Genomic DNA, 72,089 nt, shown 5'->3' with positions numbered 1-72,089 from the left:
TGATGCGTTCACCTTCCGTTAGTGCAAGTCCTCATTCAAAATTTTTCACTCCTTCATGCACATAGACAACTGATGGCTATTGTACTGCACACAGGAAAATGGACGTAGCTTAAGTCCAAGGTGGAAACTACACTGTATATACAATGGGAACAGAAGTGTCCCATCCCAAAAGGTTGTTATGAATATTGAATGGTGACCTTGAAGTATGTGTTCTCACTTCTTCACTCTCCCAAAGTGAAACAATCTAAGACACAGGGTGGTAAACAATACACAGTTATAGATGTTTTCAGCACATACTCTGCAGTGTATGTAGAGTATTTAGCATAGAGTAGGAATTTTATAAATCTGAATTTTCTCTCTGGAGAGGTTCTTAATGTCATCACTCACCTCTACTCCAGAGGAACTTCAACAACGAAGGGCTATTAATTGAGTCCCTGGTTTGTGTCAAACATCAAAAACAAATTTATTTTTAGACTCCCCCCAAATCATGTCACATGCTGAAACACAAAGGATGGCAATTTCTGTATTTCCCCTGCCCTGGGAGAAGACTGAAAGGAAGAGCACCCTTTCATTGTCATTCAGGGGAAAGAATTCCCATTGAGATTGCAAATGTGCATAGCTGTATGTGGTGTGCACGGAGCATTAGCAACCTGGAAATCAAGGAGCTCTGGGTAAATTGACTTGACACTTGCAGTAGTTGTTGAATGAAACATTATTTTAATGAAGAAGGAAGCAATTGTTAGCAAATGTGGCTTAACTATAATGAGGTTGTAAAAGCTCGCATATTACTATTGATCTTACAAGGACCGTAAGTATGAAAAGAAATGGTGACAATTATAGGTCATTTTCCTCTTATTAGACATTTAATTATAGTCTTTTCAGACAAATCATGGATATTTCCTGGGTTGTTTAAATTTCATCTAATCATATTATAAAATTACCTTAGAGCATTTTCAGGATTTTTTTTTTCCTATTTTGAGTGGTAGTTATCTTATTGGTACTTAATATACTGACTTTAAAGTATATTCTAAAGGCTAAAGGCTCTCTGGTACAAGTTTATGTTTGTTCACATGGGGTGTTGATGTGTATGAAATCTAATTGTGTTAAATAACCCACCAGGAGCAGTGTGAAAGGGCTGCTTCATCTGCCAGAATTGGATTTTCTTTCTTTGGAAAGAAAGACCATGGGTCAGTTTCATACATAAGGCGAGATCGATACCTCTGGGGGCTGGTTGGAAGATAGACTTCTCTCTTTCCTTCATACTCATTCAGTGAGGCTCCTCACCAAGCTCAGTCTCCAGGCTCAGTCCTTGAAGACAATATCCTCTTGAGACATAATGTTCACAGAATAGAATGTTCCTATTGAGAAAACTGTTAGTGTTTTTCCAAGTAATTTTACACACAGAAGCACTGTCTCACTCCCGCCTTCTTTGAGCTTTACTTTTGAACCTCTTGTCTGTTCATCCACAGATATTTACGAAGCATTGTTTTACCATGATGAATAGGACAGAGCAAGCCTCTGTTTTCATGGTGCTCTCATGATGAAGGAAGAAACTGACTAAAATCTGGTAAATAAAAAGTAATAGCCATGGTAATGCAGATAATGAGAGTGCTGTAAGAAGCTAAAACTAGGTGCAGGGGAGAAGAGCAAACGAGGGCCACAATAAGTGGAGAGTGCTCGGGAGGGCCTCTCGGAGGAGTTGCTCTGGGACCTGGTTGAAGTTGTTTCCATCTTGAATTATAGTTATTGATATTCATCTAAATCCTAAGCTTCTTCAGGGCGTTATCTTTCTCTAACTCATCTTTGTATCCTGCAGAGCTTATGGCCTCGTGCCTTCTACTTGGAAAGTGTTCAATCAACAGTTATTAAACGAGTGATGATTGTTTCATACAGACCTACAAAGTTTTCAGAGCTCAGAATTTTCAACCACGTTATACAGGGAGGCCAAGTCCCTTGACTAAGGTAGTAAGTGGGGTGTGTGTGTACTCGGTCATGTCCGACTCTTTTTCGACCCCACGGACTGTAGCCCACCAGGCTTCTCTGTCCATGGGATTTCCCAGGCAAGAATACTCTAGTGGGTTGCCATTTCCTCCTCCAGGGGAGCTTCCCCACCCAGGAATTGAACCCATCTTCGACATCTCTTGCATTGCAGGTGGATTCTTTATCATTGAGCTACCCTAGCAAGTGGGGTATTGAGATTCAAATCTCTGTATAATGCTGATCTTTCGGGAAGCCAGTAGGTATTTTTTGTTTGTTTGTTTGCTTGTTTTAGAATGGAAATGCAATTTTCGGTAGGGGACTTCAAACTTCTGAAATCATGGAAATACCAGTTTAAAACGCCAGTTTTTTAAAAAAATGAAACACCAGAGTCAAGAGGTTAACAATTCTGCAGTATGTTGAGAAATGATGGTTCAGGTGGGGTACAGAGCAATAGAATTTTATCTGTTGCCGTTATTAATTTTTAGCATCTCTGAGTAGAGAGCTGCTTTAGATCACAGATAAAAAATGTTTAGCAGTTAACAATTTAATTCCAATTATTTAGAATCTAGAAAACCCAACATTTTCAGTGAAGTAGGTGAGTGATATAGTGGGAATTCAGGACATAAATGAAAAAAATTCTCTGGCTATCGTCTAGTTTAACCTGAAATTACTTCATGGCTCTTTTATGACTTTAAATGGACTTTGTGATATTTACTTTTTAACCTAAGTTGCAAATTTATGTTTCTATAAGGTGCCCATTCCAGGGAAGATAACAACAGGAAGAGTTTGGGAAACTATTCCTCAGAAGAGAAATGTTTTATTACAGAAGGAAAGTGCATAAAGTTTAGATTACAGATGCAGACTGTGTTAGGTTCATGAATTCATAAGAACTTGCCCCAAACAGCAAGACATTGTGGGAGAACAGACAAGAGGAGGAGGCGGCTGTGGAATGTTTACATTCTTATTTGTCCAAGAGGGTGATGAGCCAAGAACACAGTTGGAGTTCGGTTAGATGGAGCATTCCTGGTACTGCCTCCTCATGGGATTAATTTTGTCATGAGAAAAGTCACATGCAAATAAAAGGGACTGTAATTAGGGGTGGGCAAGTAATGCCATTTTGGGAAAAGTTTGCTGAGGAATTTAGGAAGATTTGTGCCCTGAACAAAGGGTGAGATTATAAAGATCTTATTGTGCAATTAATTGTACTTGAGATGGTGAGCTTGGAAACTTCTTGAGTAATGAAGACGTGATGCATTTGTTGTTGATGTGGTCACAGGCAGTATAAATTTGACAAATGTGGATTAATTCCTGCTGCCTCACTTTTTCCAGCGGTGGTCTTCCTATACGGAAGACTGTAAGAACTCTTCTCCTTGGGACTTTATTAAGTTGTGCAGCGTTTGCGATGACTTGCTGCTTGTTGTTTTCCTGCTTCTCTTTGCTGCCAAGAGGAGGACAGTCTACGTTCTCCACGTAGAAAGTATCAATAATAAGCGCTCCACAAACTTTGAATGAATCAAAGAATAATGATTACTTGAATGAAGGAATAATGAGTGGCTATACATGAAAATATGATAAGCAAAATGTGTGCACGTAAATTCATGTTAAGAGGGAGATCCAAAATAATGATAATAACAATAATAATAACCATTATGAAAATATCAGATGCGACGGGTCCTTTGGAGCAGTCCTTGTTCTCATCATACTTCTGGAAAAGAGGAATTAGCTGTCTGTCACATCCTCCCAAAACCAAAACAAAGTTTCCGAAAGTTCTAGCCTGGTATGTGCCAGGCCAGTTACAAGCCCCTTTGCATGTATTAATATATTTAATTCTCACAAAAACTTTATGAGGTAGGTCATCTTATTATCATTGTTTTACAAATTAAGGAAATCAAAACTTGAAGTGCTGAGTGCTACGTCGTTTCAGTCATGTTCGACCCTTTGAGACCCTATGGAGGGTAGTCCACCGGGCTCCTCTGTCCTTGGGTTTCTCCAGGCAAGAATACTGGAGTGGGCTGCCGCGCCCTCCTCCAGGGGATCTTCCCGACCCAGGGATCGAACCTGTGTCTCTTACATCTGCAGTATTGGTAGGCAGGTTCTTCACCATTAGCACCACCCGGGAAGTCCACGAAGCTTGAAGGTGTCACATTAAATCACCCAAAGTCACACAGTCAGGTTTGTGTGTGGGCCCAAGAGTTGAAATGCAGTGTCTGGCTTCAGGGTCTGTGTTCTTAACCACCACACCAAGAGAAAAGCTGCTGAAGGCACTGGAGAGAAATAGACGGTGAAGAATGTTATATCACACAGCATAAGATGCACATAAAATTCCCACTTAAGCATCTCAGTTCTTCTTGCAATATTTCTTTTTAGCCAATAGCTGCTCTGTGGTTCTCCCTTCTCCCTCAAACAGACCCTGCAGCTTTATGGATTGTTCTCTCTGGAATTCTCTTTCTCTCCTTCCTTCTTCCTTTGTATTTTTCCTTCTTCCTCTTCCTTAAACAAAGCAAGCTAGCCCTCGAAAGCCTTCTCCCAACTTGCACACTCACACTCACCATCCCCCTTAGCATGGATGTTCGGAGGGTCTTCCTTGTTAGAATCCAATGGAAAACAAGAATTACCTTTCTTATCACACATATAGTTTTCTTCCTGTCACACTAATAACATTGATATTAAAGTATTAGGATTTCAGGTGGCAGTTGTGAGAGATGTAAAAAGATTTCGCTTTCTAGTTATTTTCTTCTTCTACAGGAAGAAAGCATGGTTGCTGTTGTTACTTAATTGCTTAAGTCGTGTCCAACTTTTGCAACCCCGTGGACTATAGTCTGCCAGGCTCCTCTGTCCATGGGATTTCCCAGGCAAGAATACTGGAGCGGGTTGCTATTTCCTCCTCCAGGAGATCTTCCTGAACCAGGGATTGAACTTGTGTCCCCTGCATTGGCAGGAGGGTTCTTTACCACTGAGCCATCAGGGAAGCCCCAAGAAAACATGGTGTGTGCACACGTGCTAAGTTGCTTCAGTCATGTCCAACTCTTTGCAACCTTTGGATGTGTAGCCCGCCAGGCTCCTCTGTCCACGAGATTCTCCAGGCAAGAATACTGAAGTGGGTTGCCATGCCCTTCTCAAGAAAGCATAGTGATATCAATTAAATACATTTCCTGACTATACAAAAACTGCACACCCTCTGGCCTCTTTTTTTTTTTTTAAGAAAATTGAAATAGATTTACATATAACTTGTAAATTTAAGGTGTCAACATGTTAATTTGATACATTTATATATTGTAATATGATTGCCATAATGGCTATTACATAATATTACATAATATTTAACTGCATCTGGCTATATATTTAACTGCATCTGGAAAAAAAGGCACCCCATAAAGTACAGATTCAAAATAGGAAAGAAAGAAGCTGAATGCAGAAATAATATACCCCAGTGGACAGTAACTGTGAAAAAAGATGCTTGAGTGTGCTGATCCTCAGGAGAGAGGGATGTTGAAGGGTTAGCATGTGTCCGTCATCTCTGCATCACCTTGAGTGACAGAGTTCTGTTTCGGCAGCCCTTGTAAACTGAGGAGTGCCTACCCTTTCAGGAAGTCAGCTGTATGTGGTAACTTACTGCCGCCCCTCCCTTTTTGCTTGGTTTACCCCTGGGCATGGCTATTAACCTCTCAGCCCTCGGGGCGATCACGGCCTCGCTGCTCTGGATGGCTGGCTTTGGGGCACTCAGGAGGAATCAAACCCTTTATTGAGGCCCTTATATCCAAACTTCAACTCATAGGATATGGGCTAGAAATGAGAGTATTGTATGCATGGAGCTACAATATTGGCTAAGTTGGATGATTTAACCCATGTAAGCTTGCTGGATTTCCAGGAAATGACAAGAACAAGCATAAAATATGTGATTGTTCAGCATAAAATCATTTCTATAGAATATTAACACTGGAGGGTTCTTCAAGGTCCTCTAGTCTAATTCACTTGTTGAATGCAGGAGGACCTGAAGTCTGGGGGGCTGACTTTATGCACCAATCTAGTGCAGACTGTCAGAACTCCCCACACTGAGCTCCTCACACCACATGATGCTGCCGTTGTTAAAGCTTGCTTCAGCCCAGCTCTCAAACAGAACCATGGGGCAAATATAATAGCTCGAGCTGCACGTCAGTCTGAAGATGGCCATTTGCAAAAAGCCCAGGCAACCTAGAGCTAGGTTGGAAAGCATAAATGTGTTAAGAAAACTCTTCTCCTGACCTTATGACCCCATTTGCCAAATGCCCTGTTACTCTTACTTCCTTTCCAGACACTTGGTTACAAGAGATATTTGTACCTGTTGTTTGCTTTCATTTTTACTGCCTATGACAACGTAAAGTTTCCTAGCTAGGAATCTCTTTAAGTCCCTCTCATTCAGCTTCTGTTTCCACCACTTTGCTGAAGCTGCTTTGACAAAGGTCACTAATGACTTCACATCACCAAAGCTGGTGGCAGATTTCCGCATCTTTTCTTGCTAAAACTCTCTGTGACATTGGCCTTCTCCTACGTCTTGAAGTTCTGCCCTGTTTCCCGTGATGTCACTTCTTCTTTCTCTCCTCCAATCTCTTTGAACATTTCCTCTTAGTCTCCTGTTGGGGCCACCTAAACTTCTTGTTCTCCCCTGAGTTGTTCTTGTTTTATTATTGCACACGCTGTCTTGGGGATAGTTCCTCCAGTCTCAATGTCTTCATCTTTATCTGTTTTGGTTACATGTTGCCACAACTAACTACCTGAAACTTGGTGGTTTGAAACAACAACAGATTATTATTTCCATGATTCTATGGGTTACTTAAGTGATTGCTCTGCTTTTGTAGTATCGGCTAGGGTGGTGAGGGGGCCAGTGGTCTTCAAATGGCTTCACTCACATAGCTGAGAGCGGGTGTTGACCACTAACAAGGGCTGACCGCTGAGGGTCTTCTGTAGAGTCTCTGCCTTGTGGATGTTGAGCTTCCTCGCAGATAGTGGCTGTGTTTCAAAAGGAAGAAGCTGGAAGCTGTCAGCTCTCTTCAAACTGAGGTTCTAGAGCCCCAGATGTCTCTTCTGCAGCATCGTTTTTTGTCAACGGCAGCCACAGACCAGCCCAGGGGAAATAACCCCCACCTCTTAATGGGAGAAAATGACGGATATTATCTCACTGGCCAGACTCTACTCAGGCTTCCCTGGACTCTTTTTTGACTAGATCTGACTTGTGGACTTCTACATACATTGTTTGTTTTGTTGTGGCTGTTTAGTCACTAAGCTGTGTCTTTTGCAAGTCCGTGGACTGTAGCCCACCAGATTCCTCTGTTCACGGGATTGTCCAGACAGTAGTAGTGGAGTGCGTGGCCTTTTCCTCCTCGACATGGTCCAAATTTATAAATAATCTTGCTAGGTTGGTTTAGCCAGGATTCTCCATCCTCTGTATCCAATCACCTTCAATGTCTAATCGGGTTTCTCACCTTCCACTGTCGCCAGCTGGTGTCTGGTCATCCCGGCTATCTTCAGCAAGAATCCTGCCAGGTCACTCTAGCTGGAATCCTCTCTTACTCCTGATGTTTCCTTTTTATAATTTTCTATCCACCAACCCCCACCCTGCTCCTTGGCTATGAATTCCCCTTTGCCCATGCCATATTCAAAATTAAGCTTAATTCTATACTGAGGCCCCTTACCCCCTAAAGCAGTAGTCCTGAACAAAATGTTCTCACTGCACTAACTACTGCCCCATTTTGTCTTTTCTTTGACAAGTGCCATATACATTCAAGGGGGAAAGGGGTTGATGATGGACTTATTTAGAGATTATTTACCACGGTTAACTCTCTGGCCACAACAGTTAACAATACTCCTGTGTGTAAAATACACTCACCTCTTCTTCAAAATTCTCATCTTATTATGGCATTTGTTGAAAGTCAAGGATATCATGTGGTCTACTTCCTGAATCTTGCTTTTCAGCTATGGTTTCTTGGGTGTGGAGGTTTATGAGACATAAAAGCAAGCCATCTTTCCAGCTAACACACAACTATGAAAAAGAAACAGAATAGAGCAGTAAATGTTCCCACTCAAAAAAAAGGGGAGAAAACAGAAGGCACCTAGTCATCCCTATCCTTAGTAACTCTGAAATCCAACAAGACACATGTAGACATTTTCGCTGACTCCAGGGGGAGAGGATATTCCCTGATTAAGAGTTCATTTCTCCCCTTTGTGAGTAGTTTTTCCAAGGCTCTTGGTTCCTCCCTCTGAAATCTTAGCTTCATCTTCAGAATTACCTGCATTTCCTACAAGAATACCCTGTGCTTACTTCTAGGTATCTTTCTGTTCTAGTCATGGGAAGTTTAGGGTCTGGGAACCTCCTTTCATTTTCCACTATCTGTCTCTTGATATATATTCTCTATCTGTTATCTAAACTTTGCACATTTCCCTTCTCCAAAGAAACATTTTTCCTGATTAATACCTCCCTGCTTGTTGAGTTTAAGCTAATAAAAATCCTTTTTTAAAAGCTGTGGGCTCCCTGTGTATCAAATTATAAATTTGTGTCAAGGACAAAAACAATATCCACACTTTCTTTGAGATAGAACCCTCAAAGTTAGTGTGCTGTGTGGCAAAACCTTTAAGGTTCTCAGATGTTGTATTGTCTGACTGAGAGGCTCTAGGAAGCTCCCCATTAGGAAGTCCATTTATCTAGTTGAGACCTTTATGAGGCATAACTGTAAATCTTTTTGACGTGTCAACAAAGGGTCCTATAGTAATACCCTTGATTTGATCTGTGCTGTGCTGAGTCGCTCAGTTGAGTCTGACACTTTGCTACTCCATGGAGTGTAGCCCACCAGACTCCTCTGTCCATGGGGATTCTCCAGGTGAGAATATTGGAGTGGGTTGCTGTGCCCTCCTGCGGGGGATCTTCCCTCTCTGAGGATAGAACCCAGGTCTCCTGCATTGCAGGCAGGTTCTTTACCATCTGAACCACCAGGGAAGCCCAAGAATACGAGAATGGGTGCCTATCCCTTCTCCAGTGGATCTCCCTGACCCAGGAATTGAACTGGGGTCTCCTGCATTGCAGGCAAAATCTCTACCAGCTGAACTACCAGGGAAGCCTGATCTGATCTGTACCTAGAGGCTATATTTTATAGAAGCCACTGGATTTGATTTTTCCCTTGTGGCCATTTCTTAATTTGAGAATCTCTTGTTTCCAGAGAAACTACAAATATGAGATCATTTTTAAATTTCCCATCAAGTAGAGCTTGCATTGGATATACTGTCTCTGTATTCTGCTTGAAAACTGGATAGTTCCTTCTTAGGTTCATCTTGCCTTTATCATTGGCAGGAGAAATAAGTACCACTCTACCTGGAAACCTTCTTAGCAAGATCCATGCATTTATTAGGTACTCTTTCTATTTTTCATGTTACAGTAGGCTGCATTGCACTAATTAAGCTACCAATCTATAACTTATGTCCATTATTGTCAAATCTTTTCTAGATATTTCCTCATTTCCCTTTTAGCCTCTGCTGCTGCTGCTGCTGCTAAGTCGCTTCAGTCATGTCCAACTCTGTGCAACCCCATAGACGGCAGCCCACCAGGCTCCGCCGTCCCTGGGATTCTCCAGGCAAGAACACTGGAGTGGGTTGCCATTTCCTTCTCCAATGCATGAAAGTGAAAAGTGAAAGTGAAGTCGCTTGGTCATGTCTGACTCTTTGTGACCCCATGGACTGCAGCCTACCAGGCTCCTCCGTCCATAAGATTTTCCAGGCAAGAGTACTGGATTTGGGTGCCATCGCCTTCTCCGTTTTAGCCTCTATGTCTTTTCATTTTACAAATCTAGATGAGATTCAAGGTGAGGGAAAACAAATTTGTCCTGTGGGTGACAGGGGACATAGAGGAAGAGAAGAAATTGATGTGATCATCTTTGGACTTAGCTGTCACAGCCTCTAGTCAAATAAGTGCTAAATTTCTATTTCTAATTAAGCACTTATTTCCAGTTTCTATCATCAGTCCCTTGGCTTCAGACCCATCTAATTTCTGTTGGATGTTTCCATGTGTACGTCAAATCCATATGTTTTAAACTAAAGTCATCACCTTCTTTCTAGATGTATTTCTCATTTTATTCTCTATATTTCAGTAAATGACAGCCATCCAGGCCAGAAACCAAAACTTATCCTGGTTCTTCTAATTCTGTTACCACTCCAGCTCCCCATGCACACATAACTGACTGACCTTAATCCTTACCTCTTTTTCAAATATGCTCTCCCCTTCTCCATTTCTAATATTCCAGTGCAGGTCTTTATCAGGCAAAACCTCTTGCCTGACTCATTTCACTATCTTCCTACATGATCTTCACGTTATCATTTTAACTTCTGTGGTAAAAATCAAAGCATGGTTTGGGGACAATTTAGCCACTTGATGAAATAAGTGAGAGAAGAGAAGGAAGAGGAAAAAAGGAATTAAGGCAGGAAGAAAAAGAAATAAAAGCAGCAATAAAAGAAACCTAGTCATGTGAATGGATAAGAAAGCTGTGGTACATATACATGATGGAATATTACTCAGCCATTAAAAAGAATGTATTTGAACCAGTTCTAATGAGGTAGATGAAACTGGAGCCTATTATACAGAGTGAAGTAAGTCAGAAAGAAAAACACCAATATAGTATACTAACGCATGTATATGGAATTTAGAAAGATGGTAACGATGACCCTATACGTGAGACAGCAAAAGAGACACAGATGTAAAGAACAGTCTTTTGGATTTTGTGGGAGAAGGTGAGGGTGGGATGATTTGAGAGGGTAGCATTGAAATGTGTATGTTATCATATGTGAAGTAGATCGCCGGTCCAGATTCGATGCATGCATAGACAGGGTGCTCAGGGCTGGTGCACTGGGATGACCCTGGGGATGGGATGGGGAGGGAGGTGGGAGGGGGGTCTGGATGGGGAACACATGTGTGCCCATGGCTGATTCATGTTGATGTTTGGCAAAAGTCACTACAATATTAAAATAAATAAACTAATTTAATAAAAAAATTTGTTTAATTAAAAAAAGAAACCTAGTCACATATCTATTAAAACTTAAGTTGATGATGTTATGGTATAATTTGTGGAAGGAAAAAAACTGAAAATACTATGTCTGAACTAATACTCTGACTTTAGTAAAAAGACAATTGTAACATCAAGACAAACCTTGGGTCCACTTTCCAACCAGTTTCTGACATAAGGCCTCCCTATAAACAATAGAAAAGGCAGATAAACTTACATCCTCCCAAAGTTAAAAAAAAAAAAAAAAACTTCAACAGTATTGCTAAAGTGGTCTTACTAATATTATAATACTACAAACCCGTAGAGTTTACAAACCTGTACTTAACTGTCCTCTACCCCAGTGGCCACCAAAGTCCTTAAACTGACTCACAAAGCCATGTTTGCCTGGACCCTCGTGTGTTCTTCATTCAACAGATGTATGACATGGTAGGTTTCTATCTCTGTCTCTTCTCTCTCTGCTCTGCATGCTTTATGCCATCCCTACTGCCAAACTGCTACTGCTCACTTTTAATTCCTGTTGTCTTGGTTGGTTTCCCTCAGCTTCTTCACCTACTTAACTTTTTCCTATCCACTCCTTAAGATTCTGGTTAGAAGCCACCTCCTCCAGGCAGTCCTTGACCCCGGAACTGGACGAAGGGCTTCCCAAACACCCTGCACGTATCTATGATCTTCTGTGTAAACAATATTGATATTATCTGTTTGTGAGTCCATCTCCCTGTAACCTTGAGAAAAAATAATTTGCGTCTTAAGAGACTATAACACAGTGATTTAAAGCCTAAACTCTGAAGGCTTATTGTCTAAGTTAACATCCCAGCTCCACCCTTGACTACCTGGATAATTCTGGGGAGGCATTTAGGCTTTTGCTCCTTTAATTCTGCATCCTGAATGTGGCGATGGTACAAGCAGGTATAAACGCTACAGGTTTGTTATGAAGGTTAAGTGAGTTAATAGATATTAACATGAACTATTCTTATTGTTTTTATGATTGTGAGTCATCTATTAATAGTATAGCATCTAATGCTTAGTAAATATTTGTTGATATAAATTCCTTGTTCTTTTTTTTTACTTCGTGTCACAACCTTCCATTCTTCTACCAATTTCCACAATTCTCTAAGCCACAGCTTGTCTTCAACCTCTGAAAAGTGGGATTTCCCCTCTGCACTCTGTTTGACCTGGGGCCGGTCAAAGACCCATGGATACACTTCTATTTGCTGGATCAGTGCTGGTGAACGTTTCCTTGGCTGATTACAGTGGTTCTTTCCTAACTCCAGCCAAATAGAGGCAATATCTGTCTGTGGTCACTTCTTATTCTGCCCACATCTTGAGCAAAACAGATGAGGGAATTCTTCACATACCCAGAGAAGTCCCAGAAGTAAATAGTCAAATCTGAATGCCTAATTGCCAACCATGATTCAAGGAAAATGTAGCTATGAGAAAGCATGTGAGTCCTTTGTCATAAAAACAGCTCTCTGACTGAGGAAGGGAGTGTCCCCTAAGAGCCAGAACCAGCCAAGAATCAGAAATAATGAGCTTGTTTCTTAGCTATCCCTCTGGTTTCCTGTATAGAAATAAAATGAGGTTACTCGCGTTCGCACCTTAATCCCCCTTAACATAGCTGCTCCGGGTGTCAGCGTACAATTTCCAACAGCCTTTTTCTGAATTCTCCTCCTCTTCCTTCCTCGTCTTCTCCTTCTTTAATTCCTTGCATTTCCCTGGAGTTTCCTGCACTGGCAGCCTTGGCTTCCATTCCAGACTGGAAGGATTACATGATCCCCTTGATACAAAGGGTTACAAGATTCCTTTCCTGCTTCTCTCCAGTGATAGGGAGGAAAAAGCTCTGCCTTGGTCTTTCATCCTAAATTCCTCCTTACTCTCTATGTGCTTGAGGTACTGATGTGCTGTAGCCTTAGACTTGGCTGGTGTCCGAGAATCTCCGTATAATATCTTGTGTAGGATTCCAAATAGAAGTGAAGTGAAGTGAAGTTGCTCAGTCGTGTCCGACTCTTTGCCATCCCCTGGACTGTAGTCTACCAGGCTTAAATAGAAAAGACCTCCTATTTTCTTGGAGTTCCTGCTGTGAGTATGGCATCTAAAAGCCTGGTTTTACTCTGAAAAATGTCCGCCACTCCTTTCTTGGCACTTTAGAAAACATGTCTGCTTATACAATGACAACAAAATGATTTGGTTATGCAGGGGTGGGAGGGAAAACCGACAAAAGCATCCCCAAACAGCAACAACCCATGTCAAACCGGAAGCAAATGCAAACAGGAGCATCCCTTCTCCTTATTATATAGAAGGAGTGAGATTCAGCAAGGAGCAGCCCAGGATTACTTTAATTCAGCACTTCTCAGTGAGGGTATTGCAAGAAGTTGAGCTACCTGGGTCCCTGCCTTCTAAGGGCCACTAGTGCCCTCTTCTCTTTCTCTCCCTTTTCCAGATACTGAGAGAGCCCAGTTTCTGGGCCCAAACTTCCAAATATCATCCTCCATTCCAGGAACAGTACCACAGTCCCCCCAAACACTTGGCCAATGTTTTGCACTAAAGAATGCAAGCAAGCAAAAACTTTATATTCAGTTCCCATATACTTTAAAACTTTTTCACCATGTTTTTACACATTCATAGTAAGACACTAATTTATGGTAAGGCATTTATGGTAGACACCAATTCTACTGGGCATTGGCTTGCAGAGATCACCCTGCCAGAGCATTACTTCCCCTGCGCTTGGTTGGGTAACCTATCCCAGTCCAATCCAAACTTGACTGATCAGCTACTCTCCTCCCAGAACTGACCACTCAGAACTTGAAGCTGTCCATGAATGACAGCTCCTCCTGCTGAGGACGCTGAATTATCACAGTCCATGCCTTTCCCAAAGTCTTTGACTCCTCATTTCATTGAGTTAATAATCTCTTCAACATCACCCCCATGCAATGATCCTTTTTCTTATACTAATCACAACTGGCTCTTGCTAGCAGCCAAAAATTCTCGGTTAATTCATCGCTTTGATCCCCATTATCCCTACCACCACTTTGCTCTTGTGGTCAAGTGGTAGTTGATGAGGAAACCACCAGTGGGATGAGACATTCCCAAGTGAGATGACCAAGCAATGACCTCTCCGTCAGTAGCATTCATGGCTGCCTTGCTTAGCAGGGATGAGAGCAGCCAGATCATGGTCCTTCTTCATCTCTGGAAAAGTCCACCCTGACTGTGAGCCAGAAAAAAAAAAAAAAAGCCTATGCTCATAAATTGGCAAAATACACCTCTTGCTACAAGGGACAAGATTGATTCTCGGGATGGGGCGGGGGGCAGCCTTTTGGATAACTTCCCCTAAAGCTCTCTGCATCTCTTTGTCTCTCTGTCATCTTTACAGCCTACACCAACATTGTCCAGGCCTCAAAGATACGCTGATGAGCTGGTTCTTTTTTAGTTCATTAGCTCTTCTGCTGTATTAGTAGATTATCAAAAGCAGTTTCAGTATGTCATAAAATCTGTTTGGTATTAACTTGATACATGATGCGTTTTCTCCATCCAGCTAAATAGTTTCCTTCAAATCTGGACCAGATGAGCATCCTGGGACTTGCATGAGCTCATATGTGTGTCTGCGTGGAATGTAGCCCTGGGTCCCCTTGGACGTGTGCAGCATGTTTTTGGCCCAAATGGAAACATCCTTAGGCACTGATGCCTCAATTAGGGGAAAGATAAAGACACAGGATCAGATACGGCATCTGTAAAATGTTAATATCCTGGGTGATGCACCCTAGTCAAGTTTATTTTTCAGTTTTGTTTGATGGCTAGTTTAGGCAAAATCGTGACGTGCGTGAAATTGCCGTTGTTTAGCTCCCTTTGGGGATAGCCTCTCAACCCTGCCCCTGCTGGCTGTGCCTTGTTGCTGCCTTAAGCTCACCCCAGCCCCGCGGAGCACTCCTGCTCCTCCATGCTGTGCATCTCTTTGGAGCACCTGTTATGTTCTGGGTGTAGGGGAAGGGGAAGAATATGAGCAACTTCACTTGCAAGGTATAGAGGAAGGCACAGAAATGGGAACAGATGCTTGTCCTACTGCAGGATAAACGTGTGATCAGGTGCTGCTGGAGCAGGTGAAGGCTCCAGGCTGCTCTGAGGGAGGGCCTGCCTGGAGAAAGCACAGAACACCCAGGAGTTAGGGCTGCTGCTGGCCCCGCAGGCACCTTTGGGTGAATAAGAGAAAGGCACTCCTTCTGACAAGAGGCCTCTCTTGCTGGGCACACAGTTGCGCAGGCCAAGTGTGTGCATTTAGTCCCCACTCAGGCTCTCACCTAGGTACCCTAGTGACATCAGCAAACTGCACAGTCCCCAGAAGCCCCCGAGGGGACCCTGTGTGTTTCAGTTTCCTAAGGGCTGCTGTAATAAATGATCACAAACCAGCTGGCTCAAAAGTAGAAATTTATTCTCTCTCAGTTCCGCAGGCCAGATGTCCAAAATCAAGGTGTCGGCAGGCCTCACTCCCTCTGGAGGCCCTAGGAGAATCTTTGCCAGGCTCTTCCAGCTCCTGGTGGCTCCACACGATCCTTGGCTGTGGCTGCATCATTCCAGTCTCTGCCTCTGTCTTCCAATGGCCTTATGCTCCGTGTCTCTGTGTCAAATCTTCCTCTGCCTTTCTCTTCTAAGGACACCCATCATCGAATTCAGGACCACTCTGTGGATGGTGACTGCATGAAATTAAGAGACTCTGGCTCCTTGAAAGAAAAGCTATGACAAACCTAGACAGCATATTAACAAGCAGAGACATCACTTGCCGACAAATGTCCATCTAGTCAAAGCCATGGTTTTCCCAGTGGTCATGTATGGATGTGAGAGTTGGACCAGAAAGAAGGCTGAGCGCTGAGGAATTGATGCTTTTGAGCTATGATGCTGGAGAAGACTCTTGAGAGTCCCTTGGACAGCAAGGAGGTAAAACCAGTTGATCTTAAAAGAAATCAACCCTGAATATGCATTGGAAGGACTGATGCTGAAGCTGAAGCTCCAATACTTTGGCCACCTGATGCAAAGCGCTGACTCATTGGAAAAGACCCTGATGCTGGGAAAGACTGAAGTCAGGAGGAGAAGGGGGTGACAGAGGATGAGATGATTGGATGGCATCACTGACTTCAATGGTTATGAGTTTGACCAAACTCCAGGAGATGGTGAAGGACAGGGAGGTCTGGCCATTCATGGGGTCACAACGAGTCGGACATGACTGAGCAACTGAACAATAACAACAAGGTAATACAGGATGATGCTATCTTGAGATCCTAAGGTTAATTATAGCTGCAAAGACTTTATTTCCCAATAAGCTCACATTCTTAGGGCCTAGAAGTTAGGACATGAACTTATCTTTCTAAGATTCACTATTCAACTCACTTCACCATGTGAAGAAGGGAAGGAATGAGTTTTCAGACAGTAGGAGCAGAGTCTGTAAGGCAAGGAGGTGTTGGGGGGCATGCTGGGTTCTGAGAATGGCCGGGATGACAGGGTGGGGGTTGCTGAGAGCAGAGGCCAGTCACAGAGGGCTTGTGTGCCATCAGCAGCCCTGGACTGTGCCCTGGTGGCAATGAGCAGGCTTCACATGGATTTCATTTTACCTGAGAAAGATCACTTGGGCTGAAGGTTAGGGAAGAGATTGCAGGAGGGCAGGATGGGCGGTAAAGAATTTCCTCTCAGAGGGTGTTACTCCTGTTTCGGTGAGCTGTTCAGTGGCCTGATTCAGAGAAGAGAAAGTGATCTGGTGATGCTGAGGAGAGGGGATGCAATACAAGGATTCGTGACTAATGTGAGCTTAGTGGGGAGGGAGTGAAGAATCTGGACATTCCTGAGATTTCTGTCAATATCTAGCCCCAGCACGGCACTACCCTCTCTTCCACTTTCGCATGGCTCCAGACCTGTTAGCAGGGCTCCATGTACACAGCCATTTGCACTTTAGAACTTGAACACGTGTTTTTAAGAAACTGACCTTTGAAGCAAAAGACCATACTGCTGTACTGGGTTGAATAGTAGCCTCCTAATTTATGTCTGAATGTTGAGGTTTAAGCCAACTTTTTCACTCTCCACTTTCACTTTCATCAAGAGGCTTTTTAGTTCCTCTTCACTTTCTGCCATAAGGGTGGTGTCATCTTCATATCTGAGGTTATTGATATTTCTCCCGGCAATCTTGATTCCAGCTTGTGCTTCTTCCAGCCCAGCGTTTCTCATGATGTACTCTGTATAGAAGTTAAATAAGCAGGGTGACAATATACAGCCTTGACATACTGCTTTTCCTATTTGGAACCAGTCTGTTGTTCCATGTCCAGTTCTAACTGTTGCTTCCTGACATGCATATAGGTTTCTCAAGAGGCAGATCAGGTGGTCTGGTATTCCCATCTCTCTCAGAATTTTCCACAGTTTATTGTGATCCACAGAGTCAAAGGCTTTGGTGTAGTCAATAAAGCAGAAATAGATGTTTTTCTGGAACTCACTTGCTTTTTCAATGATCCAGCGGATGTTGGCAATTTGATCTCTGGTTCCTCTGCCTTTTCTAAAACCAGCTTGAACATCTGGAATATCACGGTTCACGTATTGCTAAAGCCTGGCTTGGAGAATTTTGAGCATTACTTTCCTAGTGTGTGAGATGAGTGCAATTGTGCAGTAGCCTGAGCATTCTTTGGCATTGCCTTTCTTTGAGATTGGAATGAAAACTAACATTTTCCAGTCCTGTGGCCACTACTGAGTTTTCCAAATTTGCTGGCATATTGAGTGCAGCACTTTCTCAGCATCATCTTTCAGGATTTGAAATAGTTCAACTGGAAAACCATCACCTCCACTAGCTTTGTTTGTAGTGATGCTTTCTAAGGCCCACTTGACTTCACTTTCCAAGATGTCTGGCTCTAGATTAGTGATCACATCATCATGATTATCTGGGTCGTGAAGATCTTTTTTGGACAGTTCTTTTGTGTATTCTTGCCACCTCTTCTTAATATCTCCTACTTTTGTTAGGTCCATACCATTTCTGTCCTTTATCGAGCCCATCTTTGCATGAAATGTTCCCTTGGTATTTCCAATTTTCTTGAAGAGATCTCTAGTCTTTCCCATTCTGTTCTTTTCCTCTATTTCTTTGCATTGATCGCTGAAGAAGGCTTTCTTATCTCTTCTTGCTCTTCTTTGGAACTCTGTATTCAGATGCTTATATCTTTCCTTTTCTCCTTTGTTTTTTGCCTTTTTTTTTCCACAGCTATTTGTAAGGCTTCCCCAGACAGCCATTTTGCTTCTTTGCATTTCTTTTCCATGGGGATGGTCTTGATCCCTGTCTCCTGTACAATGTCACAAACCTCATTCCATAGTTCATCAGGCACTCTATCTAGCAGATCTAGGCCCTTAAATCAACTTCTCACTCCACTGTATAATCATAAGGGATTTGATTTAGGTCATACCTGAATGGTCTAGTGGTTTTCCCTACTTTCTTCAATTTAAGTCTGAATTTGGCAATAAGGAGTTCATGATCTGAGCCACAGTCAGCTCCTGGTCTTGTTTTTGTTGACTGTATAGAGCTTCTCCATCTTTGGCTGCAAAGAACATAATCAATCTGATTTCGGTGTTGACCATCTGGTGATGTCCATGTGTAGAGTCTTCTCTTGTGTTGTTGGAAGAGGGTGTTTGCTATGACCAGTGCATTTTCTTGGCAAAACTCTATTAGTCTTTGCCCTGCTTCATTCCATATTCCAAGGCCAGATTTGCCTGTTACTCCAGGTGTTTCTTGACTTCCTACTTTTGCATTCCAGTCCCCTATAATGAAAAGGACATCGTTTTGGGGTGTTAGTTCTAAAAGGTCTTGGAGGTCTTCATAGAACTGTTCAACTTCAGCTTCTTCAGTGTTACTGGTTGGGGCATAGACTTGGATTACTGTGATATTGAATTGTTAGCCTTGGAAATGAACAGAGATCATTCTGTTGTTTTTGAGATTGTATCCAAGTACTTGAAATAGATGGGGAAACAGTGGAAACAATGTCAGAGTTTATTTTCTGGGCTCCAAAATCACTGCAGACGGTAACTACAGCCATGAAATTAAAAGATGCTTACCCCTTGGAAGAAAAATTATGAACAACCTAGATAGCATATTCAAAAGCAGAGACATTACTTTGCCAACAAAGGTCCATCTAGTCAAGGCTGTGGTTTTTCCAGTGGTCAGGTATGGATGTGAGAGTTGGACTGTGAAGAAAGCTGAGCGCCCAGGAATTGATGCTTTTGAATTGTGGTGTTCGAGAAGACTCTTGAGAGTCCCTTGGACTGCAAGGAGATCCAACCAGTCCATTGTGAAGGAGATCAGCCCTGGGATTTCTTTGGAAGGAATGATGCTAAAGCTGAAACTCCAGTACTTTGGCCACCTCATGCGAAGAGTTGACTCACTGGAAAAGACTCTGATGCTGGGAGGGATTGGGGGCAGGAGGAGAAAGGGACGACAGAGGATGGGATGGCTGGATGGCATCACTGACTCGATGGACGTGAGTCTGAGTGAACTCCGGGAGGTGGTGATGGACAGGGAGGCCTGGCGTGCTGCGATTCATGGGGTCGCAAGGAGTCAGACACGACTGAGTGGCTGAAATGAACTGAACTGAACTGAATTTATGTCTAGGGCTTCCCTGGTGTCTCAGTGGTAAACAATCCGCCTGCCAATGCAGAAGACACAGGTTTGCTCCCTGAATCAGGAAGATCCCCTGGAGGAGGGCATGGCAACCCACTCCAGTACTCTTGCCTGGAGAATCCCATGGACAGAGGAGCCTGGCAGGCTATAGTCCACGGGGTTGCAAAGAGTTGGACATGACTTAGTGACTAAACGACAGCGACAATTTGTGTCTGCTCAGAACTATCGTATGTGACTTTATTTGGGGTAAAGTCACAGGGTAGGGCATGCTGGATTAGCGTGGGCCCTAATCCCATGTCTGGTGTGTGTCTAAGTAGAGGAACACTCAGCACAGTTACACTCAGCAAGAAGCCATGTGATGACAGAGGCAGAGACTGGAGTGATGACTCTAGAAGCCACAGAAGGCCGAGAACTGCTGCCAGCCAACAGAGGCTGGGGAAGGCAGGGTTCTCCCCTGGGGCCTTCGGAGGGTATGGAGTCCTGCTGACACCCCCCTGAACTGTGAGAGAATGAATTTTGCTGTCTGAAGCGACCCAGTTTGTGGCGGTTTGTTATGGGAGCCCTAGGAAACTAATCCACCTGAGACGGTGGGATTTCCAGACACTGTGGGCAGTCATGAGGAAAGATGTTTCTGTGAGCTTGATGTGATGCAGAGGAAGGCGCATGGACCTTGGCATCAGGACGTAACCATGCCTGTCACTGTGCCGTGAGTATCAGAGAGACTTTCATCTCACAGGAATCTTACGAGGATTAGATGAAACAGTGAGTGTAAATGTCTATTGAAACACTGTTTAGGATGGTCAAAAAATGGGCCGGGTAGTGGTGGTGGTGAGAAACAATAAATTGTGGCTGTGATTTGTGGATATTGTGTACTATAAATTGGAATTAAAGGAGGCTGTGTGTATGTGTGTGTGTGCATGTGTGTTTATGTGCACAGATACTGACACACTCCTTATAAGGTACCATCTATGATGTAATCTGGAGAAGACAATGGCACCCCACTCCAGCACTCTTGCCTGGAAAATCCCAGGGACGGGGGACCCTGGTGGGCTGCAGTCCATGGGGTTGCTAAGAGTTGAACACAACTGAGCGACTTCACTTTCACTTTTCACTTTCCTGCACTGGAAAAGGAAATGGCAACTCACTCCAGTGTTCTTGCCTCGAGAATCCCAGGGACGGGGAAGCCTGGTGGGCTGCCGTCTATGGGGTCGCACAGAGTCGGACACGACTGAAGCGACTTAGCAGCAGCAGCAGCATGATGTCGTCAGAAGAAAAGTAGCTGAGCATAATCTACCTCCCATTAGAAAAATTAACATATCTATGCTTGTGTGTGTACGTATGTTTCTGTGAGCATAGAGAGATACACAGTCAACCAATGAAAATTGTTCCCCCAAGGAGTGATAATGATCAACTTTTAAAGGAAGAACATCCATGGTGGGGTGTGTATACCACTCCCCCACCCCACCCCTGCCACACACAAACGCACTCAAAGCTAGTTTTGTTCATTATCTTTGTTATCCTATTGCTTTTCCATGCCACTTTTCTTCCCGGTCTACAGTCCTACATCTTGACAGTTAAAGGTAACAGCTTCTTTTGTTTAAATGAAGCCTTAAAAAAAATTCCTTCCATTCAGAGCTTAAGCTCATTGTTGTTCTTTTTCTCCCCTCTCAGGAGCTCCCTCCCGGAGTGATCTCCAGGTGGAATGGGATGGGAGGTGATCTTTCCGGGTCCCATCCCATCCCATCCCTGGGCATCTGGCGCAAGTGCCTGTTGGCGTATAGCTCAATCATCTCGTTTCTTGATTTGTGGGCTCCTCCTGCAATAGTTAGACACGGCTTACAGATTAAGCCACCACCACCATCTGCAGAAGTCCATGGACCTCTGTGTTCACTCATTATTAAGATTCCTGCACTCAGAGACCTCCTGGTCCCAGTGTCTCCAGGCATCTTCTGGTCTATCTGTACGTCCACGTCCCCTCCGTGAAGCTGCACAGAAACTCCGGTGCACCAAGCCATGGGAACTGGATACCCGCTCCATCTGTGCGTGTCTTCACTTCTGTCAGCCCCCTTTCAACCACCTGTGGGTGACACCTTTCTCATGGGCACCACAATAAACACAGGGCTCCTTCGAGGGATTTCCAGCCGTCTTGAGCTGCACCCTGAGGGGTGAGCAGCAGGCCCCTTGCACTTGGAGTTCCCGGTTGCTCTGGGTTTTATGACTCCTCTCACTTCCTCTCCACCTAGGTTTCTACCTTAAGTTGGGGGATCCAGACAGTGCCCCCAGTCTGTCCTCTGGTCTTTTTCCTCCTCTTGTCCCTTCTTACCTCTCCCGGGATTTGGAAGGACTCTCTCTCTTCCCTTTCTGCCCTTCTGTCCTACTTTGATCCCTTACCCCTTTATCCTTCCATAACCTCTTCTGGAAAAACCCAAACAAACTTTTCTGCCAACCCAATATTTGCCCTCCTTTTCCTGAGGCAAAAATTGAGAAAGGGCTGTAGGAAGAGAAAGGAGACCATTGAAAGTTGAAAACACATTGGCAAGGTTTTCCTAAACGTTATCCCTTCCTTATACCCACCTCTGAATTCTTTCATTAATAATTTTAGTGGATTGAGGACTTCCTAGGTGGCTCAGTGGTAAAGAATCCTGTCACTGAAGCAGGCATGGATTCAATCCCTGGTCTGGGAGGATCCCACACGCCACGGAGCAGCTAAGTTCATGGGGCACCAATACTGAGTCTGCTCTATAGCCCAGGAGCCACAATTACTGAGCCCGTGTTCAGCGGCACTGCCTGAGCACCCTAGAGACACTGCTCTGCAGTAAGAGAAACCACCACAGTGAGAAGCCCATGCACCACAAATAGAGAGTAGCCACCTGCTCGCTGCAACTAGAGGAAAGCCTGGACAGCAACAAAGACCCAGCATAGCCAGCAAATAAGTGAAATTATGAAAAAAAGAGGGAGGGATATATAAGAATAAATACATAATGTTAGTGAATTGAATGGTGGTCCCTGGGAAAGATATGTCTGTATCTTAATCCCTTTGAATGTGCCTTTGAATGTGACCTTGTTTGGGAAAGGTTAAATGTAGTTGTAACTTAGTAAAAGATGTCAAAATGTGATCATCCTGGGTTGTCTGCTAAGTCGCTTCAGTCGTGTCCGACTCTGCACTACCCCAGAGACGGCAGCCCACCAGGCTCCCCCGTCCCTGGGATCCTCCAGGCAAGCACACTGGAGGGGGTTGCCATTTCCTTCTCCAATGCATGAAAGTGAAAAGTGAAAGTGAAGTCGCTCAGTCATGCCCGACTCTTAGTGACCCCGTGGACTGCAGCCAGGTGGGCTCTAAACCCAGTGACAAATGTCCCCATACGAGACACACAGAGAGAGAAGAGCAGAAGGCCATGTGAAGATGGAGCCAATGACTTGATGATGCAGTTACAAGCTAAGGGACATGAGGAATTTCCTTGGAGCCACCAGGAGCTGGAAGAGGTAAGGAAGAATTCTCCCCTAGAATCTCCAGAGGGACCACAACCCTACTGATACCCTGATTTTGACAGTCTGACCTCCAGAACAGTGAGGGAATAATATTCTGCTGTTCTAAGCCACCCAGTGTGGAATAATTTGTAAGGCAACTCTAGGAAACTAATACAGATGGATAATGAGCATGAAATACTTTTGACATTAATATAATAACAAGAAAGCAAAGCACGGCGCCTGTAGAGGACTTGGTGTGTGGGAACTCTATTCTAGTAACTATTTTTGTTTTAATGGGAGCCGACAGCCTTTTCCTGTGCCTCTGGGGACCAAGCTGTCTTGACCTTCTTAGCAAGTTTGAAAATCCCTTCACCTGTTCTCTTTGCTAATATAGCTATTCTTTCTGTCACGCCTGTGAACACCCGGGACACTGACAGAGTTCAGAATCGCTGTCTCTAGATACTGATCGTGCAATAAAAATGGCAAGCTGATTAGTCAGCTGGGGAGGAGAAGCCTTTTTCCCCATTATAAGCATGATCTAATGCTGTAATCACCTAGTCTGCAGCCAGCAGCCAAGTGCTTGTGGTCAGGCCGAGGCCCCACAACAGGTGAACCCTGTGAAAAGGCATCCTGCTACATGGTTTCAGCTGTCCTGTAGACCCGCCTGTCTCATTCCCTGAAATGTAATAACTACATAGAACTCATATGTCCCGGAGTTTATTACAATCTCCAGGGTCATCTTTAAAAAAAAAAAGTGAAAAAAATAACTCCAACTTCCAACACATAAGACTCCAGGAAACCAAGGAATCTGTTATGGACTGTAGACATAGTCTTGGTGGCTACTTACTTTCCATCAGAATGGTGTCGCTGACCTCAAAATAGACCCAGTGTCTTCCTTCATCCCCAAGGCATTGTTTTCTGGCTCGACTTAAAATTTGAAGGAATTTCAGTGCACAGAAGGGAAACTTAAGCTCAGAGCTGGCCATGACTACACCCAAGACCCTGGGCTATATATCCCATGCCACGCAGTCCCTACTGCTGCCCTTCCTTGACACAGAATCCCAACATGTTGCTGAGGACAGCTCTCTTCCCTCCTCACCTCAGAGGAGCTCATTATGACCATGTCTTTCATCCCCACTGGCTAGCCCCAGGGTCCTCTTTCCTCCACTCGACAAGGGGAAGGAAGCTCCATGTCCATTCATATTAGAACAACTCCCCACTCTTCTCCTTCGGTGTACACAGAACTTAAGAGTCTCCTTGTCTAGGCTTTCCCAGTTCAGAATGGAATCTCCTTTCACACAGATAAAAGCCCAATTAAGTGTTTTTCCCCTTCGAGAAAGCCTTGGCCCCCACAGACCAATTCGGGTTTCTATTTTTAGCAGCACAAAGAATTGGCAGAAGCTTCGAAATTACAGTCTCTCCTTAAAGGCTCTGAAGAGCCTAGATCCAATTCTGAGATAGAATCAAAGCCCGCATATGTACTGAATTCCCCTTCCTTTTCCTCCAGCCCATAGGGAACTTGGTCTTTATACAGTATTTGAGGCATTTCTTGTTCCATGTACCAGCGCTGCGTGACTTGGAAGAAGATTAACTTGTCTGAACCTCAGACTCTCTATCTGTAAAATAGGATTAATAATACCTTTTGAACAAGGTTATTGTAAGATGATTTAAAGAAAGAACTTGAGAAAATTATTTAGCATGGCGCCTGGCACTAAAAAATATTCAAGAAACCCTAGACTCCACTTCTTCCTCTCTTTATGTGATTAAGCAGTGGTTTGCTTTGTTGTCTTACACATGTATTGTAATGTAGTGCTCAGGATGATATAAAGTTTCAGAAACTAGTTAACAAAGATGCATTAAGCCTCCAGAAAAGCAAAAATGCCCTGCTTTATTGAACATCCTTTTAGCTCTGTCTTTGTACGGTAATTATTCAAGATTAATATTTAGGTGCGGAATTGGCGGGCAAAGCGTACAGACATTTGTAGGACTTCTGCCACATGCTCCTGAATTGCCCTCCAGAAAGTCTGTTCCAGTTTACATTCTCCACAGCACTTGTGTCAAAGTGCCTTTTTCTTGAAATCTTGAGTTTTACCTAAAATGTATTAATCTGACAAGTGAAAAAAAACTATCTCACTTAAACTGGTCCTTAAACTGATTTTCAGACCTGGAAAACAAGGATTAACTCAAGTCCAACTCTTGTATTTTAAAGATAAAGATCTTAAGGTTTAGAAAGATTAAGCGACTTGGCTGATTAAGGGGCAGCCAAAATTCATATCCCATGTTTCCTGACTCTGGAATTCTTTCCTTTATAGTGCTCTGGAGAGGAAGAGTTACCCTGGGGTGAAACCACTCAGGGCCTACTTACAAACAGGGTTCAGTTAGACCAGAATGTATGTGTGGTAGAGTGAAGAGTCAATGAAGGAAATGCTAATTAGTGTCTGGCTAATTTATCATTCAATAAGGAGGACCAGCACTCTCCGTGTTAGCGCCACCTACTGTGAAAATTTCAGCTTGCACAGGAGTTCTCTCTAAAATTGAAGGTAGAATGAGGGAAATCACTGGGGGAACTGTACGGATTTAAATTGTCTTCATTGCTTTGCCAACAAAGGTCCATACAGTCAAGACTATGGTCTTTCCAGAAGTCATGTATGGATGTGAGAGCTGGACCAGAAGGAAGGCAGAGTGCTGAAGAATTTATGCTTCTGAACGATGGTACTGGAGAAGACTACTGAGAGATCAAACCAGTCAATCCTTTAGGAAATCGACCCTAAATAGTCACTGGAAGGTGACTATTGTTGAAGCTGAGGCTCCAATACTTTGGCCGCTCAATGCAAAGAGCCAACTCATTGAAAAAGACCTTGACTCCGAGAAAGATTGAAGGCAGGAGAAGAGAGCAACGGAGAATGAGATGGTTGGATGGCATCACTGATTCATGGCATGAACTTGGGCAAACCCTGGGAGATGGTGAGGGACAGGAAAGCCTGACATGCTGCAGTCCATGGGGTCTTAAAGAGTCAGACATAACTTGGCGATTGAACAACAAATTCTAGGAAGAAGTAGGGACTTCCCAGGTGGCGCTAGTGGTTAAGAAGTGAAGTGAAGTTGTTCAGTCATGTCCGACTCTTTGTGACCCCATGGGCCGTAGCCTACCAGGCTCCTTGGTCCATGGGATTTTTCCAGGCAAGAGTACTGGAGTGGGTTGCCATTTCCTTCTCCAGGGGATCTTCCTGAGCCAGGGATCAAACCTGGGTCTCCCGCATTGTAGGCAGATGCCTTACCATCTGAGCTACCAGGGAAGCCCTTGGTAAAGAAGAACCTGCCTGCCAATGCAGGAGACCTAAAGGACGTGTGTTCAAGTTGGGAAGATCCCCTGGAGGAGGCCATGGAAACCCACTTCGGTATTCTTACCTGGAGAATTCCACGGACAGAGGAGCCTGGCAGGCTATGGTCCATGGGGTCTCAAAGAGTCAGACCAGTTAGCATGGATGCATAGGAAGAAGATGACGCAAAGAGTCAGACACTACTGAGCAACTAAGCACACACAGGAAGAAGTAGAAAGAAAAAGAATTCAGTATGGAATCACTGAGTCATGAGCCACTGGGACCTGAACTTCTGTGGTCTTCTGAGTTGCTGTGAATGAAGTTCCAGTTTCCTACAGGGGCAAGATCGGTATCCTGTTCTTCCTATTCTGTATACAGAGTGTGACTTTCTTCATTTTTCTGTAACCTAATTTCTGATTTAAGCCGACATTCTACTAGCAGCAGAAACTTCCTATCTAGGGACTTCCAGCGTAAACTCTCTCACTTTGGTGTTTACTCAGTTACTTTGGATTTCAGTGACTTATTTCAACATTTCATTCCTGTTCCTTCTTCTTGGGGTTGCAGGTAAGAGCCTGGAAGCTTAGGATTGTTCAGGTATAGAAACTGTGAGCTGGGTGGTGAGGAAGGCTGGGTGGGGGTCGTCAGTCCATAGGCATCTTTAGTCCGATGCAGGTCTGGTCTTTGGCCGTGGGCATCTATTCATTCTGGCACCCAACAGCCCCATTTGGCTTCCTAGATTTGGTTGTTAAAAAACGTTCCATCTCAAATATATCCTCTGCACCCCAACTCCAAGCCCTGCTCAGTCTGCTGATCCTCTGTTAGTCATTTTGTGTCCATCAAAGGGAGAGGGGAGGGCAGAGAGGGGAGGGCAAGGGAAATTTTATCAGTAGATGCTCCTGCAAATTTCTGGTTGTGGGACTATCAGAGAGCTTTCTCAGAGCCCCTCTGCGTTGCCCTGTTGTTCTCTCTTCTCTAGTATTCTGTAGCACATGTGTGGGCAAATTATGTCCTGAAAAGGGACAGATAGCAAACATTTTAGGCAAGTCCTCAACTCTTCCATTGTCACGCAAAAGCAGCCATAGACACTTTGCGTGCAAGTGAGCATGACTCCTTCAATAAAACTTTATTGATGTTACCCCCCACCCCCAACCCCCGGCATTTCCCAGACAGCAAGGCACAAATCCTCTCAGTCTTGGTGCTGCCTAAATCTGTTTGGGGGATAGATTTTTTTTTGTTCTGCCTGAAAATCGCAAGGTCAGGGAGGAGGCAAGGGACAGGGCCCCCAAGGTACGTCTCGAGACTGTCTTCTCTCTTCTGCTCTCTCTCTAGCCAGAGCAGCCTTCCCCTCCTCTCTTTCCATTCTCTTGTGTACAGTATAAACTTTATGTCATGCTTTCTAGGGGGTTAGTCTTTAGATTCCATCACACTTAGCTCTACACATTACAGACCTTTGCACTTGAAGCTCTAAATTCTGTAATAAGAGTCACGAGACTGTGTGGCTCTAGGTCAAGAACTTGATGTTCTCTTCCCCATGCTGTTCATAATCCTTCCTTTTGCTGGGAGCAGTTGATACCCCCAGTTACTGAGCACAATGGTAAATGTCCTCTCTGCTTGCCCTATGTCTGATCCTTGACCAAGTTCAACCCAATATTCCAAGGGCAGCCAAAAAGAAATTCCCTGGCCAGAGTCTCTTCATCTGGCTTTATCTTGTGAGGAATTGAGAAGAATAAGGTTGACCTGAGAGTCATACTTATGGATAGAAATGAGCATGAATAGAATGAATAGTTTTGCTTTCAAGGCAAAGCTGTTTAGAGCAGAGAATTTCAAACTACAGGTTGCAAACCGTTAGGACATTAGCATAGGAGTATGCCACACTTTTTAGTAAAAGGGCAAATAATAAGTATTTTAGGCTTTGAGGATCATACTTAACAGGCAGCTCTCTAATTTGCTATAATTGTGTGAAAGTGATCATAGATAATGCATAAATGAATGGGTGTGGTTGAGTTCCAATAAAACTTTATTTATGGAGAGGGAAATTTTAATTCACCTAATTTTCAAATATCATAAAATATTAATATCATTCTTCTTTGGATCCTTCTCAACCATTTACTAATAAAAAATGTAAAAACCAGCCTTTGCTCACTGGACATACACAGAAGAGGTGATTGGGTGGAACCAGCCCTTGGGCTGTAGTCTGCTGAAATTTGTATTGCATATGACTGTGTGTTTGTGCGCGCGTGTTCAGTTGTGTCCAACTCTTTGCAACCCCATGGACTATAGCCCACCAGGCTCCCCTGTCCATGGAGTTTCCCAGGCAGGAGTACTGGAGTAGGTTGCCATTTCCTTCTCCGGGGGATCTTCCTGACCCAGGGATTGAACCCGGGTCTCCTGTGTCTCCTTGCAGTGCAGGCAGATTCTTTACCACTGAACCACCGGGGAAGCCATTGTATCAGGGGGTCAAGAAATCAGTTAAGTGAAGTTGGGTCAGGATTTTCTTTAAAAAAAGAAATAGAATCCGGTAGAATGAAGAAGACAGAAAATGCCAGCCTGTACTATATACGTAAAAGGTTTCATGGAATGTTTATTTCAGTTAATTAAACATATGTATATGTGCATTGAATTATGATGCAAAATGTATTTCCTACTGTGGAATATAGCCGAAGAAGGTTTGAAAATCATTCATTTTGAGAAACATTCCTTGCAGTATGACATTTTTATCTCGGAAGAGTTATTTCTCTACTCATCCCACACCTCCAGATTTGATGTTAGTATTGCCAGATAAAATGTAGGACAAGTTAGATTTGAATTTCAGATTTTAAAGGAATGATTTTTTCGTGTTAGTATGTCCTATGTAATATTGGGGAAATACTTATACTGAAAATATTCATTTTTATCTGAAATTCAAATTTAGCTGGACGTCCTGTATTTTTATAAATCTGAAAGCTTTATTTGATATATGATGAATAATTATTACTATAATGACCCAAAATGCAGGTGAGGGCAGTAACTTCAGGGGGAAAAAACCTGATAATTAAAAATTCCTCCTAAATGCCAAGCTCTGGGTTCTTTCACAAGCACATAAGAACTAACTCTAATTACAGCGCTCTCAGAAAGGGAGAGCTTTGTTGTCTACACTTTACACATGAGGAAGCTGAAAAGCACTTGCCCCACAACTGCGTGTGAGGCAGGGACGGAGGGATGCTCCCCTGACTCCAGTGCCTTGCTGCTTCACCAGGTTGTTCTCAGAGGGGAGCTCTGTGTCAAGGCCACTGACAGTTCTTGGCCTCAGCGGTGCACGAGGAGGGCAAGGGGAGCAGGTGGGAGCATTGGGGTGCAGGCAATAAGGGGTACACTGTCTGTGGAGAACTTAAGCACAATAGAGAGCTGATGAAAGTCTGATTTTTGTGATCACTGTACAGTACCAGCGATAAAACACCCCTCTCCTCAGGCAGACATCCTCGCCCTCCAATGTGCCACTATTTGGTACAAAGTTGGTGCTTAGGACATGTTACTTTTCTTTTTCTTCCCTCTCTCTTTTTCTCTTTCTTTCTCTTTACCCTGGGACTGGCAAATAAATTTCAAACCACTTGCCAGCTCTGATTGGTGATGACAGCCCGGACTGTTGGGTCAAGAAGGATTCTAGAGTTGAGTCTTTGCTGGAAACAAAAGGGAGCTCTGCTTGATCAGTGGCGTCTGCCTTGGGAAGGTGAGTAAGGGGCAGTAGCATTGATGCCATATGTTTGCCCTCCTGTGGCTAAACTCTGCAATCTTCAGATGCTGAATGGCTATTAACTATGAACCCAAAGCTTCTTCCTACTTTAGATGAAGAAGGAAAGAGGGAGAGAATTTCTGTCCATCATATATATCACAAACCCTGTCCAAACACTGAACTCCTGAGTCACCTGGAGCCATACGCTGTGTGTACCTTGGAGACATAAGCAGGCAGGCAGGAAGGGCACATGTTTGCTAGAGGCCAGCAGCCAGGGGCAAGTTAATACCTCTCCTCCCACAAACTCTCACTGCTGGAAGCTGTTGCATGAGCTCATGCATAGTGTGACCAGAGGCCTCTGCTGGCGTGTGCCTTGTTGGAAGCAGTGGAGAGGAATGCCTTCTCTAATTCAGATGTGTGTATGGCTGAAGACAGGGCTACAAAAATAGGCTGAAGGCAGGAATTTCCATTCCTCTGTGTCCCCAGAGCAGTTTCCTCTTGGACACAAACCTCCACCTTCCTTAAATTCCCAAATTGAGTAACCGCTTGGAAGGCTTTCTTGGATTTTTTTTTTAAAAATTATTTTTCCAGCTGTAATTTTTCTTCAGTCTGGAATTTTGCTCTTTTCTGTTTCAAATTTCATTGTAAATCCCACTTGAAAATCCGACGTTATTAAATAGCTTTTGTGTACAGCAGGCATTGGGTGTGCCGTCTTTTAAACAGTCTTCTAATTAGATGACTCCGTGATTACCCGCACCTCAGTTTACCTCCCCACCCCAGAAATTGGAGGTAAAAATAGAAAGACCACAGGCAAGCCTTCAGATGGAGGAGTTGATAAGTCTAATAAAGTCTTTAAGGTCAAGCGGAAGGAATGTTCAAAGGCATACAAAGGCATTTGGATAGCTTCTCGGATATTTAATAGCATTGGCAAAACCTTGCTTTGTTGAGTCAGTAACTTGTGGGTCTAGAAATGGCTTCTAAAACTATCTGGTCTATTTCCTCTTGGGGAGTGGTGGCGCAAAAGAGACTGATCCCTCATATGGCTCACAGCAACTTTGTATCTGCACAGAGGTCAAGATATTAATCATAATATGAATAATATCACCCTTTGATGATTCTGGCATATGTATGTCTAAAAACTGGGAATTTGATTTTCTTAACACACCAGTGAGACAAGTGTCTCCAAGGAAATGGGTCTAGACGCTGGTGCTTTGTTTTGTGTTTCTTCAGTTGAACAGTTTGTTGAGTCGTTCGTCATGCTTTCCCTCTGGAATCTTATTTTCCATTGTGTCCTTAAACCCAACTTCTAGGCCACTTAGTTGGGTCTCTTTACCAGACTTTCTGGAGCCACTTTAATTCCTACTTCAGAAAATGTATTCCCACATAGATAGTCCCAACTTGTCTTTCCCCCTCCCCTCCCTAACCCAGCCTTCAAGATATCATGGAAGTCAGGTCAAACAAGCCATCCTTGACTATTTGTCCAAAATCCTATGATCTCTCCCATGTCTGAATGCCTGTTGGGAGTTATTGTCAATACTCAGTCTTTGCACTTGGTCTCTGATGATTGGCTACAGTTGTTTAAATTTTTCTTGAGGGAAAAGACCATTATTGTATGATTTTTCTCCCTCTATTTTACAGAATGCATAGCCCATGTTGGGCATGCTTCAAGTCATACTGGATTGCTAAATGTTTGGGTCTCTTGTTTATGCACCTAAGAACATGGAGCTTCTCTTTTATCTTTGTGGTGTTTGACCAACGTTTGCCCCCAGCCTTACCCAATTACAGGAAAAATAGTGTTCAAAGTAGGAAGCAAGTTCTGCGAATCCACATTTCCTTTGTTGGGCAATGACCTAGCTGCATGTGGCATAACTTTTGCTGACACATAGGGTACTCATTCTTTTCTTTCTTTCTTTTTTTTTCTTTTCATGTCAGAAAAAAAGACTATTTCCACTCAAGTCACAAGTGGTAAGGGGTGGCGGTGGTTTCTCTGTGACCTTGAGCGAGTCATTTCAACACCATCAGTTGCAGTTTCCTCTTCTACAACTTTTCCAGCTCCAATGTTCAGAGACTCTATGGCTTTGTGGCCACTCAATCTTATCACGTCTCATTCAAAAGATTTGTTTATATGACAAAGGGAAGGCCTCCCTAAGTTCCCTCTTTTCTCTCTGCTCTGGATCTCATGATGAAGGAAGGAGCTGGTGAAGTTAATAATCAGAGGTCTGGCTGGGCCTCCCCTCCACAGTAACTGTGGTTGCTTTTATCTCACTAGCCAAGACTCAGAGCCCACCTTGAGGATAGTGGCTTAACTTGTCCACAGGGACATCTAGACGTTTTGGTTTGGGGAAAATCATTCTGCTAAGTCTCTCTTCCTACCACTGTGTTTATCCTCCAGGGTACAGAATGGTCTGCCTGTGGTTTTACAGCATGGACCACATCAAGTCTTCTGTAAGAGCCTTTAGAAAATTCAAGACAAATTCTCGTGACTGCTAAAGGCTTTATTAGATGCCTTTTCTCTTTCTTTTGTGGTTGATGGCAACAAGACTGTTTACCACTGTTAGCCATAATTTTATGAGTTGCTATTTGGTGACTTATGTTTCTGCCATATCATTTGAGGTGTTGCATCTTGAGGACAGATGTTTGGGTAAAACATGAGTTGATTTTCACTCATCAAAAGTTGGCCCTTGTGTGAAGGGAGAGTAGAAGAAACTATACTGTTATTAGGCTTTCAAATGCATGCTTACCTCCCTAGAAAGCTAGTTTGATTTCTGCCATGATTGGAGAGAGATCCAAAGCTAGTTAATTAAGAAATCTCTATTATCTAATTGCTGTTATGTTTAATGAGCTTTTTAAGCTTATTATTTCAGGCAGAGAAATCATTTTTTGGAATTTTAAAAAGTCATTTGATTGGATGGATCTTGGTCTTCTAAAGGATGTGCAGCATTTTTTCCTAAGAAGGCACTGTTCAGTGGGAAGTGACAGTGGGATTAGTCCTCCTTGTTAAGTAAATTCAGTGTGTGATTTATGTGCTTGTATTTCCACACAGACTCAGGGAAGCAATTCCCCTTTGAAACATACAAAATAACTTTGCCCAAAAGGAGGAAAATCGGAGTTTCAGAAGAAAGTAAGTTGTTTGGATTAGAACTGAAACCATGCGGGGCCCAGAAATCTTGTAATATTCTACCCATTAATAAGTAAATGTGCATGTACAATAGGAGTAGGGGAGTCCATCTATTTAGATTCAAAAGCACGTCAGCCTAATTATATTAGACAGCGGTGAGCTCAATAATTCCACTTTCGATCCATTGCTGTGTGAAGTTCATCATTCTCTGCTTCAAATTATTGTTCATTTCAAGAGTCACACAGTGAAAAAGCTTGTAAGGACTTTGAAAGAGGACTTGTGCCTTCCCCGAAAGCTGGGTGAAGCATTTCTTTGGAAACATTTCTGCTGAGGCTGTGCACTGGTTGTGAGTGGGCGTAAGGGGTGAGCGTCTGTGCTTCCCCTTTTCAAATTTGTTTAGCTTTCATACGTCTCCATGGAAACAAGACCCACTTTTGAACTGTCTTTAGAGTTGTCCATAAGAGGAATGAATAGAAACATAGAGATTGCTAAAATTCTCATATGATCCAAAAATATCAGTCAAGGAGAGGGAAACTGAGGTTCACTGAGCCCCTCTTTAGGACTGATAATTTAAAATAAGGTTTTTCCTTTAACCCTAAGAGTTACATGGCATTATCTCTGTTTTACGTATAAGGGCCTTGAACTGCTGAACATTTACTCAAACAGTAAGTAACAAACTCAGATTTGAACTCAGGTCCTTCTGATTCTTAGACCCACGCTTTTTCTATAAAACCACATTACTGGTAGTGTTGACCTTCCCTTCCACCTCCCTCAAGCATTTTCCAGAACTATATAAAAATGGGCCATGCTTGATGTTACCTTTTTTTGGGTAAATAAAATGCCTGTGAGGAAAGAGATACCAGGAAGAAAAAAAAAATTAACTGGCCTGGATAAGCCAAGCCTGGACTCAGCAGTAGCACCAGCCGCATGATGAACAGTTGCCCCCAAAATTTTTGGATCTGATCCAGTAAAGCTACATTTAGCTAACAACCCCTCTAGTAGAGGACCTCCACTTACAAAACTGTTAGCTGTGTTCCACTTTGCAGAGAAGATAAGGTGATGGACAGGAAAGAGTCCTGCAGATCTAGGTTCAAATCTCAGCACCTACTTGTGGGAGCCCGTACTAGGTCTTGAATAACTTCTCTGAGCCACAGACATCAACAGGGTTTCTTCATGGCACAGGACCTGGCCCCCAGGTGTTTCAACCAGTGGTAATAGGCAACACCCTTCACATATCCGTTTCCATCCACAATCTATCTCAGATATTTACAAAATTTCAGTTAATAGGAAGAGTCCGCAAGGGCTAAGAAAGAACTGACCCTAAGGGATGTGATCTCATATGGTGAGATGGGGCCAGAAACCAGCCTGGGAATTGGAAAACAGATGTAGACTCACTACTGTCTTGTGGGCATCATTAGAATTCAGCCCCACCAGAGATTAAAATGCTTTGACAAGTACACCACAGCACTGGAGCTTGAGCAGTTGATTGTGGGACCCCCTGACTCCCACTGCAATGGAATGTATTACAAAAGGAGCATTCCCCTGTTTATTTTAGGATTGCAAGGTCTCTGGCATTGAGGTACACATGTTTTCATCTCTGATGGTACCCTGGCCATGGAGACAGAGATGGGACTGCCAGCTTGGAGTGACACCTTCATGGGACAGTGAGGACCTGAGGCCAAAAATTCTAGCTCTATGATCCATAGAGGGTAGTAGACAACCAAATGGGATCTATGGGACATCTAAGTGATCCTGAGTCTTCCCAGAATTATATAGGTAGGGGAACTCTTTAAATATTGCACTTCCTATGGTCAAAAAGGCTTTGAGCTTTAGAGCCATTGGAATTTAGATGGAAATGATTTGTTGGAAAAGTTACCCTCTAGGTCATTGGGAGGATGAAGCGCAGTGCCAGGCCCATAGTAGGTCTTCAAGAAAAGTTAATTGTCTTCATCTGTCTGGGGCATGAGCAGGGTTTGGCTCAGTGAGCAAGTACTGGACACGGGCAGGATTTTGCTGTGCTGCCCTGGATCTCAAGGGGCATTCAACCAAAGAGATCAGCTCTCAGGGTGTAGTCTGAAAGAAACATTAGACAGGAAAAGGTGAGAAGGCATAAATCCAGAAATTAGCTAGGAAGATCTGGAACCAGCAAGGCCAAGCCATGCAGCCTCCAACTGGAAGGGCTGGAGGAGGCGGGAAGAGATCCAGAGGGGTGGGGAGACTTAACTCACTTAGTACTAAGTGAGGGCTAAAGCCTAGGTGCTCTTCTCTTCTTTTAACCTTTTAAAAATATAGTTTCAGGCTCATAGATTAGTTATAAAGATCGTATAAAGAATGTCCAATATGTTTTCCACCAGTATGTCCCAGTGTTAACATTTTACCCCTTTGCTTTATCCTCTGTCTCTATCTCTGTATCTTCATACCTTGTTGTTGTTTAGTCACTAAGTTGTGTCTGACTCTTATGACCTCATGGACCTACCAGGCTCCTCTGTCCATGAAATTTCCCAGGCAAGAATGCTGAAGCGGGTTGCCATTTCCTTCTCCAGGGGAAATTCCTGATCCAGGGGCGGAACCTATATCTCCTGCATTGGCAGGCAGATTCTTTACTGCTGAGCCACCAGGGAAGCCCTATCTTCATACCTGCTAAATATTTTTTAGAACTGTTGGAAATGCAATGCCCCTTTACATGCATCAGTGGGTATTTCCTAAAAATAAGAACGTTTCCTTTATTAACCATAGTATGATCATCAAGGGCTTCCCTGGTGACTCAGATGGTGAAGAATCCACCTGCACTGTTGGAGACCTGGGTTCAGTTCCTGGGTTGGGAAGATCCCCTGGAGGAGGGCATGGCAACTCACTCTAGTATTTTTGCCTGGAGAATCCCCATGGACAGAGAAGCCCAGTGGGTTACATTCCACGGGGTCTCCAAGAGTTGGACACAACTGAACAACTAAGAGCGGCACAGCATAACCATCAAATTCAGGAAATTAATTTTCATACAATATCAGTAACTAATGTACAGACCTTATCCAGATTTTACTGGTTATCCCAATAAGATCCTTTAGAGCAAAGAAAACTCCAGATCACACACTGCGTTCAGTTGTCACACCTCTTCAGCCTCTTTGACTTGCAACAGTTCCTTAGTTGACTTTCCTGATATAGGCGCTTTGAAGAATACAGTTCAGCGATTTTATAGAATATTTTCAGTTGGGATTTGTCTGCTGTTTCCTCCTGAGTGGTTTCAGTGATAGATGCATTTTTAGTGGGAATAGCATAAACATCATATTGTGTTCTTCCCAGTGCATCATATCAGGAGGTACATGATGTCCATTTTTCTCATAACCTGCCGCTGCTGCTAAGTCACTTCAGTCGTGTCCGACTCTGTGCGACCCCATAGATGGCAGCCTACCAGGCTCCCCCGTCCCTGGGATTCCCCAGGCAAGAACACTGGAGTGGGTTGCCATTTCCTTCTCCAATGCATGAAAGTGAAAAGTGAAAGTGAAGTCGCTCAGTCGTGTCTGACTCTTCACGACCCCATGGACTGCAGCCTACCAGGCTCCTCTGCCCATGGGATTTTCCAGGCAAGAGTACTGCAGTGGGGTGCCATTGCCTTCTCATAACCTACCTAACCTATTTAACTTTGATCATTTAGTTGAGGTGGTGCCTGCTAGGTTTTTCCACTGCTGTGTTTGCTTTGTCATTGATAAGAATCTGGAGGGCAGCCACTTTGAGACTGTATAAATATTCTCTGTTATTTCTCAAACTTGCTCACTGTTCTTACCATTGTCATATTTTCACAGAAATCAGTGATCATTGTGATGACTTAACTATTCCAGCTGGGTGTGTGAGGACATGTCTCGCACAGCCTCCATGCCTTAGCCTGTGTGCTTCTTTTCTGAAATGCCCTCTGACCCCTTGTCCCTCAATATTTGACTATAATTTCTTTCAAGACCCAATTCAAGATTCATCTCCAAAGACTCTTCCCCTGACTCACTACAATCTACAGTGACCATTCTCTTGCTTTCCTTTCCATTCCTGCCTTTAGATGTTTCTTAGTTTTTAGGTATTTCTTGAAGCCTTGACTTTCACTTATGACATGACTAGGACTACATCATCTTTTATGTTTTTCAAACTGTCTGTGGTGAAGGGCCAGTGTTTGAGAATTTCCAAAAAAATGAGGAAGAATCTGTTGCTGTATGTGTGTGACCCACCATCCAAGTTCAACAGCACGGAAGTGGTTGCTATTGCCCTGCTCACCGAGACAGCCCCACTGGCCATGTTCTTGAATGTCATGGCGACATTAAATTGCCCTAAAAGTTTCTAGGCTCAATATAAGCTGGTAATATCTTGTACTTAATATTTCTGTACTTGACATGGACCAGTAATATTTTGAACAGCACGTTTTAGAGCATTTCCTCCTCTTCCCCAAATCCACACTTACTCCCAGACCCAAGAGAGATATACAATGGTAATTAGGTGAGAGAGAAAATTCTTTCCCTTGATTGCCTCCATTCCATTTAATTTCAGTGACGATTCCCCCTTGTGACATAATTACCACCAAAAAGATCTGAGATTTCATAGGTGAGGAAGCAATGAACAGCTGCTCCTAAGAAAGAGTGAGTTTGAGGGACATGAAAGGAACATAGGGATTATGAGAAGTAACCCCTGACAGCATAATATTTTAAAAGAATACGGAAAGCTGCATTTACCATTAGAATAATTCAGTCTACAGCAATCACATCAATGAAAGAACTAACTCTTCTACTCTATTTCTCCAGGTAAAAATGGAGCTCTTCATCTGAGACCCTCAATATTAATATTATAATGGTCACTTGGGCATGGTGGTCAATAGGTGCTGGGAAAATGAGGGAAGCAAAACACAGCCCTCATGAAGCTGATATTCCACAGGGGAGACAGTGATGGGGCCAATGAAGGTTAAATCTCCCTGAGATTATGGGAGCTATTTGGGGGTCAAAGATGACCTCCTGGAGGATGTAATGTTGACAGTGAGAGCAGAAGGTGAGTAGAGGTGGGATGTGGGGATGGAAAGACCCCAAGAGAGATGCCAGCATATGCAAAGGTGGGTGGGGGAGCCATGCACTGGAAGAACCGCCCACAGTCTGGCGTGACTGGGCCCAGAGGGTGGAAAGAGCCCCAGGCAGAGGCGCAACCACAGGAAGCAGGCAGACCCATTGACTTGTGGGCTAGCGAGGGTTCTGGTCTTTGAGGCACAGGTGGCTCAGATGGTAAAGTGTCTGCCTGCAATGCGGGAGACCCGGGTTCATTTCCTGGGTCGGGACGATCCCCTGGAGAAGGAAATGGCAATCCACTCCAGTACTCTTGCCTGGAAAATCCCACGGACAGAGGAGCCTGATAGGCTACGGTTCCATGGGGTCGCAAAGAGTCAGACACGACTGAGCGACTTAACGTACTCAGTATTGAGAGTTCTTGACCTAGGGAGTGATGGAACAGCTCGAGCTGTCAGGGTGATCTCTGCTGTAGAGAGGACGGTCCGGTAGATCAGAATGGGCTCGGCGGGTTGAGTCCGAAGCCTATTTCCTCAGTCCTGTCTGGAGGTGACGCTGGCTCAGATCAGAAAGTAGAGTCTCTTGTCTTTTCATCTTTGGGGGACCTGCCAACAACCTTTGAGGGGTGGGTGGGCAGTGTTCCCATTTCTCAGATGGGGAGCCCTTTAGAAGAGGTCCTGATCAGGGTATTTCTGCCCCCCATCCATAGTAGAAAGAAACAAGTTCTTTGAAAGGCAGAGACGACAGGCCACATGGAGCCCAGGTATGTGGGCTGCTGAGAGATTGTTTGGGGGCCAAATGCTCCCCTTGGCAGGGCTCAAAAAGCCATTTCTACCTCCTTCTGCCTCACCACTGAGGTGGTTTTCACCCAGCAGATCTTGAGAATGATAGGTCTATAACAGGAAATTAAAACTGAGTTTTTGGGTAGAACCTGTGAACAGTTGTTAAAAGTCTTGCTGATGGGGAGTAGAGGGGCAGGGTAGCGAATTAGTTCAAAGTTTGAATTACAGCATGTTTTGAAAGAAATAGTGTGATGACATTCAAGGCTAAAGATAAATCAATTAGAAGTCATATATACAAAATGATTTTCCTTTCTCTAATACATTAATTTGCAACACAGTGTCATTACTCAGTGGTGTATTCCAGTCAGGCATATTGCTTTTATTTTTAAATATTTATTTATTTTTTGGCATATGAACTCTTATTAGTTGCAGCATGTGGGTTTAGTCCCCCGATCAGGGATTGAACTTAGACCACCTTAGTTGGGAGCTTGGAGTCTTAGCCACTGGACCATCAAGGAAGTCCCAGGCACGTTGTTAAAAGAATAAGACAACATTAGTAGTAAGGAAGTTATCATCTATTGAGTATTCACCAAGTTATCATCTGTTGGGTATTCACCACATATCAGGCACACACCCAAGCATTTAGATTGTATAAGCAGATCCAGTGCTGAGGACAAACCCTCCATGGTAGGATTTTATTATCATAACCATTTTGCAGATGAGCAAGCTAAGGCTCAAAGGGTTTAAGCACCTTATCCAAGGCCCATAGACGTAAGTGAGAGAGTCCAAATAAGAACCTGAGTTTGTCTGGTGTCCAAGCTTATAATCTATTCCCAGCCATGGAAAAGGCATCAAGGGTTCTGTGAGGTTTATCTGCTTCATGAATTAGAGTGAGCTCATTCTTCTGCCTCCATGAATGTCACTCCCAATCACAGGTACTGTGGCTCTAGGAAATGAGTAGAACTCTCGATATATCAAAGGCACGTGTCTGGCTGGTAAAGGTCAAGTGCCTTGTATGTATGTGTCATCAGGAAAAAGGTTGAGAAATGATGGTCTAATAAAGAAATAAGTAAGACTGATCCTGGGGAGGCAGTGTTGGGATGGGGGGCTGTCTTGGCGCATTCCCCTTTGATTTGTTCTTGCTTCTCTTCTACCCCACAGCCAGGGGTTCTTCCCCACGGGCTACATGGCTCTGTGCCTCCCCGACTCTAGGAATGCCCTGGATCCACAATCTGAATCCTGGGGAGAAGCATTTGCTCTGGGGCCCCAAGCAGTGAGGCTTGTTGGGACCAAGAAACCTCCTCATTTGAAATAACCTGACTGCACCCTCTGACAGAGTCTCCCTGAGAGCAGCAGCAGGGAAACTTCCAGGGGTCAGGTGGACACTGTCACTCCCCTTGGGGTCCTCAGTGGTGTCCCTTATCCTTAGCGTGTGTGCACGCTCAGTCATTAAGTTGCGTCCGTCTCTTGTAACCCCATGGATAGTAGCCCTTCAGGCTCCTCTGTCCATGGGATTTCCCAGGCAAGAATACTGGAATGGGTTGCCATTTCCTCCTCCAGGGGATCTTCCCCACCCAGGAACTGAACCCATGTGTCTTTCATTGGCAGACAGATTCTTTACCACTGAACCTCCAGGGAAGCCCCCTTAACCTTGGTACAAGATGGCAATGTCTCTTGGATCTGTACTCTTTCTCTCTAGCCAGGCTCTTGCCAGGGGCCCCTCCCTCGCTTTTTCTGGCTATATTCAGCCACTGGCAGCTCCCCAAGTGCCTCTGGGACCCACTCACCTCCTTAGCTTTGACGTGCTGACCCTCCACCTGAAATAGTCCTTCTTCCCTTTCTTTTCTGTACCAGGTCAGCTCTCTGATCCTTATGTCTCAGCTTGGTGGTAGCCTTTTCTAGGGCATTTTCTCTCACTTCCATCTTCACCCCTGCTGGGTCCTCACCTTCTTCTTTCTAGTGAGGGCATATTTCTATCATAGATGTTCTCACATTGTGTTATGTGTTATGTGTGTGTTTTCAGCTGGTGTCCCCATTCCCCCAGGGGAGTTGTGTGCACATTAAAACCAGAGCAGCCCTCGTCTAGTTCTTTACCCAGGAAGAAAAAGGGATGAGTTGGGCGAGCAGCTTTCTAGTTTTCTCCAGCGTTGTTCAGGTTTGTTCAGCTCAGTGCTCAAAGTGAGTGACAGAGCCTGCGCGTATAGTCGTGTCTTGTGAGAGCAAGTCCGTATTTGTCTCTATTGCAGGTCTCTCACAGAGGTTAAGAGTGTGGGCTCTGAATTTAGATGAACCTAAAAAGACTTCATCTAATCTACCACCTGCTACCTGTGTGGCTTTTGGCAAATTGCTTGACTTCTCTCGGCTTCAGTTTCTTATCTACGGGGTGAAGATCACTAATGCAAAGAAAACACTTCATGCACAGGACATAGGAAGTGCTCAGCAAATGTCAGCTCTGGGTGATGCACCTAAGACAAAAGCTTTGATCATGTGTGGCAGTTTAATCTCACCTAAGTAGATACTCAATTACACACATATAAATTAAGTGCCTTCAGATTCAAGGTGTTTGCCAGAGGCAGCAAAGAGAAAAAGGCTGAACTCTTCCTAAAGAGTCCATAAAAGATTTGGAGGCTAACACTTATCAAATGACTCAAATTCGTAGAATGAAACCCACTGCTGAAAGTAAGGGCTTTGAGGTTTCAAAGAAGGGAAAGCTCATATCCTGTCGAGTGATTAGGAAAGGCTTTATGAAGTCGTCAGTATTTGAGAGGGCCTTGAAGTATGGATAGAATTTCAGAGGTCTGGAGAGGGACCTGTGTACTCTTGGCAGAAGAGAGAAAAGAGTCAGAGCAAAGGCATGGAAGTTGTTCACAAATATCGAGGTTCCAGGTGACTTTTCATATAGATTAGGTTTGTGAGGGTCTTGGGACATAGGCCTGGAAATATGGGTTGATGGTAAAATTTCTATTTAATCTAGGAGATAAACGGGGAACCACCGGCTGCTATTTCTTACCCTACTAATGTCAATATTTTCCAGGCTTCTGAGGCATACTTTTACTAGTGGGAGGAAAGGGGAGATGGTTCCAATTAGTGCTTTCCTCACGGCTTCTAGTAGATGCTGTGGGTGGCCCATCCAAATCACCTTGACTGGCCTGCTGCACCCCGCCCCCAGCTGCCGGCAGCTCACAGCTGCCCCCTTCTCCAAGAATCACCCTTAACCAACCCAATAGAAGCTGCCTAGCCCAGAAGGTTGACTCTCCCCTTTATAGTAGCCTGATGCCAATGACTGATCACAATAAGCTGTAAAAGGCCAGTTGCTCGTTTCCAAGCAGGACGGGCTCCATGCGGGAACTCACACTCCAGAGCTGCCCATTGGGATCAGGCTGACTTAGGTCTGGCCTCTGCCCTCTCCAGCTTTCCTCACTCCTCTTCTCTCCGGAGAGACCCCCTTGCTTAATCACAAGTTCCTGAATGCTCATCTCAACTGTGCTTCTAGCGAACCCGACCTAACACACTTCCTCTTCAAAGGAAAACTTCCCATCTTTTCTTCCTCAGTACTTTCTTTTGTACACCTGTGACTCTGGACTAATCACACTTCTTTCCACTTTTCTGGAATTTAACCGGCAAGAGATCACTAAAAATATCAGTGATGTTGTCCTGACACCTGAAAGGCAGATAGCCAGGAGCCACAGACTTAAAAATGGTTGGAGTGGATGAGGGAAAAGGAAGTTAGTAAGAACATGGCTTCATATGGCACCTGACTGCTGCTGAGTACAAAACCAGGGGTACTTGCGATATCTTATTTCCTTGGGAATCTTTCAGTTGCAGGTGTCCAATGCCCAACCGGTTATGATGTAACAATAGTAATGTGGTGATCAATAGGGCTGCCCTTTCTGGGAACATGGCAGGACTGCTCTTCCCTCCTCTTTGAAGCTAAGTGTGGCCAAGTGACTTGGTTTGGCCAATGAAATGTGAGTGGAAGTGACATATACTTCTCCTAGGCAAAAGCCATTGTATGCTTTTTGAAGTTGTTTCCCTCTATCATAGTGACCAGCAACATTAGAGACGGCAGCTGCTCTACCAGCTTAGATTCCCGAGTAAATACAATGAGCACTGTGTTTGCTGATGCACAGTGGATGCTCCTATGTTCAAAAAAGAAAAGCAGCTGTTATAAACCACTGAGACTTTGGGGCTATTTACTGATGCAACATACTAACTGACACAAATGATTTTTTGTAATTGCACCAGCATGCCAGATACTGCTCTAAATGCTTCTCATGTGTTAACTCATGTAATCTTCATATCAATCCTATGAGATAGATACTCTCATTATCCCATTTTATTGTTGAGGATATTGAGGCCCAAAGAGGTTAAGTGTCTTGCCCAAGGTTCTGTAGCTAGTAAGTGGCAGTTCCAAAATTCAAATCTAGGCAACCTGATTCCTAATCACTATGTAGATCTCACAAGAAAGATACGTTAGTGCTTCCTGCACTGTGAAAGTCCGGATGTAAACTGCTTCAGGCACAGCTGGAGCGAGGTTATCAACAGATATCAGTGGAGTCACTCTCCGTGCTCTGCTTTTCTCTGTGTTGGCTTTGCTCTCAGATGCCCTTCCAGCGAGGAGGTCTTTTCATCTCTAGGTTTACGTTCTGTTACTAAGCAACTACAGAGGAAAAGGACCTTTTCCTCCTCCCACCCCGCCCCAATTCTAGCAAAAAGTCTTTAGAGAACCATCTTTCTTCCACTTTCAGTCATTTAGTGTAACTTTATCTGAAAAGGGACAAATGAGTGCAGAGCAGGCCTGTATAGAATGCCAGCGACTGTGAAGAACTAACTTCTGTGAAGCTGCCAAAGAGCCAGAGAACTCCAAAATCTGCAGTTGCTGGAGTCGTAAAAATTAACAACCACCGCCCAAATGAATACCATTTATATTGTCAAACACTGTCACAGAATTAAAGATGGCAAAGCTCCAGATTGGAAATCCCTGGGACTTGTATGCATTATTGGAAGAATTTCTGAGTTTTATGTCCTCTCTCTTCCTTGCCCTGAGTTCCTCTTACTCTCCATTCCTCAGCCTGTGCTGCAGGCTCACACGCAGTTCTAGGCACAGATGTATTTTCCCCAGGCCCCTCCTCCAACACACACTGTCTTTGCTTTCGTCTCCAGAGGAGCAGGAGAAGGAGCACTGGGTCAGAAGCATGTGTGTCTGGTCACTCAGCTGAATCTGACTCTTTGTGACCCCGTGGACTGTAGCCCACCGGGCTCCTCTGTCCAAGGACTTCTTCAGGCAAGAATGCTGGAGTGGATTGCCATTTCCTTCTCCAGGGGATATTCCCAACGCAGGGATCAAGCCCACGTCTCCTGTGTCTCCTACATTGCCGGTGGATTCCTTACCTGCTGAGCCATGAGCGAATCTCCCAGGGATCAGGAGAACTCCTGTGAACTTGTGAACACCAACACTTAGTTCTGGGTCTGACTCTCCACCTAAAAGACACGGCCATGGGCCAGATGATTCCAGACAAACCTCTTTCTCATACTGTTCCAGCTCCCTCAGCCCCAGCTTCCTCCCTTAACAACATCCCCTGGCCCCGAAGTCCTGGACCTTTCCCTGGCTGTAGCACGGCTCCTACCCCGGGCTCAGCCCCTGCCCGCAGAGCCCCCTCTCAGGGACTCCCTAGCGCTCGGCTCACCTAGGACTGCCGCTCCATTGCACTCCGCCGGCACCACCCACACATTCTCAGTCCTGTCCTTAAAGAAGGAACATCTTCCAGCCATTCAGTCCAGCCTCCTGCCTCAGATGGAATCCTTTCAGGGGCAAAATGCAGGAAGTAACACAAATATCCAAATAAAGCAAACTGCACAAAATGCACTGTGGCATGTTGCCAAAGAAATACCCAGGCTGGCATGGAGGCCTTCCTCTGAGCAGTTCACAGGCTGCATGGCTGCTCTCACCTCTCCATGAGAGGAGGGTGTTTCAGAGGATAAGGGACGCACTAGGCTCACCTCCAGGGTCGGCCTCCCCCTTAGCTGCCATGTAACCTCAGGCCTGGAACTTAACTTCTCAATGAGCTTCAGTTCCTTACAATAAAATGGTAACTTCCCTGGTGGCTCAGACGGTAAAGAATCTGCCTGCAAATGTGGGAGACCCGGGTTGGATCCCTGGGTTGGGCAGATCCCCTGGAGCAGGGCATGGCAACCCATTCCGTGGAGTGGGTTGAGAATTCCATGGACAGAGGAGCCTGGCAGGCTACAGTCCCTGGGGTTGCAAAGAGTCAGGCACGACTGGGAGACTAACACTTTCACAACAGCTACAGTCCCTCTTTGTGCTTATAGGGTTGCGCATGTGTGCTAAGTTGCTTCAGTCGTGTCCGACTCTTTGGGACCCCGTGAACTGTAGCCCATCAGGCTTCTCTGTCCATGGGATTCTCCAGGCAAGAATACTGGAGTGGGTTGCCATGCCCTCCTCCAGGCATGGGAGGGATCTTCCCAACCCAGGGACTGAACCTGAGTCTCCTGTGTCTCCTGCATTGCAGGCAGATTCTTTACTGCTGAGCTGCCAGGGAAGTCTGTCTTTCTGTCTTTGTGCTTATAGGGTTAAATAGGATCATGGGTGCAAGCTATGTGCATGGCACTGGCCCATCACAGGCTTGTTGACTGCTGAAGACAACTATTTTCTGCAGCAAAAAGTTGTGTGGAATACTATAGAACTGTTTAAAAAGAGAGAAAACTCTCTGTGGATGGGTAAGGGTTGCAGTGTTCAATGACAAAAAGCAGGTGAAGAACAGTGTGTGTTGATATCATCTGTTTAGGTAAAAAAAAAAAAAAGAGGAAAAATAACAATTTAGTTTAGATAAATGTAAACTGATTTAAACTCACCACACGTAGCCCCACACTCTAAAGTTATACAGGAAAGGAAGTGAGTGGGGCCAGGGACTGTATCACTGTACACCTCTTGATCTATCTCAAAATTGTGCCCCATGCAAGTATAGAACCTGTCCAAACACTGAGTTTTAAAATGTTAACAATAAAATAAGACACTCTTGTTTATTTGTTGAAAGTTGTGGGATTCAGGATGGGTTTCATTTTTCACTCCGAGAGAACACACACCACGCTGAAGAAATGTCATCTCCTGCAGATGCCTTGGAAAGTTACGGAGGAAAGGTATAAACTTTGTGCAGGCACCTCGTCTCTGGTTGGAGTTTCCTGTGAGGAAGATGGAGCAAGTGAACGAGCTCCGAATTGCTGTTTTCATCATTATCATCACCGTCGAGAGCATCCAATGGAACACTTGCGTGGTGCTTTTCCATTTACACGGTGGTTTCACACATCTTAGCTGACTGAGTCCTCCTGCATACGGTGAAGTCAGCATTCACGTTTTTAGAATTCTTCTTAAAGTCTCCTTCTATGGCCTGTAGAAGGCACTGGCCCTGGCCCTCCCTTAAGCCCTGGGTACTGCCAACCTCATGGCTTCTTATTATAAACAGTTGAAGGCCCTTCCTGAGGGCTCCCTGGCCACAGGCACTAGCCCAGCCTTGCCAGGTGTGTTGAGGAGTTACAGCCCCGGGAGCAGCCTGATGGGAGCTGATGGCTCCACCACCCCCGCCTTGGGGCATCCCTGAGGCCAGTACTACACAGGCTCCCCCGAGTCCCGATGGGGCTAATCCTCAGCTGGTCTCTGAGGTAACTGCTCCTTAAGGCATGGTGGGTTGGCTTCCCTCTTTTCCCCTTCTCACCTCTTTCCTCCCCTCCTGGTGTTTCCTCCGATCACCAAGCAGATGGGTTGTGTGCTCTCATGTCTTCGTCTCTAGGTCATTCTCTGAGGGAGGCCAGCCCTATCAAAGTCATACCCCTCGCGAGTGAAGGGGCAGGCGCTTGACCCAGACCTGACTCCCTCCACCCCTCTGTTCTGCTGCCCTCAGAAACTCGCTGATAAAAGCCCTCCCTAAGGCTGAGACCAAGAGGGCAAACTTTCTTTCCACACTCAGGCTGAAGAAAGCTCCAGAGCCAAGCATAGCGTGCTCTGGGCATCCCAGGATACAGAGCAAAGAGAAGCCTGGTATCAGGTAATGAACAAATGAGCATTTAAACAGTTGTGCCTTCTGAGCAACATTTTTTAAAGTGTTGTGATTTAGGACTTCTCTGGGGGCACAGTGGATAGGAAAGTGAAAGTGAAAGTTGCTCAGTCGTGTCTGATTCTTTGTGATCTCATGGACGATACAGTCCTTGGAATTCTCCAGGCCAGAATACTGGAGTGGGTTGCCATGCCCTTCTCCAGGGGATCTTCCAAACCCATGGATCGAACCCAGGTCTCCTACATTGCTGGCAGATTCTTTACCAACTGAGCTAAAAAAAAGCCCAAGGATACTGGAGTGGTTAGCCTATCCCTTCTCTAGCGGATCTTCCCAATCCACAAATTGAACCAGGGTCTCCTGCATTGCAGGTGGCTTCTTTACCAACTGAGCTATCAGGAAAGCCCTGTGGATAGGAATCTACCTGCCGATGCAGGAGACATAGGTTCAATCCCTGGCCCGGGGAGATTCCACATTCTGCGGAGCAGCTAAGCCTGTGCAATACAGTTACTGAAGCCTGCATGCTCTAGGGCCCATGAGCCACAACTAATGAGCAGCTGTGCTGCAACTAATGAAGCTCATGCATCTAGAGCCTTTGCTCTGCAACAGGAGAAGCCGCCACAATGAGAAGCCTGTGCAGCGGAATTAGAGAGTAGGCCCCACCCGCCTCATCTAGAGAAAGCCCGAGAGAAGCAGCAAAGACCCAGTGCAGCCAACAGATACCTAAAGCTCTCCATTAGAAAATTAATAGAAGTGTTGTGATTGAAAACAAACAAGGTTCATGTTTGGAATAACTGTAAATATTCATTAAGGTTTTCTCACTAATGCCCTGCTTTGATTTTGGCTTTATCTTACCAAGAATTAAATTGTCATGTAAAATTGTTAATTATTTTCTTTTTTCAAAAAATGATATTTATTTATTTTTGACTGTGCTGGGTCTTCGTTGTTGTGTAGGCTTCTTATTACAGTGGCTTCTCTTGTGGAGCACAGACCCTAGGGCGCACGGGTTTCAGTAATTGCAGCACACTAGTGGGCTCAGTAGTTGCAGCCTGTGGGCTCAGTAGCTGTGGGTCCCGGGCTCTAAAGCACACTTGTGGTGCATGGGTTTAGTGCCCTGTGGTATGTGGCATATTTCCAGATTAGCGATCGATCCCACGCCTCTTGCATCAGCAAGTAGATTCTTTACCACTGAGCCACCAGGGAAGCCCACTGATTATTTTCTTAAGAAAACTGATCATCTCTTGAAGGATGCTCTGTTGAACGCAACTGCCATCAGAGCTTTGAAGGGGACTAATATTGGGGCCAAGACTCTGCAGGATGAGGAGGGGTGTCCGGAGGGCTGAAAATTTCCAGTTCATGGACCAGCCTGTGCGTGGTGTGCACCGGGGCTCGGGCCTGGCTGGACTAGGTAGAATAAATGTATGCGAGTGATCAGGTCTGTGCCTCCACACTCTCCCTCCCAGGCATGGTAAGACGAGAAGAAAGCATCAGCAAGTGGAGACACTCATCTGGTTTCCAGGGGTCCAAAGGGCTGGCCTGCCAGGCACCACGCTGAGCTGAGCTTTGTCCTGGAGCAGCCTGGAGTCGTATCCGAGGTGGTGGCTATGGACAGTGGCAGGACCCTGGAAGCCATGTTCAAGATCCTGCCTCCTAGGGAACATGCAAGCTGGTGAGGTGGGGGCCTTTGACCAGATCAGGGGTTCATCCGGGAACAGGAGGGATGGCCGGGTGGGTGTGTGGTATTCCTAGGTGGCTTGTGTACTGAAAAATGTTAAATGATAGAGATACAAAGTCTAGCAACATGGGAGCCACTGCCTATCATAGCTTGTATCACTTGTGTTATATCAGGGAGGTGGAGGGAGAGTTTGTCTTCAGGGCACAGGTTCCTGCAGGCTGGGGGTCATGTTCCACGTATTTTAGAAAGTCTATGTCCCACCAGAGAGCTGGACACTCAGGAGGAGCTCGATCAATGCGTGCCGAATAGAATGCAGAAGGAAATGTTCTGCATTCCAGCATCTTCCCTGAGAGTGAGATTGGAGCAGGGGAAGGGAAAGGTTGTTCTTCAGTCATCACAGACGAGTAGGATGGCTGGTGACCTGAGTGAATGCAGCCCCCGGGAAGATGCTGTGGCTCTGGGGCTCTTATTACTATCTCGACAGGACAGCAGCCCCAGCAGCGGATTCACTGTGGCTGTGTCTCCTGAGGGTTCATTTGGCTATAGTACAGGTGCTGCAGCTCCAGCTGGCTGGGAGCGTCTGGAGGACCCAGTGACTGTTCCGTGACTGACATTCCCCAACAAAGTCATCTTCTCCTGAGCAATAGGGCCACTACATTTGGGCCCTTCCCTGTGACATGGGCCTTCTTTCTGGCTGCCCTAGGAGTGGCCAGAATTAGTCTAGGACTTTGACTAAGAGGGAATGAGAACACTGGAGCACAACTTTAAGGTGGAAAATGTGCTTATGGGTCAGTAAGCACAAGAATTCTGTGAGGAGGGTTTTCCTCACACCACCTCCGCTTTGTCCCGCTCCACTGCCTGCCTCCAGCCTTCCCTCAGCTTATTTTGTTTTTCTTCTGACAAGGCTGGTTTTCTCCCCTTTGAGTCTCAAAGGTAATGTAGTATTCCAGGAGCTTGCTGCCGGGGTTCCCAGCTCAGAGCTCACTCTTGGTGATAGAGAAATCGTGGACCACTTACTGAACCTGCTGGGGCCTCAGTATCCCCATCTGTATGTACCCTGTGGATGCTGCTGCTAATAGCATCTACCTCACAAGGCTGAGGATTAAATAAAGTAACAACTGTACAAGGCTCAGAAAACTGTCTGGAACACAATAAGGGCTGCACAAGGGTTCATTAATGTTATTTCCTGGTAGAGCATTTTGTGATGATTAAATGGTGCCCTTGAAAGGATGCTGCCCAAGCTCCTGGGGTTCTGCAGGGAGAATGAAGGTCATCTGGAAACAAGATGGCCTTGTGTTGGGACATTAGGAGCCAGTGCCCTCACGTATGAATTTAGTCAGCGTCTTGATCTTGCTGTGTGACCCTGGGCAAACCAATTGATCTCCCTGGGTCTTAATTCTTTTTATCAGAAATAAAAGAGAGAGAAGAAAAACAAAATAAAAGAATACCATATAGTCTTATTTCACAGAACAGTTTGGTCCCTAAGGAGGACTAGAGGGTCTAAACAATGTCAGGGGATGTTTTCAGCTGACCCTGGAGGACGGTGGTTTTCATCTATTAATATTGTCGTGAAAACTCCCGAGCACCTGGGGTGAGCTTGTTGTCGATGAGATAGAAATGAACCCTTTCAGGTGATGTTTCCAATAAATGTGGATTCATGTAAGTTAAAAATAGAAAAGTATTTCCTGGAAACTGGCCGTTCAGCATCTTCCTTATCACTTCTCTGACCACGAAGGAGTGGAGACAGCTTATCTGAGGCTCAGAACTCCTGGATCTGTGTTTGCCTCATGGGCCTTTAGAACTCTGCTTTGGAAGCCTACACTGGGACACATGTTAATCGAAGGGTTATTTCTCATTTGTGAAGATACTTGAAAAAGAAATAGAAATCAAGTTTCACTTGGGTATACATACTTTATTCTGTTTATTTTAAAGATTAATTTTTCAGAGCAGTTTTTGATCATGTTAAATTTGAGAGGGAGGCAGAGATTTTCCATATTCTCTCTGCTCCCACACAGGCATGGCCTCCCCGTTACCAGTATGGCCCACCACAGTGGTAGACTTGTAACAGTTGATGAACTACATTGACACACGGTCACCGAAAATCCAAAGTCCATGGCTTACCTTAGGGTTAACTCTCGCTGTTGTGTGTTCTATGGGCTTGGACAAATGTATAAAGATATATGTGCTATGCCGTGCTGTGCTTAGTTGCTGCAGATGTGTCCGACTCTTTGCATCCCCATGGACTGCTGCCTGCCAGGCTCCTCTGTCCCTGGGATTCTCCAGGCAAGAACACTAGAGTGGGTTGCCGTGCCTTCTTCCAAGGGATCTTCCCAGCCCAGCGACTGAACCCACGTCTCTTGCGTCTCTTGCATGGCAGGAGGATTCTTTACCACTGAGCCACCGGGGAAGCCCATTAAGACATATACCCACCATGATAGTATCACACCGGGCATTTTCACTGCCCCTAAAAGTTATCCGCCTCCTCTCCTACCCCTGGCACTCATCTTTTTACTGTTCCTGTAGTTTTGTCTTTTCCAGAATGTGATTAAATTGGAATCAAATAGTGTGTAGCCTTTTCAGGTTGGCCTCTTCACTTAGTAATATGCATTAAGCTTCCTCCATGTCTTTTCATGGCTTGATAATTTTTAAAAAAAATTTATTTTATTTCTAATGATGTATGTGGCTGTGCCTGTGTTGTTGCTGTTGTTTTAGTTGTGGTCACTTGGGATCTTTGACCTTCATCGTGGCAGGCAGCATGTGAATTCTTGGTTGTGGCATTTGCGATCTTGTTCCCTGACCAGGGACTGAACCCAGCTCCCCTACATTGGCAGCACAAAGTCTTAGCCATGAGACCACCAGGGAAGTCCCACTGATAATTATTTCTTTAGTGCAAAAATCTTCCATTGCCTGGATGTATGACAGTTGATTTATTCACTTGCTAAATGACATCTTGGTTGATTCTAAGTTTGGGCAATCATGAATAAAGCTGCTATAAACACTCATATGCAGGTTTTTGTGTGGACATAAGGTTTCAGCTCCTTTGGGTAAATACCAAGGAGCACAGTTGCCGGATTGAATAGTAAGAGTATGTTTAGTTTTGTAAGAAACTGTCAAATCATCTTCCAAAATAGCTGTACCATTTTGCATTCCCACCTGCAAAGAATTTGGGTTCCTGTTGCTCCACGTCCTCACCAGCATTTGGCACCAGTGTCCTGGATTTTAACCATTCTAACATTGTCGGCATGTAGTGGTATTCACTATTGTTTTAATTAGCATTTCTGTGATAATGTGTTTGACTGTAGTCTGCATATTTGATTTTGGTGAAGTGTCTGTTAAGGTTTTTAATCCTTTGTTTTGATTGGATTGGTCATCTTCTTATTGTTGAGTTTTAACAGTTCTTTGTAAATTTTGCTTAGCAGGATTTTTCACAAGTGCCCTTGCAAGTATTATCTTCCAACCTGTGATTCGTTTTCTTATTCGGTGTCCTTCATACAGTTTTTAAGTTTAATGGACTTCAGTTTATCAATTATTTCTTTCAGGTATGTCCCGTAGGTATAATACCTAAAACACCATCACATTTTGTTTTATATTTGAAAAGGCATTGTATTTACAAAATGAGAGAAATAGGTGGGGCCGCCCTGTACAATCTGTGATGAGTTTCAGGGCACAGGTGTCTGTTGATCTCATCAGCATCCGGCCATCACCTCCCAGAAACCCTGATTCCCATTGGTAAGCCCTGTATCTCTGTGAAAGTTGACACCACCAGCTTTCGAAGCAGAACATGTGATCTGGCTAACCAATGGACCCAGTCCTTGGCCACAGTTATTGGTTCAGTGTTAGGCAAATGGCTAAAGCCAGTGTGAGCAGAGCGAAGCTCAGGACTCTAGTTTAAAAATCTGAGACAAACACATCCTCTTTTCCTCACAGGCAGTATGATTTATCTCTATGAGCAATAAAGGTACTACAGCCAATCTTTGCTACCTGGAAGGTAGCCATCCTCAAGACAATACACAGACAGAACAGGCCAGTGCTGAGAAAATGTTAGAAAAAAGAAAGGAGCCCTAATGAGACTCAGACCCTCTGGAACAAATTGTGCCTGGAGACTGTTCTCAAGCTGGACGTTGGGGTTACGTGATCTGATAAATTTACTCTATCAGCTAGGGTCTAGTCAGGGAAAGAGAAACCACAGCAGATATTTCAAAACACAGGGGCTTAATAAAAGAATTTGTTACACAAATGAGAGATCAAAAAGAGGATGCTGAGGTAACCCAGAGAATAATAAGACCTGAGGTCAGCAGAAAAGAGGCAGAGGGTGGTTAACAGAGCTTATGACCTTGGAAGTCGGTCTCACGAGACTGATACTGGGCTCCTGGGGGACAGCTATGTGGCTCACAGTATATTGAAGTCCTCAGACCACTGAGGAGAGTGAGAGATTTGACAGGTGCTCACATCCCCAAGGAGGTGCCAGGGGCTGTCTGATGCCCAGTGGATGAGGAAGCCCTTCCCCAGGTGCCATAGCTGATGGGAGGCTCTGGACTCCCTACAGGGACATGTGAGGGACCTCGGGGAGTGTCAAAAGGGGTTGGGAAGTGGAGCCCACTGTCTACTCTTGCTGGAGAGACACTAACAGGAACTGAAAGTCAGAAATGAAGTTCTCCTTCTTTTCTCTCACCTCCCAATATTCCTCTAATGCCTCCTGTCGGCAGAACTTCACAGAGAGCCAGCTGTCACCAGAGTCTGTGCAAAGTGGTTTGTAGGGACCCTTCCAGCATCACAAAGCAAAAAGGGGATGAGAGAAGAAAGATAAGAAGCAGGCGTGATGGTGGGCATGTGGAGGTGGACCATACCAGCACTGCATAGGCAGAAGATCGTCTCCTCTCTCTCTCTGACTCCGGATGTATTGCGGACCAAACCTCGGCAGAAAACAAAGAAAAATAAACTCACGCCTTCAGCAGTTAGTGGACCATCTGCCCTCCTTCTGAGTCACCACCATACTGTTTGTTCACTTCCCCTGCTTGGAACCCCCTCTCTCCACTTCCTGTTCTCATTCAGCAAGCATGTGTTGAACACCTACTGTGTGCTGAGCACCGGAAGTACAAGATGAGAAGGAAATGAACCTGACCCCCTGCTCTAGGCGGCCCTCCTTTCTCTTTCCCAAATGCCCCTCCTTCCAGAAAGCTTCCCACGTGTCTCTCCCAGCACTCCAGCGAAATCCCGCAGCCTCTGCCTGGGTCTCCGCATGGCTGCAAGTGATTATCTACAAGTATGTGTGTATATGGACATGTCATCTTGCTTTTAATGAGTGCGTTATTTCCGTTGGTCCCATCTTCCCTCTGCAGCGCATAAGAAATTTGAAGGTCGGGTTTCTGTTTCCTCCGCTGCTCATAACTATGTGAAACGTGCAGGCGGCTGTGCTCAAAAGGGGAGAAATCCAACTAGGGTTTCCAGAGCCACAGAGCAGCATTTCCAGTGCCTCGGAAGATGTAGAATGGGTCCCTCACACCCACTCTGTGTGGTCCCGACATCCCGATTATATTGGTTCTGTTGTGAGCAGGCCGGTCACTCTCCCCTTCCACTGCAGGAATGAAGGCTTAGGCGGCTGTCATTTACCTAAGGGCTCACAGCTGGCACATCACAGAAGCCACACTCCAGCATCTGCTCCTGCCTCTGTGGGTCCACACCTGGATTCACAGTGCCACTGGCCTTAATGGGTATGGGTGTGTGGTCACATGGGCTTCCCTGGTGGCTCAGTGGTAAAGAATCCGCCTGCAATCCAGGAGCCACAGGAGATGCTGGTTCCATCCCTGGGTTGGGAAGATCCCCTGGAGGAGGGCATGGCAACCCATTCCAATATTCTTGCCTGGAGAATCCCACGGACAGAGGAGCTTGGTGGGCTACAGTCCGTAGGGTTGCAAAGAGTTGGACACAACTGAAGCAACTTAGCATGCATATATGTATGTGTTGTTACATATTCACCCGAGGCTTACTCTGTGCTGGGTGCTGTAGCTTTCCAAGACCTACTGATAGGTGTTACTACTATTCCCACTTTTATAGAGGAAACCAAGGTTTTCAATGGGTAAGTTAAATAGTTTATGTAACCTGTAACTGGGAAAGCTGAAACTCATATCTAGGTCTTTCTAATACCAAAGGGCATGTTTTACTTGCTATGCCATCCTGCCCATAACTGTGACTTAAAATGATGATTCAACCTCTAGAACTCACTTCTCTGTGCTGATGTAGCCAGGCTCTGGAGTTCAAGCACCAGGGTTAAATTGCAGCTCTGCAGCTCTGGGCAAGAAGCTTCACCTCACTAGGCCTGTTCCTTCCTCTGTACCACGAGCATTAAACAAACAACAGAAAAGTAGTGCCAACTTCATAGGTTTGTTTGAGGATTATATGAAAGAGAAAAAATATACGTGTGCTTTCCACAATGCCTGGCACAGGCTTATCCTCATAACAGCAATAATTTTTACTCCCAGTCTCGTCCAATCGGTTTGGCTGGCAGCTTCCTTAGTAAAACCATGCTCATCAGACAATTGTTAGCACTGAAAGGCCTGAGTCCGAGGAGGCTCTGATACTCCCAGAAGCTTGTACACAGAATCATCCCAACAGCTGCTGGGGAAAGCCTGTGCGTGCAGCCGGCCTGCAAACCCCAGGCCTTGTTGATGTCCTGTCTTAGCTGGCCCGCTCAGCTGCTCCACACATGCTCCATAAATGGGAGTCATTAGCGGCGAGCCCCATAAACACCCCCTCCCAGCCCGGCTGAGCGCGTGTGCTGGCTGTGTGGCAACCGCTCGGTCAAGCTCATCAGCCCAGATATGAAACAGCTATCAGTGTGTGTACAAACCAGCATGCCCTAAAAAGAGCCTTCCCGGGGCCAAGCGGGGGTGGCTTCTTCTGGCGCCTTGCACAAACTCTGCTTTCACTCATCTCCCCATAAAGGACCAGTTAGTTCAGACGAATAATCACAGCCATTTGGCTCAGGCTCCTCCACGGGGACATTTGAAAGTGATGATCTTCTTTGCATTTAATAAAGCTTCTTTATTAGTTTCCCCATCCCCCAAGTTAATTGAGGGAGCAGATTTGAAGCAAGGGGGCTGACGGTCTTGGGTTTGCCAAGCTGAACTGATTCTGTTGCTAGCACATACAAACGCTTTGTGCACGTCCAAGTAGCTGAGGTGAAAAGCACGGGAGCTGGGCGCTGTGTCACAACATGCTCTTGTTCACTCTCAATAGGTTCTGGGTTCTGGTGGAAGCTGGGCTGTGGAAAGAGCCACAGCAGGCACGAAGCTTATGCTACACTAGGGTGGAGAAAGGGACATGGAAGCTGGAGGAAGTTGGTGTCTCAGTGCAAGGATGGCAAGCGCATCAGAGAAGTGAAGGTTAATAGCTCTGATGCAACCTTAGAGACCAGATCTGTCCTAAGAAGAAAGCAGAATCAGATGTATTTAGCAAGCTTTTCCTTAGGTACAAGGATGACCTCAGAAGCTCTGTAGTCCTCTCTGAGCCTTGGTTTTCCATTTGCAAAATAGAAATAGGGATAGAAGATCAGGTGTTGGAGGCAGCAGGGTTTCAGGCTGGGCTAACACTTGAGGCACAAAGAAAGACATAGTCATTGTCCATCTTTCCCCTGAGGGTATTTCAAATGGGGGAAAAGCCCCCACTGTGGAGTGTGGTGAGCAGTCTTTGGGGAAACCATGGCTCAGCAGGAAACCAGTCCTGGTCTTGAGGCCAAGCCCCCAGGGCTCCCTGGCCCTTCTCCAAGAGAGTGGGAGGGAGAGGGGGAATCCAGAGTTCAGAGAGCAGAAAGAGGAAGAGAGAGAGAGGGGCCCGAGGACAAGGCGGAACAGAGAGGAGGTATCTGGCCAGCTCTGGAGGGTGGGGCAGCAGCTAGGCAGGCAGGAGGGTCTGCAGGACCGCCTCCCCAGCAGTGGGAGCCCCAGGGCCTGTGTGTCCAGCCAAGCCACTGAGGGACAGGATGGGGCACTGCTGGTTTTCCTGAGGCTCGTGGAGATTTAGGCTCTGTCTGCTGGTCGTTTGCATGGCCATGAACATCACCCCACTGGAACCTCCCAGAATCCCAGGCAGACACCACTAACTGAGGCTGGGTCCATGGCACCCAAGAGGTAGAAGTTTTCTATCTCAGGCCTTTGTCCCAGTGTGGCTTCCTGCCTCTTCTTGATGTCATTTCAGGAATCTGGTTGATGGGTAAGAGATGGAACTCACAGGAAGGGCACCCAGGAAGGAAGCAGGTGCTACAGAGAGAAATGGACAGGCAGGGGTCTCCATCATCACTTTGCCAACTTTGGAGCCTAGAGGCTAACGGCAGATTCATCAGACATGGCCCCCTGGATAGATTCGGATACTGGGGACCCACCAATAATGGGGAGCTGCACAGTGACTGGCTAGAGCACAGGCCCCAGCCCCTGAGCCTGGGGCTGCCAAGCCACCCACAGCACTTCCCCCATCTCCTGCTGGTCCCACGGGTGGCCCTGGTGGGTGCTGAGGCTAGGACCACCCCCCGCCCCTTCTCTGCCCCTTCCTCCCCCTGCCCATATTTAGAGAGCTTCCTAGGCTGCCGATGACCCAAACCTGAATGCTGTCTCTCTCTGCAGAGGGAACTCCTTATATGGCCTCAGTACCTTTTAAGGACATCTGCATTTCTCTGTCCAGACAACACGCTGCTCTAGCATCCAGGCAAGAACCTTCCTTGCAAATTCTTGACAACACCGTTTTTTATTTTATCCATCTCCAGCTCCCCTTATATTTCAGACCGCTGAAATGTGCCTAAAAGGATTTGTCGTTCCTTCTGAGCCTTTATGACTGCTCTTTCTGTCTGCCCTGCTGCCTGAGTCCTGTGTGAAATGTTAATAACCTTAGAAACAAATCTGAGGAGTCTCCGAGAAGTGCTAGGCTGTTACCTCCTGAAAACGCAGATGGAATTTCCCCCTCCCTACAGACCCCTGACATTTCTCACGTTTGTTTCATTCCCTTCATCACACCACTCACCCCTCTGGCTTTATGTCTTGTTTATTATCCCTTTAAATTACATACCCCCTTAAGAGAGAGAAAGAAAGTTCTCCATAGAGAACAAAGAAAGTTAAGGCCTTTTAAAGTACATTTATGGAGGCTCTTCATGAACTTTACAAACGGAGTAAAAAACAAGTGTGAAAGGATTTTTCAAGGAAGGAACATGCTTTTGCAATTTGCTGGAAGTTTTCCCTTGTGTTCCAGAAAAGCGGCCTCCCCATTACTCACCAGGGAGGCACGCAGGCCAGGGAGGAAGGGGAATCGGGGAATAAAAACAGGCCTTCCCCCTGTCCATGTGCAAACAGCACTTAATAATCAAATTGAAAAAACACACAAATGAAATTAAAACGTTTTCCAAATGGGTTGCAGCCCTGAGGCCAGACTCCGTGGGGCCATGGCCGGGCGAGTTTGTATCTTTGCCTTAATTGGGCTCCAGGCAGAGTGGCTGTTAGAAAAGCCAGATTCTGGTGTCAACAGGAGGTAGGACACGGCCAGTGGAGGCAGAGAGAGGCCACTGGGAACAGCACCCTGGCCTCTCTGCGTTCGCCTCTCCCTGGGGCATCACCTATTACCTGGGACTCAGTTCCTAAACCTGCTCAGACCTCTCCCCTACGGCAAGAACCCCCCATTGACTGTATTTGCACCAGCTTACTCGCTCATTCGCTCACTCAGTCACATCAGCACAGGGCTTTTACACCAATCGTAAAGCAAAAATAAAAAACCCAGAAGCCAAAAACATCTCTTGACCCCCTGCCCCTTTGGCTGTGACGTCATCTAAGGACTCCTGTTTCGATGGCCTGTGTGCTTGCTGTTCAAGTACTCCCTTCTTGGTCCCTCCTGTGCCCCGTCTGCTCTGCTGTTTTCCTGTGTCATTCCGCCAAAACTGCCCTCCAAGGTCAAGGTCAGTGGTCCCTCTGTCCGTATGTGGATAAACCCAGGTCTCAGGCTTCATCTTTGACCCACCAGCAGCAGGGGTGCCACCCCTCCTGCTGGAGACCCTATCCTCACTTGGCTCGACCCTACCTCTTTCTCTGGGCTTTTCTCCTCCATGGTCAATCCTTCAGAGCCACCTTGGCTGGTCCCTCTTTCTTCCCTGCCCTCTTATATTGGAGCACCTCAATGTGCTTTTGAACCTTCCCTTTATGATCATTCCCTTGGTGACCTCATTCAGTCTCCTGGCTTTGAAATTATCTAGTATGCTGATGACTCCTGCTTTTTTATCTCCTTTCCCAGATTCTCTCCAGAATTTCAGACTTGTGTACACAAGTCCTTAATCAACACCTCCACTGGGATATCATATGGACATTTCAAGGTTAACATCTGGAAAATAGATTCAAACCCAAAGTCTTTGCAATGAGTCTATACATTCTTCTGTCCTTATAACTTTTTCACCCCCTCTCTAGGCACACTGGGTTCCTTGCTGTTCCTTGAATAAGCCAGACAGGGCCCCCTCTAGGGCCTTTGCATTAAATGTTTCCTCTCCTTGAAAGGCTCTTCTTCCAGTTAACTTTAGAGTTTTAAAAAATGTTTTCCTGAACCAGGATCCAATCAGATGCATGGTTGTGGTTGAATTTCTTTAGCCTCTTTAGATCTAGAACATCCTCAACAATTAAAAAAAAAATGATACTGATGATTTTTTTTTAAGGAACTATCTCGACCATCTCCTTGAGTGTCCCATGCTATTCAGCAGCCTGGCCATCTCCACGTCATGTCGTTTAACCTGTTCTATCCCCTGTGAGCACGGCCTCTCTCAGTCCTTCTCAAGCTAGTGAATGTCTGGGTATGGGCAGTGTCAAGTGCGGGTGAGAGACTGAGCAGCCAAACTTAGCCCAGTTAATGAAGTTTTGTAATAAGGAGGTGGGACTTTACATCAGGCATAATGGAAAGTTAACAGAGGTTTAAGCAGGCAAGAACCAAGGTGTCACAGGACAGTTTTAACTTCCGGAAGCTGAAAAGGTTCTGAAGAGGTGAAAGGTTAAGGAAGAGGCTCCTGCAGTAGCCTTTTTATAAGATTCGACGAGAGCTGGAACTTGCCATGGAGATGAAGAGGAGGTGGGAGCATCAAGAGATGACTTTGAATTGACAGAAACATATGTCCATAGAATTAAGTGTGAAGTTGGGGATTTGGGGAATCTGAGGACACATCTGAGGCTTCTGGTTTGGGTTACTGAGTAGACAGTGTGAACAGCCACGAGCGTAAGGATTTCAGGAAGAAAAATGTGCTTTCTGTGGAAGAATACACATTTGAGACCTGCCTAAGTTTAAAATGCACTTGTATTTAGTGCCACGTGATTACGTTATGTCGTTCACGGTGTTGTTCTTGAGAGATCTGGGCGTAGAGAAAGTCTCTAAAGCTAGATTTTTTCAAAACACTATTTATTTATTTTTTGTTCTGCTGGGTCTCCACTGTTGCTCTGGTTTTCCTTTTCCAATTGTGGTAAGCAGGGGCCGCTCTCCAGCCGCGGTGCCTGGGCTTCGCATTGTCGTGGCTTCTCTTGTCGCAGAGCGCAGGACCTCAAGCACTCGGGCTTCAGTAGCTGCAGTTCCAGGCTCTAGAGCACAGGCTAAATGGTCGTGGTGCTCAGGCTTACTTGTTCCTCGGCATGTGGGACTTTCCCAGACCAGGGATCAAACTGGTGTCTCCTGCGCTGGCAGGTGGATTCTTTACACTGAGCCAGCAGGGAAGCCGCAACGCTGGGTTTTTAAGCACGCAGATCTGCTGCATTCATTCATTCACTCATTCATTCATTCACTCAAGAAGCATTTATTGAGTACATTTGCATTGATTACTCACTCATTCAATCTTCACCTCTATCCCACTCCAGTATCAAAAATAAGCAGCAAACCTGGATGTGGAATTCTTACATGGAATTCTGCTATTAGGTTTTGTTCCCCACTGTATAATAGCTTTCTCTACCTGCAGAAGGCAAGCAAGAGGGACAACAGGCTTTCTCTATGCCCAGATCTCATTTAAATTCTCCCAATAACCCTACGAGACGCGTACTGGTATGACTTTTCAGGGAGGAGAAGATTATGAAGGGGCAGCTGGAGATGTGGGGGATGATGGATATTTCCATTGTGATTGTAATAACTGTTTAACTGGTGTATACATATATACGACTTAAAACTTACCAAACTAAACACTATAAACTTGGAAAGCTTACTGCATGACAGTTATACCACAATAAAGATGTTTTATAGAGTTTTTGGTCAATAACCACAAAGTAGCTTTTGATAGGTGTCACTTGCTGAGAAGAAGTCAATAATTTAGTTACAAACACAAATATGTTTCTCTGGGTTTCCCTTTGTTTTTTTCCTTACCCTTAGACCTGGGTTTTTCATTTTTTGGTGGCTACATTCTCCCTGCTACCTTCTCCAGAGTGGCTTTGGTTCAAACAGAGCTGGGTTTTGTTTGTTTGCTTCAGGTGTAATTTACAGACATCAAGTTTACCCTCTTTAGTGTGCAGTCTTGTGTGTGTTGACAAACACATAGATGCATGTAACCACCACCACAATAAAGACAGAAAGCATTTCCACCCTCCTTCAAATTCCTTGTGCTGCTTAGAAGCCACTCACCTTTCCTCAGCCTCAGCTCCTGGCAGCCACTGATGTATCTCTTTCCTCTATTAGCGTTGCCCTTTCCAGAATGCTGTATGATGGAATTATACAGCATGGAGCCTTTGGAGTCTGCTTCTTCCACTTGGTCAGACCTTCTTCACCTCATCACTGATGACACTGGGGCCCCATCACTCTTTGTTGTGGGCTGTCCTGTACAAAGTATGGTGTTTAGCAGCATTCCTGGCCTCCACCCATAAGATGCCAACAGCACCATGCCCCCCCCCACCCCCGCCAACTGTCATATCAAAAATATCTTCAGATATTGCCAGATGTCCCCTGGTTGGGGGTGGGGGGAGGTCAAAATCATCCCTGGTTGAGAACCACTGATCTAGAATAATGCATTTAGATCACGTGTGTTGTTGCACATAAGGTTTACTATAGCCCAACAGGCTTCTCTGTCCATGGGATTTCCCAGGCAGGAATACTGAGGTGGGTTGCCATTTACTCATCCAGGGGATCTTTTCGACCCAGGGATTGAACTCCTGTCTCCTGCGGCTCTTGCATTGGCAGGTGGATTCTCTACCGCTGAGCCGCCTGGGAAGCCCTTTTACTTAAAGAATCGTAACTATTGATACTACCACTTACTGTCTGTGCAAAATAGGACCATACAGAAGCAACTCAAAAGAATGAATAGACACAGACCCTAACTATGGTTGGAAGTGGCCTCTCTGAGAAGAGGAATGAGACTGTATGGAGACAGAAGTTCCATTTTCTTCTGAAAGCATTTCTTCCTCTAAACAAACACTTGAACTGTGGTAGTCAACTGGTCTCAATCCTAATGAGGAGGTGTTGGCCAAAATATCCACTGCTACTGAACTTCCCAGGACTTAGCCACAGTCAGGAATCAACAACAGGAAAGAGGGCACGACAAGTGACTGTGAAGGGTGCTGCCCTCACCCACAGGCAAGGTGAGCGAATCTATCCATCTCTAGGTGTCTCACATGTCAAACAAGGATTATGGCACCAGTAGGACAGTTAGCAGAAGCAGAAGATATTAAGAAGAGGTGGCAAGAATACACAGAAGAACTGTACAAAAAAGATCTTCACGACCTGGATAATCATGATGGTGTGATCACTCACCTAGAGCCAGACATCCTGGAATGTGAAGTCAAGTGGGCCTTAGAAAGCATCACTACGAACAAAGCTAGTGGAGGTGATGGAACTCCAGTTGAGCTGTTTCAAATCCTGAAAGATGATGCTGTGAAGGTGCTGCACTCAATATGCCAGCAAATTTGAAAAACTCAGCAGTGGCCACAGGACTGGAAAAGGTCAGTTTTCATTCCAATCCCAAAGAAAGGCAATGCCAAAGAATACTCAAACTACCGAACAATTGCACTCATCTCACATGCTAGTAAAGTAATGCTCGGAATTCTCCAAGCCAGGCTTCAACAATATGTGAACTTCCTGATGTTCAAGCTCGTTTTAGAAAAGGCAGAAGAACCAGAGATCAAATTGCCAACATCCACTGGATCATGGAAAAGGCAAGAGAGTTCCAGAAAAACATCTATTTCTGCTTTATTGACTATGCCAAAGCCTTTGACTGTGTGGATCACAATAAACTGTGGAAAATTCTGAGAGAGGTGGGAATACCAGACCACCTGACCTGCCTCTTGAGAAACCTATATGCATGTCAGGAAGCAACGGTTAGAACTGGACATGGAACAACAGACTGGTTCCAAATAGGAAAAGGAGTACGTCAAGGCTGTATATTGTCACCCTGCTTATTTAACTTCTATGCAGAGTACATCATGAGAAATGCTGGACTAGAAGAAACACAAGCTGGAATCAAGACTGCCAGGAGAAATATCAATAACCTCAGATATGCAGATGACACCACCTTTATGGCAGAAAGTGAAGAGGAACTAAAAAGCCTCTTGATGAAAGTGAAAGAGGAGAGTGAAAAAGTTGGCTTAAAGCTCAACATTCAGAAAACGAAGATTATGGCATCCAGTCCCATCACTTCATGGGAAATAGATGGGGAAACAGTGGAAACAGTGTCAGACTTTATTTTTTGGGGCTCCCAAATCACTGCAGATGGTGACTGCAGCCATGAAATTAAAAGACGCTTACTCCTTGGAAGAAAAGTTATGAGCAACCTAGATAGCATATTCAAAAGCAGAGACATTACTTTGCCGACTAAGGTCCGTCTAGTCAAGGCTATGGTTTTTCCTGTGGTCATGTATGGATGTGAGGGTTGGACTGTGAAGAAGGCTGAGCACCAAAGAATTGATGCTTTTGAACTGTGGTGTTGGAGAAGACTCTTGAGAGTCCCTTGGACTACAAGGAGATCCAACCAGTCCATTCTAAAGGAGATCAGCCCTGGGATTTCTTTGGAAGGAATGATGCTAAAGCTGAAACTCCAGTACTTTGGCCACCTCATGCGAAGAGCTGACTCATTGGAAAAGACTCTGATGCTGGGAGGGATTGTGGGCAGGAGGAGAAGGGGATGACCGAGGATGAGATGGCTGGATGGCATCACTGACTCGATGGACGTGAGTCTGAGTGAACTCCAGGAGTTGGTGATGGACAGGGAGGCCTGGCGTGCTGCGATTCATGGGGTCGCAAAGAGTCGGACACGACTGAGCGACTGAACTGAGCTGAACTGAGGACGGTTAGCACTGCAACGAGGAAGTGCTGGGAGGTGAAGAAAGCCGGCAAGTTCCCTCTTCTGCGAGCTGCTGGGCTGCACGGACCTCTCACCACACTGGCTTGCACTGTTTGCTTGTTGGCCGGCTCTTGCATACTTCATGCTGCCTGTCCGCTAATGGCCTGCACCCACTTAATTGCGTGTGACCACACATCTGTGGTGGTGAGCGGCTGTCAATGCACTTAAGGAGTAGGGGAGGGGTTTCGACGGGGAAATGTTCTCCAAAATCTTGGAGGGGGGACTGGGGAGTGCAAAATGCCCTGGGCTTGGCCAGACACAGTGCCAAGGGGGTCTGTGCTGATTGGATAGGGGCACAGAGGTTTCTGTTTGGAAGAAAAACACTTCTAGGGAAAGCAGGCATGGATTTGGCCTTTCCATTTCCTTCTAGAGAATGCTGTTTATAATAATATCCATCACAGGATTGGGCAAAGCTGCATTTGTTGATTGAGTAAGTAAATAAGTGAATACATTTAGTAAACATCTGGCCCAAGGCGAAACTGGGAAACAGATAAAGCTGGTCATGGGTGCTTCCAAATTCTATGTTCAACTCTTTTCTTGCTTTTTAATAAGTTCAACAGATATTGATTGAGCATCTCCTAGGCTCCAGGCCCTGTGCTGTGGGGAAGGAAGACAGAAGTGTGTATGTTTAAAGCCATCCTTACAATTTTATTTGTCAATCATACCTTGGTGATGCTGGAAGAAACCAAGTGCTGGAATGATAAAACACAGTCTTTACCCTCCAGTAGCTCACCATTGTGTCCTGCGACAGATGGAGACGGCTGGGACAGCTGGGTCTCTGTATGATGAGGAAACAATAGCGGCATGGAGGCAGCCACCATCACGCTTGCTTTGTCATGCCACATGGGCGAGACTTTTAGTTCTCAGATGCTAGATCCAGATGAATTCATTCAACACCTAGTATATGTGGGACACTGTTCTTTAACTGGGTAGATAGCAATGGACTGAAAAAGGATAAAAATAACACCTCTGTTCTTGGGGGTCTTGTGGGGTGAGGCCCACAATACAAAAACAATTAGGTAAATTATACAGTAGGTCATATAGAGAAATATAAGGCAAGCAAGAGAAACAGGGAACAGGGGTGCACTTTCACGGGGTAGTCAGGGAAGGCCTCATGTTTGAACAAACACCAGAAAGAGCTGAAAGGTCAGTTATCTCTGGAAGGAACATGACAAGCAGAGAAATTAGCAACCTCAAAGATCCTGGGGTAGAAGCGTAGCATTTGAGGGATCATGGACAGTAGGGCCAGGTTAAGTGTAGAGCAAGCTGAGAGGAAAGCAGGAGGCAAGGTCCAGCTGTGAGGCCAGATGTGCAGAACTTGGCAGGTTACGGGGAACACTTCAGTTTTTAATCTATGTGTGATGGTATACGCTATTGTCTGAATATTTGTGTCCACCCCTGCATCCTCCCCTCTCCTGCCCCTGCCACCGAGCTACTCAGATCCATATTAATGCCAAGATTCTACAGGGTTGTCCTGCTGGGGCAGTGAGGTTGGCATCACCCAAACTCTCAGCTAAAATGCATCTTTGTGTGCACTCGGAAAATTCCTTTCCCAAGGCGATGCCCAGTGCCAAAGTTTGTGTTCTCAACCACAATGTTAAATGACCTCCAGATCCCTGGTCTCTATCACCTCCAAGGTTAACCTTCCAGTACAGCCATCTTGCAACAATAGCAGTCCCGGGAAAACAAGAGAGGAGCATGAACTAGCACAGTGAGGGCATCGTGATTTTCAGATACTCCATAAACTCAGTCTGGGGCCACTCAGCATGAGATGGCACTCTTTGGTCCTCAAAGGCATACTAGAAAACTTGGAAATAAATAACCACTTGTTCAAATCTCTTAGGGAAAATTAAAAATGGTGCCAAGACAAGAAATAAAGGGTCATTTATATATATAGAGAGGCAACATGGTAAGAGAAGGGTATGGGATTTGGTGTCAGATAAACATGACTTACCATCCTGACCTTACTGCTTATTTTCTGTGCAAGCTGGGGCCAAAGACAAAAGCTCCATGCACCTCAATTTTCTCACTTGGAGACGAAATTAGGATCTACTTGCAGGGTTGCCGCAGGAGAGACGTAATTAAGTACAGAGTATGTGACACATTAGTGGTGCTTAATAAAGAAAAATTTTACTATTCCTTGAGCACTCTTGTAGAAGCTGGGGTCATACAAAGTGAGCACATTTGTGTATGTGTGTGCATGTGTGTGTGCACATGTGGTCCCAGCTCAAACCTCTTCAGATTCATCCATGTATGACTGGCTGTGTCTGGTAAAGGCCTGGGTGAACTTCCAGGAGCAGATCTGTGAAAGGATATTTGGGTAGAGAGAGAATATGGGGACAGTTTGGTCAGATGTTCCTAGGTGGGGCCAGGGGGAGTCAGCCTTGCCCAGTGTTGCCTGACCTGGTCCCAGATATGTGAGTTTGAGGAAAGGCTGCAGGAAGATGATGGTTGAGTTACTTTTATGAGATTCTAAGGCCCCCCTGGTGTTGCTCACCCCCAGGGTTTATCATCGACACCTATTTGGCTCTCTCTTACTCCATCATGGGTATAACCAATTCCACTTGTCGTGGAAACTAAAGGTGGTGTGCCTGTTTTCCTGCTTAGATTCTATAGTTACACTGCCATCTTTGCCACAGACTGGGATAGCCTAAGGAATCTCAGGTTGTATGTATTTGAATATATATATGTAAATATAGAGGAAGGGGGTGTAAGAAAATTTCATGAGATGCTAAAAATGACCCTCACTTGAGTTATTTGATTCTTACTAACAATCCAAGCATCTCCCTACACCAACATCCCCAGGAAATGGCATGCTTGTTCCAAAAACCCAGAAAGGTCCTTCTGTGATCTTTCCTTCCTCAGCTTGAGCTCATCTGGACTCTGACTCGCATGGTTTGCATCCCACTGAGGTTAGGGCATTCAATTCCATTTCAGATTCACTTCCTTCTTGTGGGTAGACAGTTACAGTAATGGCTCCCAACAGAGCCAGGCCTCCCTCCCTCTATCCACACCCTGGTGTCGTCCCCTCCCACATGGACTCAGAGCTTGGCCACGCGACTTGCCTTTGCTAATGGGACAACAAATGTAACACAAACAGAGACTGGAAAATGGTTGTGAGTTAGTCTTTCCCTCTCTCTGACGGCTTTTGGAACCATGTAAAGGAGCAGAGGCTGGTTTCTGGAGACACACAGTCCAGCCAACAACTAGCCTCCTTGCCTAGAAAAGTGGGTAAGGCCACCCAACCCCATTTTGAGCTGCCAAACAACTGCAGTCAGATAACCCTAGGTGAAGTGAACAGAAGAACCACTCCGATGAGCCCAACCAAACTGCTGACCGCCACCCCCGCCCCCAACCCTGAACCGTGAGTGCATAAAATGGTGTTTGTTTTCAGCCACTGTTTTTGGGGTGGAATGCTATGCAGCAGAGGCTAACATATACAGTTTTCTCTCTACCTTTTGTCCTTTTCTACCAGGTGGCTCAGATGGTAAAGAATCTGCCTGCAGTGTGGGAGACCTGGGTTCAATCCCTGGGTCTGGAAGACCCCCTGGAGGAGGGCATGGCAACCCACTTGCCTGGAGAATTCCATGAACAGAGGCTACAGTCCACAGTCTCTCAGAGCTGGACGCAATCGAGCAACTAACACTTTCACGTCTTTTACCAGCCTGCTATCGCATTCGCCCCGTTAACCACTCCTCCTTCCGCAGGACACTGACCTCTGCCCCTCACAGGCACCTCAGCTGTTTCCTCACCAAGGGGAAATTTGTGCTGTGCCCAGAAGCATGGGTTCCATCAACAAAGATCCAATGGCTGTCCCTGTACAGCTTCCCCTGAAGAGTTAAGCCCTGACTTCATTGCATGCAAAGTTTCCTTTTTTTTTTTTTTTTTTTGGAAAAAAATGTGGTTTTGCTTCCAAATGATGTTCCAAATGTCTCTGGCTCACCAAGAAGTAATCCCTCAGCTGGAAAACGCAGCAACGCTGCTATTTTAGTATGGCATCAGGCCTCTGGCTTCTTGATTCTGCCAGGGCTGCCGATGCTTCTTGATGGAAAACTAAATCAACGGCCTAAGATACAGAGACTTGTCCCAAAGGGATATTTCAGAAAGGAGAGGCCCTCTGTTTTCTTTCCATTTCTGCTTCTTTCTATCCAAGTACTCACTCCTCCACCTAAAGAGGGCTCTTCTTCCTCAGGGGCAACTGAACTTCTAACCTGCTTAAGTGGAGGCCCATCTGTTGTCCCTGACCCTTTGGCTTCTCCCCACACTCGTCCTAATTGTTCTCTGATGAAGGGTGAACGTAAGCCTATGTAACACTCCAAAAATGCATGGCTGGCCGACCAAACATTAACAAGAGAGACAGTTATGAGAAAACAATATGCCTGTTTGCTCAACCTCCCTTTCTGAGGCAGAGTACTTCTGGAAACTTTCCCATCTCCAAGGGAAGAGGTGCTTTGCTAATCCTGCCAAGTGTCAAAATGGATGGCGTTTGAACAGCTTTCTCCGGCTAGTGCTGCTTATCAGACTGTCCCTTGGTGGAAACTCCTGTGAACACTGTGCAGAAAGTGTCTCCCCTGAACCCAGTAAAGGCGGCAGTTTAAGGAGGGGGTCACGTCTTATGAAAATAGTTGCCTTTTCTAAAGCCCTGCTCTTCCCTGAAAGAGATTAGCTGGGCAAAGGTCACTGGGAGAAGCAGTGGCTCAGAGGCCACCTCAGGTACTGCGGATGACTCACAGACCACAGAGAAAGGGACTGGGGCTTGAAGTGAGACCAACAGGATGGGGCCCAGCCTAGTGGTCTAAATGTCAGCTGTGACCACCTCTCGGGAAATGCACATGGGATCCAATGTTCCTAGGCCTCACTAATCTGGGTCAGACAAGGCTCACAATGACAGTAACGGACCTGGCACTCCTTGCTTTTCCCTCTCTCCACCCAAATTTCTAGGAGCACTGTCTTCTGTTTCACATCCTCAGGGAAGCCTTCCTCCCTCCCACCAAGATCATTCCTGGAACTTGCTTATCTATCTCTCCCTCCTTCATGCCCCTACTTTGTCCTGGAACTTCCCCATAAAGAACTTCTATCCACTTGATTATGTTTACTTGTTTGCAGGGTTCACTCCTTCTAATGGACTCAGGCCTCCTGCAGAGAGGGGATGTGTTGTATTTACTCCATATCCCTGGCTGCCAACCCAACATGTGCACTTAGTAGGCACACAGTACTGAGTGGATAAGTGATCCTTCTCATTTCCCATTGAACATGGAGAAGGCGGCATGCCCAAGGTCACCTAGTGGCTGGGTGCCTGAGTCTGGATGTGGACCCTGATTTGACTTAATCTAAGTCTGTGATATGCCAATACTGCACCTGGCCTCCCCAGTTAGTGATCCCTGCCCATCACACCCACATACACATACATACACAGACACACAGAGGTCACAGGAGAGCATGGGCAGACTTAAGAGATGAAGCTGATTTAAGACATCATGGACACCAACTCAATTATTTAACAACTGAGGAAACTGAACTAAAGAAATCAAATTATTTGTGTGAGTTGATATGCTTTGACCTACTCTAGGTCAAATTAAAAATGAAATTAAAAGACACTTGCTCCTTGAAAGAAAAAAATGACCAAGCTAGACAGCATATTAAAAAGCAGAGACATTACTTTGCCAACAAAGGTCCATCTAGTCAAAGCTATCGTTTTTCCTGTAGTCATATACGGATTTGAGAGTTGGACTATAAGGAAAGCTGAGCACTGAAGAATTGATGCTTTTGACCTGTGGTGTTGGAGAAGATTCTTGAGAGTCCGTTGGACTGCAAGGAGATTCAACCTGTCAATCCTAAAGGAAATCAGTCCTGAATATTCATTGGAAGGACTGATGCTGAAGCTGAAACTCCAATATTTTGGCCACCTGATGCGAACAACTGACTCGTTGGAAAAGACCCTGATGCTGGGAAAGATTGAAGGTGGGAGGAGAAGGGGATGACAGAGGAGGAGATGGTTGGATGGCATCAACGACTCAATGGACATGAGTTTGAGTAAACTCCGGGAGTTGGTGATGGATAGGGAGGCCTGGCGTGCTGCAGTCCATGAGGTCGCAAAGAGTTGGACACGACTGAGTGACTGAACTGAACTGAACTGACCTACTTTAAAATTTGGTCTAAAGCTATTCCTAGTCAATAATCATATTCCATTTAATTTCATCCAGAGCTCCAAGGAAGATACATGACTGAGTGATCAACAGTTCCTGCCTTCAGAGAGATTTCAGTGTGGTTGGGAGGGAAATACAAACATAGTTATGGATACAGGGCAGGACATGACAGGTTCGAAGTGGTTCAGGCCCTCAAGTTGGGAGAACTCGCATTGGCTTGGTAGAGTCAGGAGAGGCTTCATACAGGAAATGATATTGAGTTGGACCCTGGAAAAGGGCTAGATGAAAGACAGCTAGGGCAGGGGCCCAGCATGCGCAATGGCACAGAGGGGGGAAAGCGCATCCTGTGTAGAGCGGAACACGTGCTCAGTCGCTAAGCCATGTCCAACTCTGCAACCCCCATGGGCCGTAGCCCACCAGGCTCCTCTGTCCATGGGATTTTCCAAACAAGAATAACGGAGTGGGTTGCTGCTTCCTCTCCCACGTTACACGAATGGTAACGTGTAAATGGTAAATCTGCCCAAGCTCTGGGCTTTACATACAGCTATAGGATGGTAGGTGAGGTTGTGGGGTGGGGGGACAGGAAGGGCAGGGGTAGACTGGGGCATGCTTCCGGTGATGAGAACAGATAGGAAATTAAAGCGTCGCCACCTGGTGTCCCGGAGGAGAGCTGCTGTGGACAGCCCCTTTTGGGGAAGTGAGCAGAAAGGACAGGGACCTAGGGGTTTAACAGGACAGCAAGAGCAAAAGACCCTGATGCTGGGAGGGATTGAAGGCAGGAGAAGAAGGGAACAACAGAGGGTGAGATGGTTGGATGGCATCACGGACTCGATGGACATGGGTTTGAGCAAGCTCCAGGAGCTGGTGATGGACAGGGAAGCCTGGTGTACTACAGTCCAGGGGGTCACAAAAAGTTGGACACAACTGAGCTACTGAACTGAGGAGCAAAAGGAAAGCTAAGTGATTGGGACCCAGTGAAAACAGAGTTCTTTAGGCTACAAGAGAGGGGAAGAGGGGTATCACTTTAAGGCAGAAATAGGCTTTTCTGTTTCCCACTCTCCCAGATTCACCCTAGATATCCATCTGCCTGCAGGAGAAGGGATGACTGTGTGGGGAGGGGGAGGAGCAGGAAGAGGGGCGGAGGAGGCAGGCGTGGGGAGGAAAGTCTGCTTGCAGATTCTTACTGATTACAGAAGGAATTCCAGAGAGAGACCCAGGTACTGTTCAGCTTTGGTCATTCAAGATAGGATTATGCAGAAATTCCAGTCTTAGGAGCCAGACCTTTATTTCAAGAAGGGATTTTCCAGATTCTTTTTCAACCTATCTTAGTACATCAAGAGAAGGTCTACTATATGTAAAATAGATAACCAACAAGGACCTACTGTATAGCGCAGGGAACTCTACCCAATATTCTGTGATAACTTATATGGGAAAATAATCTGAAAAAGAATGAATATATGCATAATTGGAAAAAAAGAGAGAGGAAGCCTGAAGCTTGGAGTTCTCTTATATACATAGTAAGATGCCAACACCAGTCATTTAGGCCTCATGGGAATCAGGAAGGAGGAAACAAGTATTGGAAAAGCCCACCCTTTTTCTCTACCTGAGTATCTTAAAAAAAGAGGAGGAAGTAAACAGACCAAGAATAGCCAGGCCATCTGCAGAACTGCCCTGCCCATCCCCACCTCTGGGTCTGCAGAAGGAGGGTGTTGGAGAAGTGAGGGTCACCCTGGGGACTCTGGGAGGAAGTCACTGCCTGTGCTGCCCCTTTAGAATGTAGGGCACAGTCACAGAAAAGGAACTCTGGTTGGAAAGCCTGGGCAAGGCCTGATATTCAGCTTCCCT

General features: G+C 45.4%; 1 long non-coding RNA gene across 1 annotated transcript; it reads right to left on the bottom strand.

Annotated features, from left to right (window-relative positions):
• LOC102184606 lies at positions 15,473-44,837 on the bottom strand. The gene is made up of 3 exons (XR_310071.3): positions 44,732-44,837; positions 44,436-44,525; positions 15,473-15,669 (listed from the first exon to the last, which is right to left on the bottom strand). It is a non-coding gene; the product is annotated as an uncharacterized LOC102184606 (long non-coding RNA).

This window comes from Capra hircus, chromosome 6 (genome assembly GCF_001704415.2).
Source record: "Capra hircus breed San Clemente chromosome 6, ASM170441v1, whole genome shotgun sequence".
In the NCBI taxonomy this organism is placed as follows: domain Eukaryota; kingdom Metazoa; phylum Chordata; class Mammalia; order Artiodactyla; family Bovidae; genus Capra; species Capra hircus.
The sequence above is the reverse complement of the archived record's forward strand: the minus strand, read 5'-3'. Positions and strand labels throughout refer to the sequence as shown.